The 72,089-nt window shown below is 39.0% G+C and overlaps 1 protein-coding gene across 1 annotated transcript; it reads right to left on the reverse strand.

Moving 5' to 3' along the window:
- Positions 1-15,629: 15,629 nt before the first annotated feature.
- On the reverse strand, positions 15,630-52,181 carry exoc1l (exocyst complex component 1 like). The gene is made up of 3 exons (XM_028803015.2): positions 51,871-52,181; positions 50,683-50,813; positions 15,630-16,444 (listed from the first exon to the last, which is right to left on the reverse strand). Exons 1-3 carry the CDS (start codon positions 51,989-51,991, stop codon positions 16,184-16,186), a joined length of 513 nt encoding a protein of 170 aa, XP_028658848.1. The 5' UTR covers positions 51,992-52,181; the 3' UTR covers positions 15,630-16,183.
- Between the last annotated feature and the right edge of the window lie 19,908 nt (positions 52,182-72,089).

A 72,089-nucleotide genomic window follows, 5' to 3' on the forward strand; every position in this document is an offset into this window, starting at 1 on the left:
GAGTTCTGATGAAGTTCCACTTTTAACATTGGAATAGAGTTGAGTATCGTCTGCACAAAAATTATAACCCATTCCAAAGCTACGAATAATATGGCCAAGGGGAAGCATAGAAATACAGAAAAGCAGAGGACACAGGACAGAGCCCTGTGGAACTCCTTGTATGACTGGCGCTGTGCTGGACCTTCTGTTGCCAAGACTAACAAACTCTTGTCTATCAGTCAGATAGGACTTGAACCACTGGACGGCAGTGCCAGAGATACCCAGCATGTTTTCCATTCTGGACAGTAGAATGTCATGTCTGACAGTGTCAAATGCTGCACTGAGGTCTAACAGAATTAATATGCTGGTTTGTCCAGAGTCTGCTGCCACAAGCAAATCATTGGTTACCCGTAGCAGAACAGTTTCACAGCTGTGCTATGCTCTGAAACCAGACTGAAAGGGTTCCATCAAATTATTAGCAGTTAAGTAGTTGGTGAGTTGGGAAGCTACAACACACTCAAGAACTTTTGACAGACAAGATAAGTGGGAAATAGGCCGATTGTCAGCATCAAGACCAGACTTTTTTAACATTGGGGCTACAGAAGCGATTTTACAAGTGCGCGGCACAAAGCCTGTGTCAAGGGATGATTTATTATTGTTATAATAGTCGGGATTATGGCATGAAGGCAGGATTTAAGTAGTGTGGTGGGGATGGGGTCCAGTATACAAGTAGTCGGCCTCATCTTACAAAGCAGGTCATTAACAAAAGCAGATGTGACTGGTGAGAACTTATAGAAGGAGCTGGATGGAGTGGGAAAACAGGGAGAGACATAAACAGATGATGTATTTATGTTAATTGAATTATTTAGATCTTTAATTTTGTTACTGAAAAAGTGGAGGAATTTCTCACAGACTTCAGTAGAAGAGGTAGTTGGGACAGATGCGGGCTGGAGTAGTTTATTAATTACAGAGAACAAAACCCTTGGGTTATCGTGGCCACTTTCTATTATTCTGCCATAATGGGTGTTCTTGGCAGCAGTTAGTGCTTCTCTGTAAGCTCTTTGGTGGTCAGAGAAAGCCTGGATGTACACGGTGAGGCCAGACTTACGTGACATTCTCTCAAGGCGTCGGCCAGCTGCTTTCATAGATCGCAATTCTGAATTATACCAAGGAGCTGAATGCTTAAAGGAAACCTCCTTATGTTTTAAAGGAGCTGTTTTATCTAATGTTGAATGAAGGACTGTGTTATAATGATCAACAAGACTATCTAGTGTTGATGGAATAGGTGAAGACAGTAAAAGATCAGAAATGGATCTGGAAAGGATAGAGGGACAGATATTTTTAAGGTTTCTGTAAGAAATTTGTCGTTTACAGGTAAGATGAGAGAGAGATAATGAGACAGTGAAAAGCAGTGCTTTATGGTCAGAGAGTCCCATATCACTGCTATAAGTGTTGCTGACAGATAATTCAGATGTGCAGATCAGGTCCAATATATGACCACCAGAGTGGGTGGGAAAATCAACATGTTGTGTCAAGTCAAAACAGTCTAGTAAGGATAGGAATTCATTTCTCAGTTTAGATGTGGGAATGTCAATAAGGATGTTGAAATCACCAAAAAGAATGACTCTCTGGGAAAAGGAACTTAAGTGGGTTAATAGTTCAGTCAGATCAGATAAGAAGGATGCATTGTATTTTGGAGGACAATAAAGAACAAAGAGTAAGACAGGACCTGATTCCATTATTAGTTTAAGAGCCAGACATTCGAAAGACAATGGACAGTCAATTGGGATTCTTTTGATGTTTAAATCCACTCTGACAATTACTGCAAGTCCTCTGCCTTGTCTTGAGCTACAAGGCTCTGTGAGGAAAGTGTAACCAGGTGGTGTCGCCTCTGTGAGAGACGTAAATTCATTTGGTTTTTGCCAAGTCTCCGTTAAGCTCAGCATATCAAGTTTGGTGTCTGTAATGAATTCTGACGGCACCAATGCTTTGCCATTAAGAAATCTTGAATTAAACAATGCAGTATTAGTTGATGAGACTTCTTTTTGCACAGAGCCGTGACCGGAGTTTATTTTCACATAATGTAAATTTGGCACACTGACTTCTATTTCCAGGGCCATGAGTAGGACGACATATTCCTGAGCAAATGCTACTGGTGATCTTTTCATTCGTAGCCTGGCAGTGGCGGTGACCTGACCCGCGATGTACATATTTCAGGCGCCACAAAATACTGGTGTCTTTTAGGATGTTCCAGTCAGACCATTTGCTCTGGACAAACTGTTTAATATGAAGGAGTTTGTCACGAGAGTATTTTAGCATGACACTGAGCAATATTTATCTTATAGCAGTGGAGAAGCAGCACAGCACAGCAGAGCCGGTGAGATGGGCTGTGTGCAGTGGCTCGGATGAGCGGTGATAGCAATGCAGCAGAAAGCATAGCAGGAGGAGGCAGCAGGGTTTGGAGGTTCCAACATACAGTTACAAACAACTAACGCTGGGTATTACAGGTGTGATCACCCCAGAGCCACAAGCCAGGTGGGTGAGAACATCAGATCAGTTCTTAGTCATAAAGCACAATAAAATGAATCGAGAGCAGATCAGCATAGCAACTATAATGAAGGAGACAGCTCATCCCAGGCTCCCAGATCGCCAAGGTACAAAGAAATGTTTGTAGGTCTCGTACCGTGATCCACAGATTCAGTTGTTCCCAGTCAAGGTAAAGTCCATAAAGTCTGTAAAAATTAATCCAAATCCATACAATTCGAGTCGGCTGCATCCATGCACTATACGTACAATAAAGAAAATAAAACGCATAAAAAAGTGCAGGATTGAAAAAAAAATTTCATTTTTTTTTTGTTATAAATTGATCTATTTGTATGGAATGATTACAATAAAATTAATAAATAAAATTTTTTAAAAAAAGTGCAGGATTAAGGCAAATTTTACGAAAACCGATGTTAACAGGGAGGAGCGGCAGACCCTTCTGTGGGTCTGAAACAAAGGGGCTGAGTTTAAGGGGTTAAGAACAAAGACCTTTTTTAGCCTTGGCTTTATTTTCACCTGTTCAGGCCAGGTTCTCAAATTTGGGGCCAGACAGATTTTAGTTTTAGGCCTGGGAAATCAAAGAAGGAAGCGAGCATGTCCTGTGCAGGAATGGTACCCACCTATTAAAGATTACTTCATACTTTCAGCTCTGATGAGGTGGACTCTAACCTTGGCTGACACAGTAATAGAATAAGTGGCCTAGAGAAATGAATTAATTTTTAGTATTGCTGTTACCAAATACTTGAACAACCAGATCTGTGTATATACAAAAAGTATACAGTGGGGCAAAAAAGTATTTAGTCAGCCACCAATTGTGCAAGTTCTCCCACTTAAAAAGATGAGAGAGGCCTGTAATTTTCATCATAGGTATACCTCAACTATGAGAGACAAAATGAGAAAAAAAAAATCCAGAAAATCACATTGTCTGATTTTTGAAGAATTTATTTGCAAATTATGGTGGAAAAAAAGTATTTGGTCAATAACAAAAGTTCATCTCAATACTTTGTTATATACCCTTTGTTGGCAATGACAGAGGTCAAATGTTTTCTGTAAGTCTTTATAAGGTTTTCACACACTGTTGCTGGTATTTTGGCCCATTCCTCCATGCAGATCTCCTCTAGAGCAGTGATGTTTTGGGGCTGTCGCTGGGCAACACGGACTTTCAACTCCCTCCAAAGATTTTCTATGGGGTTGAGATCTGGAGACTGGCTAGGCCACTCTAGGACCTTGAAATGCTTCTTATGAAGCCTTTCAGCCATTGTCATGCTGAAAGACCCAGCCACGTTTCATCTTCAATGCCCTTGCTAATGGAAGGAGGTTTTCACTCAAAATCTGACGATACATGGCCCCATTCATTCTTTCCTTTATACGGATCAGTCGTCCTGGTCCCTTTGCAGAAAAACAGCGCCAAAGCATGATGTTTCCACCCCCATGCTTTACAGTAGGTAATTTGTTCTTTGGATGCAACTCAGCATTCTTTCTCCTCCAAACACGACGAGTAGAGTTTTTACCAAAAAGTTCTATTTTGGTTTCATTCCTTTTCTGGATCATCCAAATGCTCTCTAGCAAACTTCAGACGGGCCTGCACATGTACTGGCTTAAGCAGGGGGACACGTCTGGCACTGCAGGATTTGAGTCCCTGGCAGCATAGTGTGTTACTGATGGTAGCCTTTGTTACTTTGGTCCCAGCTCTCTGCAGGTCATTCACTAGGTCCCCCGTGTGGTTCTGGGATTTTTGCTCACCATTCTTGTGATCATTTTGACCCCACGGGGTGAGATCTTGCGTGGACCCCCAGATCGAGGGAGATTATCAGTGGTCTTGTATGTCTTCCATTTTCTAATAATTGCTCCCACAGTTGATTTCTTCACACCAAGCTGCTTACCTATTGCAGATTCAGTCTTCCCAGCCTGGTGCAGGTCTACAATTTTGTTTCTGGTGTCCTTTGACAGCTCTTTGGTCTTGGCCATAGTGGAGTTTGGAGTGTGACTGTTTGAGGTTGTGGACAGGTGTCTTTTATATTGATAACGAGTTCAAAAAGGTGCCATTAATACAGGAAACGAGTGGAGGACAGAGGAGCCTCTTACAGAAGAAGTTACAGGTCTGTGAGAGCCAGAAATCTTGCTTGTTTGTAGGTGACCAAATACTTATTTTCCACCATAATTTGCAAATAAATTCTTTAAAAATCAGACAATGTGATTTTCTGGATTATTTTTTCTCATTTTGTCTCTCATAGTTGAGGTATACCTATGATGAAAATTACAGGCCTCTCTCATCTTTTTAAGTGGGAGAACTTGCACAATTGGTGGCTGACTAAATACTTTTTTCCCCACTGTATTTATATTGTGTATAAAGACATATGGAATCACAATAGTAAGTTGTGTGTTGTTAAAGGCTGTAGTGACTAACTACGGCTTTTAAGAGAGAATGTTTGTTTTGTCATACTACACTCATCCATATGAAAACAACAATGATCAGCAGCCAAAGAAAATTATCTTGAATTTCTTTATTGTCCTGGAGGTCAAAAAAGCAGTCAATAAAAAGTGTTGTGTCATGCTAAAATTAGTGTCCACTTAGAGAGAAACTCAAAATACATCAGGCATTTCCCAGTCTGTGTGGAGCTGTATATTTCTGAGTATCCTAAGTGGCATTTCAGAATTAATGCCTGAATAATTATATGGCAGATAAACGGACAGAAATCAAGCAAGGTATCAGTGATAACGCTGAGGTCCCAAACAGCAATAGGTGCTACTGATTACAAACAAGTTTGATTCAAAATCACTTCATTTACTGTGTTTGCATGCAATTTTCAACTTCTGAATGCTGTTTCCCTTATCCGGTTTATACACATAATTTGCTTAATATTAAATAGAAGTTTATTTGTCCATCAGTTACAGACATCTGACTATATTATACAGTAAACTATTTCATTAACATAAGAAAATATTTTTTCTTTCCTCAGAGCGGTCAGAATTCAAGAAATAGATCATCAGATAGTGTAGTTGAAAGCAACTAATTTTATGGAAACTTAAAAAAGGAAATGACAAGCTATGTTCAGTCTCTTATTATTAAAACTGTTCATTCTGGTTGAAGTGTTTCCCCTTGTAACCACAAGGGGGTCTCACCGAGCACCATACCACAGGCACAATATTTATTAATCAATACAACTCTGGGTTCAAATAAAAGACTTTTATTTACCACTAACAGTTTTCTAATTAAATGAAAGCTAAATACACAAGTATACACAGATTCTCTTCCTCCTTCTGAGCCCACTACCTCCTGACTGACTCCCCATGGTGAGGCTGTGGGCTTCTTTTAAACTGGATACAGGACTGCTTCCAGTATCTCGGGATTAGTCATCCAGCACACTTCAGTTAGTTCCCCTCCGTCTCCCACCGGCAGCACCTTCTGGCAGCACCCAAAGATCCTGTAAGGGTTGTACTTCATGTCAGCTGCGGGTGTCTCAACTAGGTTCAGCCTGGAGGAACATTGACACATGCCATGTCGGGTAATGAACTGCGCCTAGTACTCCCTCATTTATTGTCCTTGAGCCAGGATGAACAATTTAAGGTGTTTCCATATGGGCAAAAAAATCATCCTCCATCCCAGCTGGGATGTCTGTCCTTCCTCTCTGGCACTTACACCATATGATTTATTTTCTTCTTTGCATGCAATTTTAAATCATATGACTTATCCATGGCAGCATAATACACAGCCATTGACATTTTATTACAGGCAGAGTTGTGTTCTCTGTGAAGTTTCCATGTTCGCCCCATGCTATTACAATGATCAGCAAATCTAATTTTCACCTGCTACGAGTCAGGGTGTCTATTTGAGTATCCCTAACTCACTGTATGAATGTGCTAGTGCATTATCCTTTTCTCAAATTAAATTTTATTGAAGCCTGACACATGGTGGCTAACATGCCTGAAAAGAACATGCCTATTTTTCCTACTACTTTTATTAGTGCTTCAGATTCAGTGTCTGAGATATATTTTTCTTTTCTGTTTATTTTTCCTATGGTTATTTTTGAACATGTACAATTATTTTCTTTAGTGTCACCTACAAAATATGTCTGAATTTCAATTACCCATGACATTACATAACCCTAGGTGAGTTGTTTTTGGATGGGTCTTTACACGTATGACCATTTAATAAATAAGGGCCAGTGTGCTTTTAACATTAGAACTGGCATTGTATTTTTACATTTTTTAATATTTCCTCTCTGTGCATGTCATGTGCCTGTTCCTCATTGATGTTTCCTAATTTGCGCACTGCAAAGACCCATGTTATTGTAACTCTGAAATTCTGTTCAGAAAATGTGATTGATTCACATTTTTTCTTTGTTTTTTTACATGAAAGACCCCCTGTTATTGCCACAGGTGACACCATTGTATGCTGGCACCCTGGTATGAATTGCTGGCTGTCTCCGACATGCGCTTGACAGCATTTGGATATTCCTTTCACTTTGAAAAATCCTATCAAGCTGCCTTTATTGAGGTTATTGTATGTTGTACCCAAATGTGACTATACAATAATGACTCAAAATGACTATACAGTAATTACAGAAACAATATCACTTATAATCATTCATATTTTGTAGTACATGTAATATAAAAAGATTAGGCTAATCTGAAAACTGCCAGTACTCTAGTTATTTCAGTTATCTAAAAAAAGTATATTCACTCACCTGAAACTGCACAGCAATGCTTTCACAGAACTTGAAATACAAAGCACAGTACATCACCAGCATCAATGTGACACGTGGAAAGGAGAACACATGAGATAGCACATTGTGGACCTGCAGTCAGTAAGTGAATATTTCTAACTCACAATGTTTTCAAATACATGGCAAACCTGACAATGTGTGCAAATGCAAAAATGAACATCTTTGTGAAAACGAATGAGGTGTCTTGTAGAAAAAAAATTATAATTTGAGCACAGTTACTGAAATACTGGTGCATGTACTGAATCACATACTAACTGAGTTTTATGGCACATATGTACAAAAGCAAAGAAATCCAACTGTTTATTCCTTCCATTTGCATACATTGTTGGATATTCAGTGTCTGTAGCAACATAACAATGTCACTTTCTGGAGCTGTGCTTCTTATATGCCATTGTGCCATCCACAATGTACCACCTCACATGTAATGTTTTTACATGACTTGAACTACAAAGGATTTAGGCACTATCATAGTGTGCCAAGAGTCTGAGAGCAGCAAAGCTGTCAGGATACAAAGTAAATACTGTAGCCACCACCAATGTGATATGGGGAAAGGAGAACATGCGAAATGGCATATTGTGGACAGAGCACGTTGCATGCAAGATGCACGGTACATATCAAATTGATGCTGGCTGTGTAATTTTTATTCCAAGGTGTGTGAAAGCATTACAATGCATACAGTACAGTAGATACTAAAGACATTGCCAAGAATGCAGTGTCTGTGAAAACATTTTGAGTGAGCTGCATTAACCCCTTAACCGCCCTCTGCCGGATATATCCGGCATCGTTGTTTTATTGCTAACGCCATACTGCCGGAATTATCCGGCACATTTGCCTATGGTTATATGAATGCCTGCAGCGTAGTATAACTGACGGTTTGGCGTGGGTATTATTACTACATTGTATTTCGACAACTCTGTGGTTGTTTTGGCCGGTTATGTGACGTGATTTGGAAGTGACAGCTGTGAATATGGCGAAACGTAAACTGACTTCAATTGAGGCTTTGCAGGTGATTTTGGACAATTCTGATCATGATTGTAGCAGTTCTGAAGAAGATTTTTAGCGATTTTAGCAATGATGAGCAGCAACGTGTGCTGCATGATACTGTGAATGAAGACGCATAGGATGACGGCGATGAGTGGGTGTATCCCCAGCATCTCAACTGGACTGCTGCCCGTGGTGAACTACCTTTTCTGCATCCGTTTGAGGCAACGTGTGGCTTTACTGTTGATGTAAACAATTACACTGCTGAGTAGTTTTATGAGCTGTTTGTGTCACCTGATTTGATCAGACATTTTGTTCATCAGACAAATCTGTATGCAGCACAGTTTATTGAGAAAAATCCCAATTTACCTCCACATTCCCGTGTTCGTGCTTGGGTAGACACTGATGAAAACGAAATGAAAAAATTCATTGGGATTTTGATGTTGATGGGAATAATCAGAAAACCAGATATTGAGATGTACTGGTCTACAGATCCTATGTATGCAACACCTATTTTTGCAGTTATCATGAAACGTAACCGATTCTCTTTGCTGCTGAAATTCTTTCATTTGAATGACAACAGAAATGAGCCAGATAAGAAAGATCCAAACCGTGACTGCTTGTTCAAGCTACGTCCTTTGATTGACCATTTATTTGAAACATTTCAGTTGCCCTACATGCCAGGACCGTCAGTTGCAGTTGATGAAAGTTTATTGTTGTGGAAGGGCCGGTTACAGTTTCGACAGTATCTACCATTGAAAAGGGCACGGTTTGGTATCAAGATGTTTTGCTTAGCTGAGAATTCAGGTTACATTTATAGATTCCGTGTATACACTGGCAAAGAGGATCCTATGAGTAGTATTTCAGCAGTGTTGCCAGATGAATGTAAGGACTTTGGACTTTCAGAGAAAATTGTTGTGTACCTTGCCCTACCACTATTGGACAATGGGTACACCATTTAGATGGATAACTGGTACTCCAGTTGTATGTGTTTGCCCATTTCTAGAACTTGCACAACATTTAGTGATCAATACTGCTTGAATAAATGTAAAAAAGTAAAAAAATGAAAATTGTTCAGATTTCGCCTGGCGTGGGGAATATTTAGGGAGTTGGCGGTTAAAGGGTTAACACACGGATCACTCCATCCACAATGTGCCACCTCACACATCAGATTGATGCTCGCTATGTACTTTAAAATTCCACGTTCTGTAAAAGGATTACAACTGTTTTTTAGCTAAATTAAATAAATAGAGTTTTCAGATTAGCATATGATCTTTTTTATTACATGTACTGAAATAATATGATGTGTTATAAGCAGTATTTTTTTTTGTGATTATTGTATGATTGCCTGGAGGAGATTAAGACAGCAATTCACATTTGTTGTGTTTAAGACAGCAATTCACATTTGCACAATATGTGTTTGTGTGTTTATGTGACTCAGTATATGCACCAGCATTTCAGTACAGCTGTATTAGGGTTTTGGCTTCTGTATTTATATATATATGTTTTTTCGTATAGATTTCTAAAATTATACATTCATTTTAGGGGTTTTGATGCTCCTTATTATGAATATGTTGTTTTGTTCGTTATTTTGTATTTCTTATAATTACCACTATGTTTTGTTCCTGTCAGCAAGACCATTTTACACATTGCTAGGGTGTGCCCTTTGAGGTTTTGACCTTAATGTCATGATGCAATGGGATAAAAGGTCATCTTGGCATTTAATTCCTTATCTGAGTTGTGAATACAAAACCCTTTTTCATATTACTTTTTATAAAAACTTTTCTGTATTCTTTTTCCTAGTTCTGACTTTTTTGCCCTATATTTTTCTTTTGATTTGGCTTTGGCACTTATGTCCTCGATCTCCCTGTTCTGACCCTTTTCTGTTACTCAGTAATTCTCCCAGTCATTTCTCAGATCTAGTCAGTTCATCAGCATAACAGTAACTAAGATCTTAAAATGAGTGAAACCCCGAGAAGAGATACGTTTATAGAGAGTTAAGGAAATTGTAGGGGCAAGTAAATGAATTACAAGAACAAAAAACTTTTTAATTTTAATTGTGTCTGGGTAAGCTTTTTTAGCTAATTGAAATAGCTGGAACATTAGCTAGATAACCGACAGACTGTGGACAGTGTTATAATCAGTTGTTCATGACGCTTGCCCTTTACCTACATATTTCATTAAATATGTATGTATGGCTGTAATTTTCATAATCTATTTATATAAGTTTGATTGTGTTTTTAATAACAACTGAGAAGGTAAGCATTGAATTACCTGAATTAAAACATCAGTTTAATCTCCAATATTCCAGCACCAATAATCACTTTATTCTTAATGTGAAATGAAAACGGCACCAAAGAATATGCAGGTAAGTATAAAAACACTGAATAATAAAACACATGAAATTCTGAAATGAACTGATTTATTGCGTTTGCACTAGACCCTTCATTATAAATTTGAAATTCCTTTTTGCCTTAAGTTTATAACACTTGGCATGTAACACTCAGTTAACTTATGTTTAAGGGTAATTAATGGTACCTTTTGTATTGATGCCCTTAGGCTTGTCTTTGTGTTTTCTATTCCCTCAGGCATTTCCATGCAGATCCAGTAAGTAATTTCCTTGTAAGAAATACTTTTTGCTTCTCTTTTATGTGACGAAATGAAACACCAATGCTTATATGTTTCGTGTGTTCTTCATAATCACAACGAAATAATTGAGATATGCAGATTAATCACTAATTAGGAGCTCTAAAGCATTGGTTTTCAAGTTGTGCTTTGCGACACCAAAGGCTGTGCAAGGGATGGTGAGGCAGTCCAGGCAAGGCTGACATTCATTAAAAAAAATCAAGTTAAATAACCTAACATAATTTTGAAATAAACATAAAGGTAATTCAAAATGTTCAATTGTTGCATAGAAGTAGTTCTATATCAATGTAGTTCTGTACTAGAGCAGTGGTCCTTAACTCATGCAGTATGCAGTAAAGGGCCATTAGTTACACAGTGGCCAGTCCCATGTCCCCTTGTGTCTCAGGCAAGTGCTCACTTTCTCATCCCCTCCACTCTACGCACTGCACTAGGTGTCTCATTCCCCCTTAGGTCTGGTTAACTAAAGTTACAAGATTTTTAGTTTTAGTGAACTTGTTTTGTTTACCATTGTATTAAAAACAGTTTTAGAATTTGGCAGACTAAGGCAGAATGATATACAATGAGGAATAGTTTTAATGTTGAAATTTTCATTTAAGTGTTAGTATTATTAATCAGCAGTGGAAAGTAGAGTTCCAATGTTCATTAAAATCCGTCCTTCCATAAAAAAAATAAATAAAGGAAACGTCTGAAAGTAAAAGAAGAACTGTGCTTATAGTTATCAAAACTGGAACCCTACATCGAAAATAATTACCCTATTAAGCATAAGGCACTTGAAGCCATGAAGGAGGCTCAGCCTCCACCATTTACCTTGAACTATTTTCCTCTCTTTTTTGACCTGAAGTCATATGGAACTTGAATGATACTTCCGAAAAGTCGACAAAACACAAATGTGTATTGTCTGTGTTTCCACTGAGTGATTTTATGTCGAAAAAAGTTTGTTTTATCACCTGAAATGAAAAATGACAACTGATATGATGGATATTGGTTCTGTTATTTCAATTTTGTTCTCAATCGCCATATTCCTTTTTAATCGTTGGCGACGAGAGCGAGTGAATACAAAAAAGGGAAGGCGAACTCCCTATACTTGGCAAGGCCAATCCCGTATTAAGGATTTCTTTGAAATTATCTCCAGTGATTTTACTGAGGAGCTATGGGTACAAAATTTTAGGATGAGCAACTCAACATTCATGGAATTATGCCAAGACATGAAATTATGTTTCTTGCCGTAGCATACATGAGGGAGCCAGTCCCGACTGAGAAGCGCATAGCCATCGCGCTTTATAAACTGGCTATTTATGTGGTGTACAGCATTGTTGCTGAGATTTTTGGTGTGAGCAAAACCATCGTTCATAGGTGTGTATATGGGGTGTGTCAGGCCATATGTTCCGAACTAATGAGGCAATACATAACTTTACCTGATGTGGAAGAAGCACAGCATTTTTCGCAGCTCAATTCTGATGCACACAAAATATTTCAGGTGTATGATACAATCGATGGCTCACATATTATTACTCATTCACCAAGTGATGGGTATTGGGATTATGTTAACAGTAAAGGATGGACATCATCTATTGTTCTGCAGGCGGTCGTTGATAACAGATTAATAATCAAGGACATTTGTGTTGGGTCACCTGGTAATACTCTGTTCAATGCTTGCATGGACTGGGCGTTGGACAAGGTTGTAGGGTCAAGTGGCTGTGGGGCATCTGTTGGTGAAGAGAGATTCACTAATCTTAACTTTGCTGACGATGCTGTGATATTCGCAAAGTCAGTGGAGGCTCTGACTGGGACACTTGAGAGACTGAGAGAGGAGTCTGAGTGTCTGGGCTAGTGAGTGTCCTGGATAAAAAACAAGATCCAGGCCTTTAATGACCTCTTAGGCACAACCACCAGCAGTGTGTCTGTCTACGGAGAGAGTGTCGACCTTGTTGAGAGGTTTACTTACCTCGGCAGCGACATGTATGTCTCTGGTGACTCTTCCAATGAAGTCAGTAGATGGATTGGTAGAGCATGGGGAGTCATGAAGTCACTGGAAACGGGTGTTTGGAGCTCCCGATATCTATGCAAAAGGACTAAAGTCCAAGTTTTTAGAGTCCTGGTGCTTCCTGTCTTGCTAAGTAGTTGTGAGACATGGACCCTATCCAGTGACCTGAGATGAAGACTGGACTCCTTCAGTAATGTGTCTCTTTGGAGAATCCTTGGTTTGACTTCGTGTTGAAAGAGTGGTTGCTCACAGAGTCCCAAATGAGGCACATTACCCACATTGTGAAGGAGCATCAGTTACGGCACTACGGCCATGTGGCATGATTCCCTGAAGGTCATCCAGCTCGCAGGATCCTCATTTTTGAGGACCCGAGTGGCTGGACCAGAGCCAAGGGGAGGCTCATGTAACACCTGGCTGCGGCAGATAGAGGGTCATTTCCAGAAGGCAGGACTGGACCGTGTGTCTGCCTGCGTGGTTGCCAACCAGGATCCTGAGCTGTTTCGTCATGTGGTGGGTGCAGCAACGCATTATACCAGTGCATGCTCCCCAACCTCACCTGACCTGGTAGTGCTCATTTTGCAGTTATTTGAAAATTTATGTCACGTCATGTGTCCTGAAAAAAGGGTTTCCATTGTAGTTTTGCACATTATTGTAAATTATTACCTGAAAAATCGCATAAACGTTTATGTGAATTTTGATTTTATTTTGAAAATTCATGTGTTTCCATTATTGTTTTTTGGTTTCACAATTTCAAAATGCTCATTAAGGAGGTTAATGGAAATGTGGCAACTGATAAGATGCTACAGGGAAAGAAAAATTTCTCAAATGAAGATATTTGTTAACATCAATTTGACATGAAATTACTATATAAAATATATGTTAGTAACATTTAACCATAAACTTTGTTGACAAAGGCATACTCTATGATTTATACATTACATGAGCAACAGGGTCAGATTTAGACAGGGTGATTATGGTGCTGGACTATAAAATAAAATCAGTGCTGCTCAGTCTTGTGGGGTGGGGTGTTCAATGGCAAAACACTTGTTAGCCTGCAGGCACAATCATCTTGGCTTATTGACACTCCACGGGTCATTAAGCAAAGAACCAGCACCCACAAAAGTATAAAAGGAGCTTGAGTAGAGAGACAGGATGATTGCAAATGAAAAAGATAGAAAGAAGGGAGTAAAAATCAAGAGAACGGTTGGGAAAAGAGCAGAGAGTTGATAGGGGATGCAAGCCAGTGTAGTGGATTGAAGGCAAGTCAGTTGGTGGCATGGAGAACAGCGTTCCAGGGGTGGGTCACTCCTGCTCAGCAATCCGTAGGAGCAGGAGTAATCGATTGCTCCAGGGGCTCTGCTGGAGCAAAGGCATGAGGCACGCTTGCTAGTGCTTCCTCCCAACTGTAAAGATCTGATGGGTGAGCGGAGAGAGAGAGAGCGAGAGAGACGTACTGGGACTCAGAACAGAAGAAGAGAAACTGATTTTAATTTCTGGCATTTTTAAACTTGATTTTAACCCTTGTTTGTATTATTTATTTATTTATTTATGGATAAAGCAGTGTTTGTTTTGTGCTGACAGCACTTATATTTGTCATGGATTTTTTTTCTTGGTTAGTTGTACTGCACTTTCTTTATTTGGACACTACATAAATAAAATGCACAAAGCACTTTGATGCACCAACCTTGCTTGTTTCTGTGTCCTCATTGCCATAGTTTATCCCAGCCATGGCTACTGATGACCCGGGTTCAAGAAGGTGTCAAGGCTGTGGGCAACCTAGGCATCACAGTGACCTTAAATGATAAGTATGGTATTTTTAAAGTTGAAGTTATATCTTTACAATCATGGTATATATTAAGTTGCCAATAAATTGCATTCTACAGTGAAGCATTTTTATAAATCAAAAAAAAAACTTGTCTATTCTTGTAGCTTATAATAGGGCTAAAGTGAACGAACACAGGTCCATAGGTAAAGGCAAATACCTTAAAACTTGGTATATATGTTCACTTTGAAACAGCAAAGTTTTCAGTTTAAGAAAACATGTCTTTTGTGTTTATGAAGCATCCATGTAGTAATGAAAAGGAAACTAGAAAAAATTATTTTAAAGCTTTGAGGAAACAGCATTTCAGTTTCTAAGCGCAGCAGTGCCCACTTTGTTGATTGAATATGCAAAGTTCTCTTCATTTTTCTGTTTAAAGAAATATAAAACATTATACTTTATTGTTATGAATTGTTGCACAAGTAGTTCATCGTCTAGTGCCTATGAGAGTCTACTGTCTTCATTCTGTTGTCAAGTATGCACATCAAAGGTAAGCACTACCACCCTGGGACACCACAGTGTGTGATCACTGACACTGACACTCCAGTCTCTTGGAGAAGACATCCATTGTGGACAACTGACTCCGTCCCTTCTGATTCAGATGCTATAAAAGCAAGGTGCTCCCAAAAGAAGCAAGGCGCTCCCCGAAGTCTGACTGCTCCGTAGAGGCTTTAGAACCACAACCAACAGCAACATTTGGATTTTGTCTCTTTATCACACCATTGAGTGCCTGTTATTTTCAGATACTTTATTATTTGAGTAAACGGGGTGGGCTGGTTGGCATTCCTCTTGACTCCTGTCATACACTTGACCAACAACTCTATGTAAATAATTATTTAAATTGTAGAACCTAATATATTTTTTGTTTTTAATAAAAACATTTACTAGTTGAGCTGATATCCTTGTTATTTACCATATATTGTTTTATTTAGTGTCAGATTTTACCCTGTCCCATTTCTATAATACAGATTACCGATAGTACACAAAATAACAAAATATGTTTTATATAAATATATTCAAATTTAGTTTGGGAATTTAGCCATTTAATTAAGAAAAACAGATAAATCATGAAGAATAGGGACACATGCAGTTGGTGATAAGTTAACTTCTCCAGTATGGTTCCACTGATAGCTACCCTATGTATTTCTATTAAAGGCTAATTTTTTATACAAAATTAATAGCTTCATTTTGGCAAACACTTTGGAGAAACTCAGCATTGTCATTGATGCTAAACTGAATGACATCTCCACAACACATCATTGAAATCCCAAGCACTTGGAGATCTTCAGAGAGGAGGGCAGAGAAAAGGCATCAAGCAGCATATTTCAATTAAATTAGAAAAGCCTTCATCTTTCTTTAAAACCTGGGCTGGAAAAAAAGATCATTATTTGCAGATCCATCTTCTGTGAACACAAATCCAAACTTGTTAGAATTAGTAAAACAGGAGTGAAAAACTGTGAAATGTTTTCAAGTGTTTGTAAAGGTGCAACATTGTAATGCTTTCTAGGGCACAGGGCAGAGAGACAAACACACAAGATTGAAAGCATAGAAGCAAATCTGCATCAAGAACATACAGTCACCTCTGTTTGAGGAGATGGATGTGGGTTTAATGTACGTAATGTCAAAGTTTGCAATTTTAAGGTCCTTCTTCTGAACCTTTCCACTCAGTTGTACCAAACACCGAGCAAAGGCATACTTTGAAGCACAGCTCATGGCCTCCAGTGTATACACTTTCTCAAAATGCATGTCAAAGAATGAGTTATCCTGCAAGAACAGAAAAAGAGACATGGTTAGGAAAAAAACATCTTAATATATACTCTGTTTTAACCTGCTAAGAAGATTTAAGTGGTCAAATGCATTAGACTGCAATTATAAAAGAAGAGATTACAAGAAGCAGACATGGCAGACTTTCTGATTTCTTAGGAAATGCAGGACATCTTCTCCATCCATAAAGGGTGCTATTACTCAACTCTGACCACAAAAAGGCTTTCTTCTTCATAAATTCTGCATTAGAAGTAAATGGATAAGCATTCCTTCATGTCTTTAAAGTTGGTTACTTTCTTACTTCTTCACAAGGCACTGTTTAAAAATATATACAGGGCATGCTGAAATAGAGACAGAGAAGAAGGGTGTAGTAGCAAAGTATTTTTTTATTGATAAAGAATCTTATAAATGTAAGTGAAATAAAGTACCATCCATGATGCATGATTTGATAATGCGGCACTGACTACTTGTCTTGTCTGGGAAAAAGGGAGAGACTCTGGAGCACTACTGAACTCTGACCTACATCCAACTTGTACATGCTTATTTTTAAAAGACGGAAAGCCATAGTCGGCTAATGTGAAGGTAACATTCATCAAGGACCTGCAATCTCTAGTCCTCCTCTGCTTCAGAGAAACAGATGAAAACCACAGCATAGTGTCTACAGCATTTTCAGCCAATTGAGTCATAACTACTCACATAAAGTATTCAAGTTTTTCTACAGGTATGGGTTAATCAAGCTTCAATCTGGAACAAAGATGGCAGCAATTTGACAAACAAGAAGGATAAGCAGGGAAGTTTAAATAGTTGAAGGTGAAAGTGAAAGTAAATTATGCAGTATTTTGGAATTCAGGGTAAATGGCCAGCTACTTGTAATCGTGCAGTGCCTTTTTGGTAAGGTCCATACATGGCAGTTATAATGTATTGTTTTTGTATTGATGATTGTGTTGAAGTCTTCTTTCATCCTCTTGTGACTCAATAAATCCGAATGGCAAAAGAGATTTGCACACCATCCCGAGGGAGGTGGGGGACATTGAGTCCGAATGGGCCATGATCCGTGCCTCTATTGTTGAGGCAGCTGACCGGAGCTGTGGCCGTAAGGTGGTCGGTGCCTGTCGTGGCGGCAATCCCCGAACCCGTTGGTGGACACCGGCAGTGAATGATGCCGTCAAGCTGAAGAAGGAGTCCTACAGGACCCTTTTGTCCTGTGGGACCCTGGAGGCAGCTGATAGGTACCAGCAGGCCAAGCGGAATGCGGCTTTGGTGGTTGCTGAGGCAAAAACTCGGGCGTGGGAGGAGTGTGGGGAGGCCATGGAAAACGACTTTCGGACGGCTTCGAGGAGATTCTGGTCCACCATCCGGCGTCTCAGGAAGGGGAAGCAGTGCAGTGTCAACACTGTATATGGTGGGGATGGTGCGCTGCTGACCTCGACTCGGGACGTTGTGGGTCGGTGGGGGGAGTACTTCGAAGACCTCCTCAATCCCATTAACATGCCTTCCAATGAGGAAGCAGAGCCTGGGGACTCAGAGGTGGGCTCCCCCATTTCTGGGACTGAGGTCACCGAGATGGTCAAAAAACTCCTTGGTGGCAGGGCCCCGGGGGTGGATGAGATACACCCGGAGTTCCACAAGGCTCTGGATGTTGTAGGACTGTCTTGGTTGACACGCCTCTGCAACATTGCATGGACATCAGGGACAGTGCCTCTGGATTGGCAGACCGGGGTGGTCGTCCCCCTCTTTAAGAAGGGGGATCGGAGGGTGTGTTCCAACTACAGAGGGATCAAACTCCTCAGCCTCCCTGGAAAAGTCTATTCGGGGGTCCTGGAGAGGAGGGTCCGTCGGATAGTCGAGCCTCGGATTCAGGAGGAACTGTGTGGTTTTCGTCCTGGTCGCGGAACAGTGGACCAGCTCTATACCCTTAGCAGGGTCCTGGAGGGTGCATGGGAGTTTGCCCAACCAGTCTACATGTGTTTTGTGGACTTGGAAAAGGCATTAGACCGTGTCCCTCCGGGGAATCCTGGGGGGGTACTCCGAGAGTATGGGGTACCGGCCCCCCTAATAAGGGCTGTTCGGTCCCTGTACGATCGGTGCCAGAGCCTGGTCCGCATTGCCGGCAGTAAGTCGAACCTGTTTCCAGTGAGAGTTGGACTCCACCAGGGCTGCCCTTTGTCACCGATTCTGTTCATAACTTTTATGGACAGAATTTCTAGGCGCAGCCAGGGCATTGAGGGGGGTCCGGTTTGGTGGGCTCAGGATTGGGTCACTGCTTTTTGCAGATGATGTTGTCCTGTTTGCTTCATCAGGCACATCAGTGTGAAGTGGCTGGGATGAGAATCAGCACCTCCAAATCCGAGACCATGGTCCTCAGCCGGAAAAGGGTGGAGTGGCCCTCTCAGGGTTGGTAGCGAGATCCTGCCCCAAGTGGAGGAGTTCAAGTATCTCTGGGTCTTGTTCACGAGTGAGGGAAGAATGGAGTGTGAGATCGACAGGCGGATCGGTGCGGCATCCGCAGTAATGCGGGCGCTGCATCGGTCTGTCGTGGTGAAAAAGGAGCTGAGCCGCAAGGCGAAGCTCTCAATTTACCAGTCGATCTATGTTCCTACCCTCACCTATGGTCATGAGCTATGGGTAGTGACTGAAAGAACGAGATCGCGAATACAAGCGGCTGAAATGAGTTTCCTCCGCAGGGTGTCTGGACTTTCCCTTAAAGATAGGGTGAGAAGCTCAGTCATCCGGGAGGGGCTCAGAGTAGAGCCGCTGCTCCTCCGTATCGAGAGGAGTCAGATGAGGTGGCTCGGGCATTTGATCAGGATGCCTCCTGGACGCCTCCCTGGTGAGGTGTTCCGGGCACGTCTAACCGGGAGGAGGCCCCGGGGAAGACCCAGGACACGTTGGAGGGACTATGTCTCTTGACTGGCCTGGGAATGCCTTGGGATTCTCCCGGAAGAGCTAGAAGAAGTGGCCGGGGAGAGGGAAGTCTGGGCATCTCTGCTCAAGCTGCTGCCCCCGCGACCCGACCTCGGATAAGCGGGAGACAATGGATGGATGGATGGATAAATGTAAAGTATTACACATAAGAAGTAAAAATGTTAGATTTGAATACACAATGGGCGGTCGGAAAATGGAGAGTACACCTTATGAGAAGGATTTAGAAGTCATAGTGGACTCTAAGCTATCGACTTCCAGACAGTGTTTAGAAGCCATTAAGAAGGCTAACAGAATGTTAACTTATATAACACGATGTATGGAGTACAAGTCCAAGGAGGTTCTGCTCAACCTTTATACTGTAATGCACTGCTGAGGCCTCATCTTGTGTACTGTGTGCAGTTTTGTTCTTCAGGCTACAAAAAGGACATAGCAGTGCTAGGAAAGGTCCAGAGAAGAGCGACAAGGCTGATTTCAGGGCTACAGGGGTTGAATTATGAGGAAAGATTAAAAGAACTGAGCCTTTACAGTTTAAGCAAAAGAAGATTAAGAGGTGACATGATTGAAGTGTTTAAAATTATGAAGGGAATCAGAACAGTGGATCGAGACTGTTATTTTAAAATGAGTTCATCAAGAACACAGAGACACAGTTGGAAACTTGTTAAGGGTAAATTTTGCACAAACATTAGTAAGTTTTTCTTTACACAAAGAACAATAGACACTTGGAATAAGCTACCAAGTAAGTGTGGTAGACAGTAAGACATTGGGGACTTTCAAAACTCGACTTGATGTTTTTTTGGAAGAAATAAGTGGATAGGACTGGCGAGCTTTGTTGGGAGGAATGACCTGTTCTCGTCTAGAGTGTTCTAATGTTCTAAAGACATTTCATACGTTGTGTGAGATGCAGCCCGGACACAGACAGACGGACACCTTTTTAAAGTCCACCACACGTTTATTTTCCATATTTACAATGTCCATAAGTGCACAACCCCAGTGCCTCCAGCACCAATCTCCCCAAAGTCCTGGCCTCTCTTCCAGTGCCTGCTTCCTTCAGGCCACCTCCACTCTCCTTCACTCAGAACCTTGTCCACTCCTCGCCTGACTCCAGTCATCGTTTGTAGGGAGGCGGCCCCTTTTATACATGCCCGGATGGGTTCCAGGTGCTTTCCCGACACCTCTCTGCGGACACTCCCCTGTGTGGCGGAAGTGCTGGCTGTGCTCCCGGAAGCCCTCCGGGTGTCCCCAGTCTTCTTCCCCTCAGCACTTCCTAGTGTGGCAAAAGTGCTGGGGGCCCGGGTCCTTCAGGCAGGGGGACGCCCCCTGGCGGTGGCCACGGGTCCCTACAGGGTTGGGCTTCCAAGCCCTGTACCCGTGGCCCGCAATACAACCAGGGCGGACGCCCCCTTGTGGTCTGGAGGAGGAATGAGCCCTCCTCCTGTCTTCTTGGGTGTCCCGGCTGGGTGCCACCCCCAGCCGCGTGCCACAGTTGCAGCAAAGCTTTATGAAAAAGTATATTCTGAAAATAAACAAAGTAACAGTAAAGTAAGTTTTTCAGATTCATTCAATGTTCATCTTTCTGTTTTTCTCTTTGTCTTTCATTTCAGTTTAGCAGTTAGCCTTTGGTTCAAATGTTTTGTCTTCTAGGTTTGCGACTTGTTTCTGTTTTTGACTATGTTTCATTCCTGGTCTTCTTCTAGCTTTTGGCCAGAATACTATTTTCCACCCCTGTTCTCATATGAAGGGTAAAAAAATTGACCTTTTACTACTTTATGTTTAGAATATTAGAAAAGCAGACAGGGAACCGCAGTAATAAAAAAACTGCACATCATACGAGTCCATTGCAGAAAGCAAGCATGGTGTCACCTGTTAACCTACGATTCTGGTCTTTGGTCTGAAAACTGGAGTAAAAGCGTACATAAGCATATAAAAATTTTGGACTCTCCTCATAGTTTTAAATTTAAGGTCAATCTCTTGAAGTTGTGCAACATCAGAACTAGCAACTGGACCACTCTGTCACTGACTGGGTGTCACTGACATAAAGGAAATAAAGAAAGAGGAAATACCATTATTTATTATTAGAATTAGGGCGGCACGGTGGTGCAGTGGGTAGCTCTGCTGCCTCGCAGTTGGGAGACCTGGGGACCTGGATTCACTTCCCGGGTCCTCCCTGCGTGGAGTTTGCATGTTCTCTCCGTGTCTGCGTGGGTTTCCTCCGGGCACGCCGGTTTCCTCCCACAGTCCAAAGACATGCAGGTTAGTTAGATTGGCGATTCTAAATTGTCCCTAGTGTGTGCTTGGTGTGTTTGTGTGTGTCCTGTGGTGGGTTGGCACCCTGCCCGGGATTGGTTCCTGCCTTGTGCCCTGTGTTGGCTGGGATTGGCTCCAGCAAACCCCCATGACCCTGTGTTCGGATTCAGTGGGTTGGAAGATGGATGGATTATTAGAATTAAGTTACTTTAATTTTAGGTAATGGCAGACTGTTGTGGACTAGGAGTCACAGGCATTATAAACAGTTCCAAAAAGCACTTACAAAAGTTCCCACTAGAGGGGAGTATACCTCCAAAAGCCAGCTAGAATAAGGGAAATAATAGAATCTTCATAAATAAAAAAAAAAGATTCAGGTGACAAAATCCTCAGCTCTGAAGACCCCAAAAGGGGCCTGAAGCAATTCTGAGCGAAGCAAAGTCACAATACACTATCCAAAGACATAATCAAAAGAAAGAGAGCCTAGAGTCAAATAATCTATAGATCACAAAAAACACAAGTAAACTAACCACACCCGGACACATTTGAAATAAACCCTCAGGAACTGTGTGAGACCCTCCAGATTTATAGAGTGAAGGGTAGTCACTGGTGGTGATTGGCAGGGTGGCCACCCACATAAACACATGGAACATAACACAGGCAGCTTACATGTTTAAACAAAATCAAAAACAAAGAATAATGTACATAAACAGTATAATTCAAATAATAAAAAATGTACAAAAGATACTTAAAACATGAATCTGAATCCCAACTAGCCGAGGAACCCTGGCTGAGACATGACACAGACTTTCAAAATTACATATGCAAAAATAAAATAGTAAATGAAGCCATGAAATTCTATTCTCCGACTATTTTCTTAGCTGCTTTACCCAATTTTGGAACACAGTAAGTTAGAGCTTAGCCCAGCAGCACCAGCATAGAAAAGAGCCAAGCAAGAACTGGCTGCCAATCTATTACCGAGCTCACTCAGGTTGAATATCCTGATTCATTTTACATTGGAGATGTGCATAGTACTGCAAATTGCCTTACCACAATGCACATCACAAGAACAAATCCACACAAATGCAGGACGAATGTGTAAAGCCATCCCAAAGTGATACAATGGTATTTAATTTCAAACCCTGCATAATAGTACTAGGGTGTTGTACCATGTTAGCCATTATGAATGTAGAGAAAAGCCAAGCAAAATGACACCTTTTATTGGCTAACTAAAAAGATTACCATATGCAAGCTTTCGAGGCCTGAAGAAGGCCTGAAGAAGGGGCCTGAGTTGCCTCAAAAGCTTGCATATTGTAATCTTTTTAGTTAGACAATAAAAGGTGTCATTTTGCTTGGCTTTTCTCTAAACCCTGCGTAACAAATAAATAGCATTCACCTCTAATGTGAAAATTTGTTGGAAAAAAAAGGTACTTGTCAATCTTTTCTTATAGTCTTTCCTTAGCATATCCAGAAGGGGGCATATGCTCCCTGGAAATATGTTCATTAGAGACTGCTGCTTTACTAAACCAATCTTGTTCTCTCTCTCTCTCTCTCTCTCTTTCTCTACACACACACACACACACACACACACACGCACGCACACACACACACACACACACACATATATATATATATATATAGGAGGCAGCAGAAGGGCTTGGAGAATAATGGTAACACATCTGCCCAGGGGGTGGCGGGGTACACTAATGCTCTTTCTAAGTTCCCTGCAGACCTTTCCCGGGAAATCCGACCAGGAGCCACTTCCTCGACTCGGGACACGCCACTTCCGGTCCCAGTCCCAAGGACGACATCATTTCCCCCAGACTTCCTATAAAGCCTCAATCCCTTCCTCTGGAATTCCGTTCTGTTTTGGACTCTGTCTTGTAAACTTCACTTGCTACCAAACCTTTGACTTTTACAGCCAGGAACACATTACATGGGTGGCTGCTCCAAACCTTTACAATGTCTCGGGTCTCTTCTTGTCACTATATATATATATATATATATATATATATATATATATATATATATATATATATACTAGCAAAATACCCGCGCTTCGCAGCGGAGAAGTAGTGTGTTAAAGAGGTTATGAAAAAGTAAAGGAAACATTTTAAAAATAACGTAACATGATTGTCAATGTAATTGTGTTGTCATTGTTATGAGTGTTGCTGTCATATATATATACATATACACATATACACACACATATACACACATATACAGATATATTATATATACATATACACATATATTTTTTATATATATATTTTATATATATATATATATATATATATATATATATATATATATATATATATATATATATATATATATATACACATACATACATACATACATATACACACATAGATGCACTTACAATAACATAGAAATCAATATAAACAACATTAACATCATTATCATATGAGAATATGAAGTAATATATAAGTAGCACATTTCATATAAATATAAATAATTAAACAGTAAAATCTTCTTGTATAATTTGCTACCGTGGCTTTTCGTTGGTCTGTCCAGGATATTTAAATCACCTGTAGCTTGCAAACTGTTTCACCTATTGACTTGAAATGTGGTACACATATAATACGTCACGTCTGCTATCCGCTTTATGGGTGATGATTGTATTACTCTTTTTATGTTTATTTTATTTTAGAATCAACTCCTATCTGCGCACACCAGGGCGGCCGTGGGCAGATGCGTATGGTGTATTCACTCCATGTTATCGTGCATTGCGCTGTCACTGGTATTTTGATAAAAGAATTTGAACAATATATAAGAAGCGTATAAATTATTAAACAGTAAAACATTAACATTTAAGAAGTAAAGTTACATTGAGTACTACTGCAGTGCCTTCGGGTATACCTCATTTTTTCTTTGCCCATTACATGCTTAAATGTATACATTTTTTGGTGTACCTACCCGAGAACACGCGACATATAACCGACCGTGTGAGAAGCATGTATTTTAAAGAAGCGTTGAGTTCATCTGCTGGTCTCCCTCGTGGAATAACTGGTAATGTTTCAGTAAAATCTACAGCGAGTAAAACGACATTACCTCCTTTTTTTTTTGTACGATCTCTGAGATGTTGCTTTTTTCGGTTCAAGGCTTCATAAGCTCTTTTATGTTCCATGGTGTACTTAATAAGTACTAATTATCCCAAAACCATCATCTTTGAATGTTGCAAGACTTTCGCCTTGTATGTAGATCGGGGGTAATTACATTCATTGCATTCCTAGTCTGAATCACAATCTGATTGTATGGGTGGTTACCTGGCACTGTAGGGTTGCCACCCGTCCTTTAAAATACGGAATCGTGCCGCGTTTGACAATGAAATTGCGCGTCCCGTTTTGAATCAATACCGGACGGGATTTATCCTGTATTTTTGTAATCATTTTTTTTTTAAAGCAGCGTCTCATGCAAATCATCCCACACGCATTTTATGAAGATGCCTCCTTTCCTACTTTTGATTGGGTAATACTTGATGTCATCGTTAGTTTGATTGGTGTTTTTAACTGTCCAGTGAGGAGGGCGTGTCTTTTAAGTACAGTCTGCAAAGTGTTGGCACTGAGATGTGGCGTCAGCGCCATACTTGAAGCCCCTAACGTTGCGGTCAGCAAGTCGGCTAACATCCGCCATGTGCCGTCTTTCAGTTGCGAGAAGCAGATCATAGAATGGTTGAAACTGTTGCCCCTAACGTTGCGCCACGGCGTGTGGTTCGTTTATACCTCGTGTCTTCTCATTAAACTTTTATCTCGCGAATATGTTATTGCAATCCGCAGCGGGAGCGTTTCTATAAACTTTATTTAAACTTACGTTTTACACCGTGGTTTGTTTCCCTTATGAACATGCTTGTATGCTTAACTCGCTCCGTTCTCAATTGTTTAATTAATTTTTTGCTCTTCGCTGTTTGCGGCTGTTCCTCCATTTCCCCCTACTTCGTTCTTTTATCTCGCGAATATGTTATTGCAATCCTTAACGGGAGCGTTTCAATAAACTGATTGAAAATAGTTTTGCATTTACCCTTTTTAGTAAAAGGCGAGCTTTTAAGCCTGAGAAATCACCCCGTAAATGCACACGTTTAATTGGACATGTGTTAATATGTATGGTTACACAGTATTAAAAGACAGTGAACAACGTCAGTTACCTTTGTTCCCCGCGTTTGATAAAAGGTGAGCTTTTAAGCCTGAGAAATCACCCCGTAAATGCACACGTTTAATTGCACATGTGTTAATATGTATGCTTACACAGTATTAAAAGACAGTCAAAAATTAACGTCATTTACCTTCGTTCCCGCGTGCGACTCGTGCTGTAAATCTCTTCCTTGTTTTTAGTTCACGTGATTACGTAGGAGGCGTGATGACGCGATACGTGACTCCGCCTCCTCCATTACAGTGTATGGACAAAAAATATGTTCCAGTTATGACCATTACGCTTTGAATTTCGAAATGAAACCTGCCTAACTTTTGTAAGTAAGCTGTAAGGAATGAGCCTGCCAAATTTCAGCCTTCTACCTACACGGGAAGTTGGAGAATTAGTGATGAGTGAGTCAGTGAGTGAGTGAGTCAGTCAGTGAGGGCTTTGCCTTTTATTAATATAGATATATATACTGTATATATATATATATATATATATATATATATATTGTATAGATATATTTGGTATGGATTTCTTCATGTGATTTGCATTGTGGGAAGAAACTGCATTTGCATTGATTTGCACTGTGAGCAGTACAATGCACAATGTCACTGTAAACTCTGTAATTTATATTATAAACACTGTAATATATATTTTAAAACACTGTAATATACATATTATATGAAATTAAATATTATATCCTTCCATAGTGGTATAGTAGTAATTATAGGATGAAGAAAGAAAAATAACACTAAATAAAGGATACACCTACTGTAGGTTCTTTTAATTTTAGCTGATGCCTTAATAAATAATTTGTTAAAGGAAGCTACTGGCAAAGCACGATGGAGTTCCTGGAAGTTGGCTATGTCCACTTCGAGAGAGTGGGTGTCACATTTTAGCCAGCGTTTCTCCCCAGGATGGGGGTTCAAAGTTGTTTTTCTTGTTTGTTTTGTCCATTTTTTTGCCATTTATTTATGTTAATGATTCTTTATTTAATTATGTGCATTAATCAATTGTTATTGTCTGTGGCTATAAAATGTCTTGAGCATGTCCCATGTGTTTTGTGAATGGTCCCCCAAAAGGCAAGGCCACCTGCCAATTACCACTAGGAACTGCCCTCCACCCTGTAAATCTGGAGGGTCTCCCATAGTTCCTGGCGGTTCATTTCAAATGTGCTAGGGAGTGGAGTGTTTACTTGTGTTTCTTTTGTGTTTAATGTGATTTTCTGGATTTTTGATACTGTGCCCTGTTTTTGGCTTCTCCTTGATTTTTTGTTTTGAGAACTATGCTTGCCGTGCATTGCCTTGTCTTAACAGACAATTACTTGTATGCTCTAAGGTGCTTCATGTGCTACAGAATATACATCCATCCATCCATCCATTTTCCAACCCGCTGAATCCGAACACAGGGTCACGGGGGTCTGCTGGAGCCAATCCCAGCCAACACAGGGCACAAGGCAGGAACCAATCCCGGGCAGGGTGCCAACCCACCGCAGTGCTACAGAATATTTTTGTTATAAATAAATCTTTTATTTTATAAAGATTCTTTAAGGCTCTTTTTGTTTCTGGGTTTTCCTGGTAATCCCTCTCATTGGGCAACTTTGGAAGTATTTTTGGGACTCCCTGTTCACGACAGTGTGTGGCACGGTCCTAGACATGGGCAGGAGTGATGTCTTCCATCTGTCAGTGGGTGAGTTTGAGCTTTCAGGGCAGTTGCCAGAATTTTTATACTTTTCTCACATTTACACTTTTCCAACATAAGAACACGCAATTACCAGATATGGGATTTCATCTTTGCTAACACAGTTCAATTTTAAGTAAAACAAAGTTACTGCTGACCATGAGCTGATCATCACCTAACAAGGAGCACATCAGCACTCTTTTAACAGCCTTCTTGTGCTGCTCAATTTGCCTGTCCTTATCTCTGTTTCACTCTTTTCCTGTCAGCTCGCTTACATCGCTTAAATGCTTCAGCTTTGTCTATTCATGGTCTCATTTACCAATCTTAATGTAAAATAATGTTATGCGGAATTAAACTCGCAGATCACAGTGGCACACTTAAGACCTTCGGCTACACTTAGAACCACAATCGGGAAGCACTGCTGGACAATGTTATATTAAATACATAAAACATTAGTTCATAAAAACACTTAAAACATTATTTCTTCATAATGGTACATGAAGGCAAGATGACTCACCTTCAGTATCATTAAAATGCAGGAGCACATCTTGAACATTTCAAATGATGAAGAATGTTACATTTGTTATCTTGCTTATTATGAGCCTGTAAAAAGTTTTCAGAATCATACCAATGTGTCTCTGGATGGACAGAGTGGCATTTAAATGTGTCAAATACTGTAGAGATTGCACTAATGACTTGTCTACAAAAGGAACAGAGCAAAAACACATAATAAACTGCAGAATAGAAGAACAAAACATTGGTGAACTTGGTAAGTGCATTTAATAGGCTTTGGGAAAGGACCATAAATTATTAACCATTGAAAAATGCATGAGAGCGATGCATTGTAGGTTAAGTACATAATGGATAAATGCTACATGAGAAAAGTGGAAAAGGTAACAGAAAATTAACAACTTTGAACATGAAAGTAGGAGTAATTACTGTACATCATCACCGTGCACTAAATTTACTGCACAGAAATGCAATCAGACCCCATTAGAGGTGTTTAAAAGAAGAAAAAAATATGAGTCAATAAAGGGATATATTGGAAAATGACATATTTTTCAGAGCGTAAGGAAGGCTAAACATGATGACAAAACCATGGCTACCCCCTCCTCGATTTTGAGTTTTTGGCCAACTTGATTAAAATCAGACAAACTGTCAAAATGAATAAAAATGGTCCCAGGCCTAGAAGCTACAAAGTCAAACAGAGAAGACTCTCTCCGCAGGCCTTCCAAATGTACCATCTTTCGCAGAGTTTCCTTTAAAGCTCCATATAACTGATATGAGGTGAAGTGTGATGAGTTGGAAGAGTTATCTCTGTATCTGAATGGAGTTTTAACATAGTATTTTCCTTTCTTTATTTTCCTTTTCTGATTCTCACTTGTTCAGATATGTCCTTGCTCCATTTTGATGGCCTATTCTGCTGACTTCTCTTCTTTATCTTTATTTACTGCTTTCTACATACTTTTGCTGATAGTATGTACTAGTGGTTAGGACTTTGGGCTGCAGTTCATAAGGATGTCTGCTCCACCACCGCCACTGGTGCACTGTTACTGTTTGTGTTCCACTTGTATTATCATTGTCACTTATGGAAATTGGCAGTGTGGCTTGATAGTATTATGTACTTTGTTAAATTTCCTGTGAAATTCCCTGTGAAAGTACATTGTGTGTACCTGCTGGTCGTTTCTTACTGGTGCAAACCGTGTCTTTGTTACTTCTCTGTTGTTTTTAAATTCTCCATTCAATATACCCCTGGGTTATTGTTGTAACTTTGTTTGGACACTTGGACATCTTGGTGCTACTCCACCACACCACTCCATTCTACACTTGCCTTCCGTGAGCTCTATCTCATTGTGTCTTGCACCTTTGGTGTGGTCAGAGAGTGAGGCTCCACTTTCGTACTTATCTATGTCTGAATGTTCTTTGTCTGGTGGGCTTGCCACTGTCCTCTCAATGGACTGGTAGGTGTAATGCTTGTTGGAACCTGGCAAATGTAGTGTTGATAGTGCTTTAGTGCTGTAGCAAGGTGGTTGTTTCTTCAGGGAAACTTTTCACTGACAAATGTCCCTTGGGATTGCTTGTAAGGGAACAACTGGGTATTTTATGATGGAATAAATCTCTGGTCCTGTGTTTTTTCAGTGTATTTGCTCTTGGAATATTTGACAGTCATATCATTGCCATGGTGAAGAGATATTAACCATTACAATTGTGAGGTTTGAACTATCTCCCTCAGTTAAACTTTGCAACACATGACCTCTTTATGGCACATAGAATTATTTGTCCCTCTCATTATGTTCATCGATGTGCCAGATATTACTGGAATGCATATTGTTCTTCTGCTACTGTGATTCCCTCTACTTGGTCTTACAGGTGTTATGAGATATAAGGTGTCTGAGGATTTCTGTTTGATGAAAATGAAACGACTAGGAAATGAGCCAAAATTTGCAGTTAGGAAAGTCAAGGTCAAAGCACCAAAACAGAAGGTACACAAACCTTGAGAGCAAAATGGTTTTAAAATTAACCAGAAACAAAAACCACTTCTAGGACCTAATTGGAATAGAAGTGAAGATTTTGATTTCGAGGCATGAATCCACTGAGAGATAAAATAAACAAGAAACACATTCGTTTTTATACTGTCACTTCCTATGATGTCAAAGATGCGACAAATGTAGTCACATGATGCATCCTACTGCATCGCATAAACAAAGGATAAAATGGGACAAGAATAAAATTGAACTTAATTACAATAAACCCCAAAATTATAATCTACATAATAAATGAAACACCAAATACATTTATAAAACATGTTAATGTTGCATCAGTTATATACAGGTGATATGTGTTGTCTATTTTCATGATTTATTGATGACCACAATTTTTAATGGACTCAGATAAGATCAGCACTCCTCCTATCACTCTTTTTTATTTGTATTTTTTCTATTTCAATTTTCCTTCATTCGATTATAGTGTCAGCCTGTCTGTCGCCTCAGTTACAGCATTTGGTACACGATTGTCAACAGTAGTGTTAACATTTGTCTGTTGGATGGGATTCAGAACCCGTAGGGTTCTGTTAAAATGGCATGACAATGAAGTAGGCATTCAAGGCTGTACATTGAAATGGTCTGAGTGCTACCTTAAAGGTAGATCTATGTCTGTTAACATAGATGGGAACTTCTCTCAGCCAGCTCCTTTCACACAAGGCATCCCACATGGTCCTATCCTGGCTCCTCTTCTGTTTTCCCTTCATCTGCTCCCCTAGAGCCATCTTTTACAAACATGATGTCGTGTATCACTGTTATGCTGATGTTATGCAGCTGTACCTCAAAGTTAGTTGTGACATCACTTCTTCTGTAAAATTGCTGTTGAAATGTTTTGAGGATACTAAATATTAGATGTCACAACATTTCTTACAGTTAAACGAAAATAAAACAGAGGTCATTATTTTTGGTCCTACCACATCTGCAATTGAAATCGGCACTCAGTTGTGCTCCTTGGCAGCAATGACTCATAATGATGTCAGAAACCTAGGTATCATCTTTGAGTCATCAGTACGTTTTAAAAACCAAATTTCCACAGTAGAAGAGTCCAGTTTTCACCAACTGAGGCAAATTTCTGTTCTTTCTATCACAGAAGGATTTGGAAACAGTCATTCATGCCTTTATTACATCTCAGGTAGATTATTATAATTCCTTATATGTGGGACTGCCAAAACCTGCTCTGTCGCACCTTCAGCTGGTTCAAAACACTGAAGCTAAATTTTTTAAAAAAGGATAACATCTCCCCTACTTCAGCCTCTCTCCACTGGCTACTGGTGAGGTGTTGCATTGATTTTAAAATCTTGCTGTTTAATTATAAAGCCTTGCATCATCTTACTCCAAAATACATCTGTATGTGGCACAGAGAACATTGAGGTCATCTGGACAACTGCTCCTTGTACAGTAGTTCCAAGATCTTGGCATGAAGTCTAGGGAAGATGGAGCTTTCTCAGTTGTTGCTCTTAGTCTTTGGAATGACCTGCTTTTCTACATCAGGTCTTCATCTTCGATGAAGGTTTTCAAAAGGAGGCTTAAGACCTACTTGTTTTCTTCTGCCTTTCACTGTGTATAATAAGATTGTGGGGGATGTTTCAATTGGTTGTTTTATTAATTTGTTTCTGTATGATGGTTTGTATTGTGTTTATTTTAATGCTTCTTTGAATAGCACTTTGGTGCAACTTCTGTTGTTTTAAATGTGCTTTTATAAATAAATAATCTAAAAAAATAAGCTGTTGTAATGAAAAATAACAGACGTTTTATAACTACATGTATTACAAAATACATTTCAATAGATGACGTATCACAATGCTGAATATGCCCAACATAATGTAACTGATAGGTGGCTTATATGATATACATACTGGAGTGTTTTTCAGTTTTTTTCTTTTTTTTACAAAGATAAGGAATTGGGAGCATAAAGGGGAACATCAGGTAAGCTGTTGTGTGCTTTCTAATAAATAGCAGGCATTACGGCATAGTGGTTAAGACATTCGGACTTCAAACCCTGAGGCAGTTGGTTCAGATCCTCCTACTGACACTGTGACCATGCACACGTGACCTCACCTCGTTGTACTTCAATTGAAAAAGAAATGTAGCCAGTTGTATCTCCAATGTTGTAAGTCAGCTTTGATAACAGCTTCAAACAAATAAAAAAATGTAAATGAAGTTATGTATTTTAACACATTCTTTTATATTATGCCACTAGTGAGTGTTTGTTTTACATGCAAGCAGTGCTTGAAGTGGATTATTTCTCACCGGTACTTTGCACCAGCACTTCAATATTTTCCTCTTTGGAGTACCAGGAACTATTCAATGTGTACCAGGAGCATTTAAAATCAGCCAGTATTCGCCAGTATGTAGTACCAGAACTTTTCAAAACCTCTCTGTACTATAATGTCACACACCTTAACCAGCTGCTATGTATGAGGGGAACATCTATTCATTTTTAACTTTTTATATTTACAGTGGGAAGTTAGCTAAGGAAGCTGAAAAACCTGGAGTACCACTGGTTCTTTTTTCCACCTAAACCACTATATGCAATAAAGAGTTTAATTATACTCTGTTCAATGCTACTACTACTACTACTACTACTACTACTACTACTACTACTACTACTACTACTATTATACAGTACCTGTATGTAGGCCTATTTATAAAGTGTCTAAGTGTGACTCATTTCATTTGTTCATTTTTGGGTCTCACCTAACATAGTCAGAGCTTTAGGAGCTAGAAACCAGTAATATAGAGGGCATCACAGGACACATGCCAATACTTGTAGTAACAGGGATAATTTAGAATTGCCCATTAACCTGGCACATATATATTTTGATTTGAAAATAAAATGAGATTTCTTTAAGCTATTGTTTCATTTTACATTAATTTAGTTACTTTTAAATTCAGTATAAAGTGTTTAGCAATGGGTCTGACACTAAAACATACTGTATAACATTAATTGACATGTTTCAGGATGGTTGCTGTATGCATACATGCAGGAACTGACAAGAAGTGAAATAGGAGAGCAAGTGAATATAGAGCATGTCTGCCTCCCATCTTCAGATTAGTGCTCAGTGGAACAGCCATATAACAACAAATGAGGTAAACATTTGGCATCACTTTAGATTAAGTAACATTATTACATTGTAGTTACTCTGTAATCACTCAGTAACTACCTGCCAAACCAGAGTGTAATTAGAAATTATTAACCTCGGAATTCTATGTAAAATTGTTGATTCTAATTAGGGGTTAACTGATTTTAATAATAATAATAATAATAAGTTTTATTTATGTAGTGCCTTTCATACACACAAGGACACTTTACAATTCAATTAAAACACATTAACAAGTGTGGCAGATGACCAGGGATCTTGCCCCACCAGGACGCCTGGAAGAAGGACGGACCGGGAGAGGGGCACTATCTTTCCCTGGGCGCAAGAGAGCAGCCCTCCTGGGCAGTATCGTGGACACAATCGTGGAACACCGGAGCTCATGCCTTTTGGGCTCCGCGGCCACTCCCAGGGCGAGTGGAATGATTTAACGAACCCGTTTGGGCTGTGATGCAGCCACACCCGGAAGTACAGCCTAATTAGGCTAATTACCACCTGGAGCACTTCCGGTTGGGCTATAAGAGGAGCCGGAGCAGTAGTCAGGTGGAAGAGGATGGAGCTTACGGTGGCGGCAGCAGCAGCAGCAGCAGCAGCAGCAGCAGCAGCAGCAGCGGCGGCGGCGGCAGCGGTGGTGGTTTGTGCATGATATTGTGTATGGTGTATAATAAACAGTGTGTGTTTTTGTACATCGGGAGTCTGTGTCTGTATGTGCCGAGGCTGATCTCTTACACAAGACAATAGAAGTTACATACAAGAAAACGAATAATACTCATTGAAAAAATGTGTTTTTAACAGGAGTTTGAAATGAATAATAGATTTTTCCTTACGAAGACTGAGAGGAAGAGCAATCCAAATTTTAGGGGCCATCACACTGAAAGTTTTGCCACCCACAGTTACTAACCTGTATTTAGGTACAGTGAGTAAGTTAGCATCTGATGATCTTAATGCATGGGTAGGAGTGTAAAGAAGCAGTAGCTCAGACAGATAATGAGGGGTTAAACCATGAAGGGCTTTAAAGGTGATGAGAATAATTTTATATTTGATTCTTGAAGAAACAGGTAACCAATGCAAATCATAGAGGACAGGAGTGATGTGAGCAGATTTTTTAGTGTGTGTAAGTAAACAAGCAGCAGAATTCTGAACATACTGTAATCTATTGATATATTTAGATGGGAGGCCACAAAACAATACATTGCAATAGTTAAGACGGGTAGTGATGAAACCATGAATGAGTGTTTCAGTATCTTTCACACTGAGGAAAGAATGCAGATGAGCAATGTTGCAAAGATGGAAAAAAGCTGTCTGTACCATTGACCTAATGTGTGGTTGGAAAGTAAGGATCTGATCGAAGATGGCACCCAAATTACAGACTGATGCTGAGTGTTCAAACAAGATCCCATCAATATCAATTTTTAGCCCACGAAGGGTAGAGAAGACAGATTTGGTACCAACCAATAGGATTTCTACTTTATCAGGAATAAGTCGTAAAAATTAGCTGTCATCCATAGATTGATTTCCCGAATGCAGTCAGTTAGTGCAATTGGTGAAGATGGTGCAGTTGCATCAACACTTATATAAAGTTGTGTGTCATTGGCATAGCGGTGGAAGCTTAGACCATACCGATGTATAATCTCACCTAATGGGAACATATACTGTAGATGTTAAAGATATTTTGATGAGAAATGGAGCATTAAGCCCAAACAACATTCAAGACAGTATTCTGCTGCCATCTTGTGAATGAAATAACATCATACTGCAAAATAAAATCATGTTTTTTGACACTCTATGGTAACACATTCAACAAAAACAATGTATGTAAACGAGAAGCTGTAAAGCCAATTTTTAAGAACAAACTGAAACTGAATCATTAGTTGAATGAAGCAATAGTGATGACAATGTGAATTGGTAATCAGATGTTGACATGGATAGTGAAACTGATGCATAAAGTACTGCACAACCAAACTGCTCTAATATTCCTGGTGAATTCGGTCACCGTAGTGCAAGAAGGTTCATAGTAAAAAAATCGGGAGTGGTCTCCCCTGGACTTTGTCTTATACTCAGATATAGGGATGGATATTTGAGGAGTAAACTGCAAGACAATTATTATATTTTTATATTATGTACATTAAAGAACTGTCAACAACAAACCAAATCAAATTAATAATATATTGAACAATTATTATAAAAGTAAAGCTGAATACATCGGACTCTGCCACTTCATGAATTAAAAAGTACGACTTCTGTTTAGCAGAAATAGCTCAAAAGTTGATAGAAATCTACGTTTTGTACCTAATACTTGTATGCAAAATTTGGTTGACCTAAGTGAAAATGTACTCAAGTTATCGTGTTTACATACACACACACACAGAGACAGACACACAGACATAATTCCAAAAATGGGATTTTCGGATTCAAGGAGGTCTAAAATGTTGAGATTCATCAAAATCTCGAAATCTAATTTTTGGATGATTCCAATACATTCCCTATACTTTGTATACGAGAAAGTAAAAAGACAGGTAACACTTTAATTCAGGTATTGCAAACATGAACCTATTACTCATTTGCTCTTACGTAACAAGACCTTAACAACAGCTTCTTTTCTTTTTAATGATACTTACAATGCATTAGTTACATCAGCATTTCTCAACCTTTAATTATTTGCGACCCGTGTTTTCATAACAGTTTTAAACGCGCCCCCTAATGTTTTTTTGAAAGGAGCCCACTAATATCAATTTGTTCTTTTTTAATTAATGATATATCATAGATGCATATTTTATTATACCTACTTAACTTTTATCGACATTTATCTAACTCTATATTTTTTTTCTAGTATCAGAATGTAGTTTAAGTTAATTTGTTTTGGTTTCAATAGATGTATTTTTCATATTTTCGATTCTTGTTTACTTTTTTTCACATCTTCGCGCCCCCCTTTTTGTTACTTCGCGCCCCCCTAGGGGGGCCCGCCCCACAGGTTGAGAACCACTGAGTTACGTGGTTGTTCAGCAAAGGATCGGTGCAAAATTGATCAGTGCTTTTGTTAAATTCTAAAAGTGTTCAAAAAGTGCAGTGTTAAAACTGATCTTCAATAAATAAATAATCCAATAAATAGATCCCATAAAACAAGGTTAAAATCAAAGGCAGGTTCTTCCTTTAGAAACAAACATGAGCGTCTCACTCTATAAATCTGGCATCTCCTCAATTTATCCTATCAGGACTTTGCAGCATGAGGAGTTGCCCGTCGACAGGTGCAGTTTTCCATTAAACACGGGTATGGAGCACACCGCCAGTCCGTTGGCATTTGAATTACACTCCTCTGAAACCCAAGCACGTCTCCTGTTGCCAATCTGTAGGCATCTATCTGTAAAACGCCACACAGTGTGTCCACTCCTACTCCTCTGAATTGCTCTAAGGAACGTCCCTCTCCAACTCTGCACTCGAGTGCAGGCCTGCTGCTTGCTCCATTGAGACATACTCCCAACCACCTGCTTCATTTCCGGATGACACAGGCTCCTCACCATCTTGCCTTTCATCGTAACCTCAGTTCTCTCTTGTTGATCTGAACTTTTTCTTCTTTTCCTGTCTTTTATTTTTTTTTCTCTTTGTCTTTTCTTTTATCTGATCCTTATTTGTTCTGGTTGCTCTTTGTTATAATTGTCCATGTCCTCCTCTGCCATGTAGGCTCCTTTATATCCTGCCCAACTGGGTGTAGCTGTGGTCCTCTACCTACTCAGGGGTGTGAATGTGGCACCTGATTGATCCAATCACATTTGCATGTGAATGAGTGATCTACTAAGCACACACCCACACCTGTCTGGAGCCTGTAAAAGACTGATATAAAATTTTAGGAAGCATTTAACTTATTGAAGGTGCTGCATCCAAGTATGGGGACAATTGCTTTTTCACTTGGGTGAGAAGGGTGTTGGATAACTTTGTTCCTTGAATTAAGAAAGTAATGATTTAAAAACTGTAATGCGTGTTCACTCAGGTTCCACTTCTGTAATATTGCATTTTCTTGAATGATCTTTTTGGTCTATATGTACAACACAAGATGGAAGATTTCAAAAATGTATACTCAGATCAAAGAGCATGATTTTTGGACTGGCGTTTTTTTAAATGTGTTTGCAGTCTTGCTTTTGCATCTGCCTTATGGGTATTAAGCATCATTATCAATTAATACTAAATAACATGAAGGTAAAAGGCACAGAACTGTTTTCTCCCTAATTTTAATGGAATTCATGTAAATGTTTTATACTAGTGCATATGGGGGAACAGCTCAAAGGTTCTGGTGCTGTTAATATTCCACCACTCCAGGGGTTGGTGCTGTGTGCTAATATCCTTTGTCTTCCTCCCTCTGCAGACTGAAAGATTGATGGCTATACCACAAATGATGGCACTTCCGGTTTCCACCCACCTGAACTCGCCCCTTCCTGCCAGAAGTGTTCAAAACAGGAAGATCCACCATCCTAAGGTAGTTATTGTTGGACTTGCATCTGAGAAGAAGTTCTCACAACTGTATTACCTCGTGTTTTATTGTAGACATATTGTAGTCAATTCAAAGTAACAGCACTACCGTTAATTGAAGAAATGAACACAAAAAATAGTGAAAGGGAGTTTTAATGACAATATTTCGGAATACTTGACAACCAACACTGACACAAACGTTTATGTCAAGTACCAAAACAAAATTAGTCAAATTTTATGGTTCACATTGAAGTTGCTTATAATTTTTCTAGCTTTTGAAGGTGTTTTCACTGTAGCAGCCAGGGAACAAAATTTTAATGGTGAACTATTAGAATTTTAGGTTAGATATTTACTTTTTACATCTCTAGTTTAACATAAATAAGAATAATCTTATTTCATCGTATAATATTAAAACCCTGTAAGCAGTAAACTGTCACAACACAACAGACAACTTCCTTTCACCTCCTGGTTATAAAATACTAATTCTAATAGATTCAGCATTTCAAATACCTTTACACTAACATTTAACTCATTCATTTTCCATGACAATAATTTCAATTTCGTAATTTCACCTCATATGAAAATCCATTGCTTGACATTAATGTAAGAGAATCCTTACATGTACTGTAGCTTCTGCAAGACATCAAAGATAGATGCCTCAAGCATCCCAGTTCATTTTTTACTGTTTAAACTGTTAAAATGATCCCCTTGACGTACATTAAACACATTTTCTTTTACTATAGAATGACAAATTGTTTCTGGACACATTCATCCAATCATTGTAATGTATATATATATTGTGAAAATACAGTACCACTTCAGTCCCCACCAGCACAGTTTTGGTAACATATTCTCAGCAGACACATTACAGTAATCCCTCCTCCATCGCGGGGGTTGCGTTCCAGAGCCACCCGCGAAATAAGAAAATCCGCGAAGTAGAAACCATATGTTTATATGGTTATTTTTATATTGTCATGCTTGGGTCACAGATTTGCGCAGAAACACAGGAAGTTGTAGAGAGACAGGAACGTTATTCAAACACTGCAAACAAACATTTGTCTCTTTTTCAAAAGTTTAAACTGTGCTCCATGACAAGACAGAGATGACAGTTCTGTCTCACAATTAAAAGAATGCAAACATATCTTCCTCTTCAACGGAAACAGAGAGGAAAGCAAACAAATCAATAGGGCTGTTTGGCTTAAGTATGCGAAGCACCGCCGGTACAAAGCTGTTGAAGGCGGCAGCTCACACCCCCCTCCGTCAGGAGCAGAGAGAGAGAGAGAGAGAGAAAAACAAAGTCAAAAATCAATACGTGCCCTTTGAGCTTTTAAGTATGTGAAGCACCGTGCAGCATACTTAAAAGCTGCACACAGAAGGTAGCAACGTGAAGATAATCTTTCAGCATTTTTAGACGAGCGTCTGTATCGTCTAGGTGTGCGAACAGCCCCCCTGCTCACACCCCCTACGTCAGGATCACAGATAGTCAGCGCAAGAGAGAGAGAAAGAAAAGTAAGTTGGGTAGCTTCTCAGCCATCTGCCAATAGTGTCCCTTGTATGAAATCAACTGGGCAAACCAACTGAGGAAGCATGTACCAGAAATTAAAAGACCCATTGTCCTCAGAAATCCGCGAACCAGCAAAAAATCCACGATATATATTTAAATATGCTTACATATAAAATCTGCGATAGAGTGAAGCCGCGAAAGGCGAAGCGCGATATAGCGAGGGATCACTGTACTGTGATTGCCATAGTAGTGGGTAACAGTCAAAATATTTCACTGCACCACTTGATCCTCGTTTTAAACAACCATCCATTCGTCTTTTTCTATTTTGCGGCATGGTAACACATCACATGTACCGTCTCATAAAAGTGATCTTTAAGGCAAATGCTCTGATCATGCCCTGCACACTTGTATTTTTCTTTTAAAATCTTATGGTTTTATTAGATAGGCTTATAATTGTGAGGATCGCAGAGGGGCTGGGGTCTGTGTGCTAGGTAACAAATTGCTGTGAGTGCTGTATTGCAGACTTTTCCTGTTATTAAACATATTTTTCTCACATATGCTAAGGCCTTTTTGTGAGCAGGGCCTCAGGTGCGCACCCAAGTCACCCTGATGGTACATCTGGACATGTTGCCAGCCCTTTCTGGACTTATGTTTGAAAAAGCAAATTTGCACTAGCTGCCTTAGCTAAAGTAAGAGCCCTGTGCTACCACCAACCAGAGAGAGAAGGTCTAGTGACCTTTTATCGGTTCCTCCTGTTTATACTGTGTGGTCTAGATGTTACAGCTCCGGCTGAATCACCTGCCCTTTAGTGCTGGGGTGGGGGGTAATTAAATAATTCTCTCCAAGTCATAGTTCTTGCCCAATGTACCTGTGTCTCTTCCTGTTACCTTTCTTGGTCACACTGCAAACATACAATACAAAATATCCTATAGTGGCACCTGCAATCCCATACTGCCCTATACAGGACCTCTACTACCATGATACCATTTATGGAGTCGGTGGTAACACAGTACTAAGCAACATGATAACGTAATCTAATTACAGTTCCCAGTTGTAAATTACTTTATTGTGTTAAAGTTTAAATATTCTTAACCACATTGCAGTTACTTACTTAACTAGAATTTTGTTATTTGTATTGCAAATGTTTCTAAGAAAATAATAAGAAAATATCATAAATGTCTTGAAAGGCTGGCATAAGGTTTGAGGAGGCAAGTATGGTTTCTCTTTTTGAGTCCTTTGCACTGCACATGTGCACAATTTTCATGCAGTCTTGCAGTACATTGATTTTATGATGCTGTCACATTTGTTTGTGAGATATGTTTTTTATTTAATTATATGATAGCTGCTTTTACTTATGGATTGTATTGAGGTTAACTGTGTCTTTATCAATAAATAAATACCACATCTCCACTCGAGGTACCCTGTCATATGCTTTCTCCAAGTCCACAAAAACGCAATGCAACTCCTTCTGGCCTTCTCTATACTTCTCCATCAAAACCCTCAGAGCAGACATCACATCTGTGGTGCTCTTTCTTGGCATGAAACCACACTGCTGCTCACTAATCATCACCTCACTTCTTAACCTAGCTTCCACTACTCTTTCCCATAACTTCATGCTGTGGCTTATCAATTTTATCCCCCTGTAGTTACTACAGTCTTGCACATCCCCCTTATTCTTAAATATCGGCACCAGTACACTTCTTCTCCACTCCTCAGGCATCCTCTCACTTTCCAAGATTCCATTAAACAATCTGGTTAAAACCTCCACTGCCATCACTCCTAAACACCTCCATGCTTCCACAGGTATGTCACCTGGACCAACGGCTTTTCCATTCTTCGTCCTCTTCATAGCAGTCCTTACTTCCTCCTTGCTAATCCGTTGCACTTCCTGATTCACTATCTCCACATCATCCAACCTCTTCTCTCTCTCGTTCTCTTCATTCATCAGCCTCTCAAAGGACTTTTTCCATCTGCTCAACACACTCTCCTCGCTGTTGAGTACATTTCCATCTTTATCCTTTATCACCCTAACCTGCTGCACAACTTTCCCAGCTTGGTCCCTCTGTCTAGCCAATCGGTACAGGTCCTTTTCTCCCTTCTTAGTATCCAACCTCTCATACAACTCATCATACGTCTTTTCTTTAACCTTCGCCACCTCTCTCTTCACCTTGTGCCTTATCTCCTTGTACTCTTGTCTACTTTCTGTATCTCTCTGACTATCCCACTTCTTCTTTGCCATCCTTTTCCTCTGTATACTTTCCTGTACTTCCCCATTCCACCACCAGGTTTCCTTTTCCTACTTCTTCTGTCCAGATGTCACACCAAGCACCCTTCTTGCTGTCACCCTTACTGCATCTGCTGTAGTTTCCCAACTGTCTGGTAATTCTTTACTACCACCCAGTGCCTGTCTCACCTTCTCCCCAAACTCAACCTTGCAGTCTTCCTTTTTCAACTTCCACCATTTGATCCTTGGCTCTACCCTCACTCTCTTGATCTCCAGCATCATCCTACAGACCACCATCCTATGCTGCTTAACTACACTTTCCACTGCCACTACTTTGCAGTCTTCAATTTCCTTCAGATTGACTCTTCTGCATAGGATGTAATGTACATGTGTGCATCTTCCTCCACTCTTGTACATAACCCTATGTTCCTCCCTCTTCTTAAACTATGTATTCACCACAGCCATGTCCATCCTTTTGGCAAAATCCACTATCCTCTGACTTTCTTCATTCCTCTCCTTGACACCATACCTACCTATCACCTCCTTGTCTCCTCTGTTCCCTTCACCAAACATGTCCATTGAAACCCGCTCCAATCACCGCTTTCTGTCCCTTGGGTACACTGTTCATCACTTCATCCAACTCACTCCAAAAATCTTCTTTCTCATCCATTGCACACCCAACTTGCGGGGCATATGCACTAACAACATTCATCATCACAACTCCAATTTCCAGCTTCATAATCCTTACTCTGTCTGACACTCTTTTCACCTCCAAAACACCCTTGACATATTGCTCCTTTAGAATAACCCCTACCCCATTTCTCCTCCCATCCACACCATGATAGAATAATTTGAATCAACCTCCGATCACCTGGCCTTACTCCCCTTCCATTTAGTCTTTTGCACACACAATATATCAACCTTCCTTCTCTCCATCATATTTGCTAACTCTCTCCCCTTACCAGTCATACTGCCAACATTCAAAGTTCCTACCCTCAGTTCCACTCTCTTTACTTTCCTTCTCTCCTCTTGCCTCTGGACACGTCTCCACCCTCTTCTTTTCCTTCTTCTTCGGCCAACAGTAGTCCAATTTCCGCCAGCACCCTGTTGACTAACAGTACTGGTGGCGGTCGTTGTTAACCTGGGGCTCAACCGATCCGATATGGAAATTTGTATTGTTGTCCGCATATTCATTTGGCAAAATTTTACACCTGGATGCCCTTCCTGACGTAACCCTCACCATTTATCTGGGCTTGGGACCGGCACGAAGAACCACACTGGTTTGTGCATCCCCTGCGGCTGGGTTTCTCGTTACATAAGAGTAAATAGTAATAAATGCATATTTGCAGTAACTAAAGTATTCTTTTTGAGAACTAAAGGCATCTGCTGGATGGTTTATATATTTGAAACGACACAATGCTAATGCTAGTAATGTAGATTACTTGTTTAAATGCTGAATTTAATTTCACTGTTATTGGTTATTCCCTCCTTATTGAATATTGAAAGGATGTCATCATTGAACTTTTCAAATAGTGCATAATTACCTGGGTTTACAGAGCAATGTATGTAAAAGTAAACTAGTTAACAATGTAATCCTGTTACAATTTGACAGCATTAAGCAGTATTTTGTAATGAATTACTTTTTTGAGTAACTACTGCAAGTCTGTTCTTTGCAAAATAGGGAAGCCATCACATTATCCTTGCTAGAGCATTTTTGGCAAATTTAGGTTATGTACTGTATGATTATTATTCAAATCTGATTTGCTTTATTGTACTTCTAAACATGTTAGTGGAGCAAAGTTGTTTTAATAAGAATACCATTTAAACAGAATGATGATCAGACATTGAAGTAATTGTATTAACAGAGAGAATAATAAATATAATTATGAAGAATTGATTAGATCTTCAGGTATAAAGATAATTCATATTACTGGGAGAAGGTTATTGATAAGAAACCTTCAAAGTCCACTGAAGAAAGAAGAAAAATAATAGAGGATTAATAATAAATAAGTCCAGTGTTTTGCAATGGCTATTTAATAGAAAGATTTACTTACAGTACTTTTATCAGAATGATGCGAATGCACTCTGCTTTTCATCATTTTATGATCTCATCTTGTTTTATATCTTACCAGTAACGGCACACGATAACGTGAAGTGAATACACTTGACTTGAGCATTCATAGTTTTCATACTCTTTCTCTGTAGTTTAGCATTCGTTTGCTCAGTGGTTGATGCGCTTCTTTTCTCTACCCTAGCGGCCCGCTTCTTCTTTTCTTTCGTTGGCATCTGTTTGCATTAAAACTGATTAAATTAGTGTTTGTGTTGCAATTAGTTAGTACGCTTTTTAAAATTTTTTCACTTAAGCTGGCACTGAAGTCTTCAATCTGCCTCAAGAATGATTTAAGATATGAAGAGGTAGGGGAAGTGATGGCGAAGGTCGCAGGGATGAGAACGACACCCGTACGCATGCCCCACACAGCTGCTCTGCTGGCTGCTGCCGAGAGTTGATTCTACAATATAATAAAAATAAAAAGAGGAATAACCTTAGAGGTCAATCATCACCCCGAAAGGGGATAGTAGACGTCACATAGTATATGTGTGCCAAATTTCAGGTCAATAGGTCAAATGGTTTGCAAGATACAGGTGATTTAAAATTCCAGACAGACAAACAAACAGCCACGGTAGAGTATTATATATAAAGATTCTCATTGTGAGAGTCACTCTGGAAAAAGGCTTAGTTGGCCAGGTGACTTCATCTTTTTTGGTAGAATGTTCAGGTATTCCTTTGACAACTGGGAGATGCAATTCCGCCAATTTCACCAGAGTGTCTTGGGTTGGCTATAATTGAGCTGTGGAAGCAACCAGGATACCTTCTCATTAAATCTGCAGCTTACCCTAACTGAACGGGGTGGTGGCTCTGAGGCTAGGGATCTGTGCTGGAAAGGTTGCCGGTTTGAATCCCATAAACGCCAGAAGTGACTCTACTCCATTGGGTCCTTAACCTGCAATTGCTTTGTCCTGGGTATGAGATTAATCTGCATCCAACCCTGCAAGTAGGTCCTCCAACTTACAGGAAAAGCTTGGAGATTGGTGGCATGATTGGCACTCCAGCCACTGTAAAGAACCACACTGGAAGGTTATGTCTGGGGTTTAGTGTGCTACAATGCCCCCCAGGTGGTCAAAACCTATATGAGCCATTGTTTTCTGGGATAGGAACATCACCTCAAATTTAGATAGGTAAGACATTTTCATTTTTAAATGACAAAGTTGCAACCTTCGTTTGCATTCTGGCTGTATTTTGCTACATGTAGAGTTCTGGCTAGTCTGTACATGCCAATTTTAACTGCATTAAATATGATGCCAACGAAGCAAACATAGCGTTTGCTATGCATTTTCAGAATATAAATGGCATACAACAGTGCTCCTTACACTCCATAATCTTGTCATTCCTTCAACAAGATGCCATGACCACATGTCCTGGACCTGAGGTTTATTAAGTTGGTGGAAGGTCCAGAAGCTTGGCAACTACTTTATTATGGCAGATGAGAATTAGTTAACAGGTAACTAGATCAAACTAATGTCTTCCTTTTTAAAAAGTGGACAGACACCCTATTCTGTTACTTTCAGAGCACTCATTCCTCTTATATACTAAAGAAGAAAAGTCACCAAAACTTACAGTAACGACAACTTTCAAAGATTTCAGGATTTTTATCCTAGACTTCACTCACCACTATGGCCTCTTATATATATGCATTGTATCCAGTTCTACAGGATGCTTTTAGGCTTGCTTTACCTGAGGAGCACAGCTCCATGAGGTTTAGGACCTCTACAATGCAATGCAAGTAGACATGTCTCCTCCTTAGCTGAAAATGGCCACACATTGTCTCACTTCTCCTTCATAAATCATCAACTATTTTGTCAGAAACTCTTTGATATTGCCTAAAAGTAATTCTCTTTGACCTCACTAAATTTCATCCACTCATAGTTTTATGCTCCCTCCAGTGCCACAGGTATATACTCTTAGCTTTTGGGAAGTAGTCAGGTAAATCTTGAGGGGAAATTTTAAATGCGCTTCTATGACAGGTATTGAACATCTTTCTGCCATGTCTCCTTTCTGCATTTGAACAACTCATCATCAAATTAAGATCAGAACCTTTCTGTACCTAAATGTCTAATATGTACACACTGTTAATATAACATAACTACAATGTCATTTGCTAAGATGGTCCAAGGCATTTCTTTATTTGGTATTCTTTTAAGTAACCTTATACAGGCAGTTCTGGAGTTCTGGAGATATGCTCTAGAGAGGAGAGGAATGAAGGTCAGTAGGAACAAGACAGAATACATGTGTGTAAATGAGAGGGAGGTCAGTGGAATGGTGAGGATGCAGGGAGTAGAGCTGGCGAAGGTGGATGAGTTTCAATACTTGGGATCAACAGTACAGAGTAATGGGGATTGTGGAAGAGAGGTGAAAAAGAGAGTGCAGGCAGGGTGGAATGGGTGGAGAAGAGTGTCAGGAGTAATTTATGACAGATGGGTATCAGCAAGAGTGAAAGGGAAGGTCGACAGGACGGTAGTGGGACCAGCTATGTTATATGGGTTGGAGACGGTGGCACTGACCAGAAAGCAGGAGACAGAGCTGGAGGTAGCAGAGTTAAAGATGCTAAGATTTGCATTAGGTGTGACGAGGATAGATAGGATTAGAAATTAGTACATTAGAGGGTCAGCTCAAGTTGGACGGTTGGGAGACAAAGTCAGAGAGGCGAGATTGCGTTGGTTTGGACATGTGCAGAGGAGAGATGCTCAGTATATTGGGAGAAGGATGCTAAGGATAAAGCTGCCAGGAAAGAGGAAAAGAGGAAGGCCTAAGAGAAGGTTTATGGATGTGGTGAGAGAGGACATGCAGGTGATGGGTGTAACAGAACAAGATGCAGAGGACAGAAAAATTCGGAAGAAGATAATCCGCTGTGGCAACCCCTAATGGGAGCAGCCAAAAAAAGATGATACAGGCAGTTCTCATGTTACAGTTGTCTCAGATTATGTCAGTTCCGCAGGTAAGAATGAGCACATAAAGACCTCAAATTTTTCTTTTCATCTAAGTTTCTATTAATTTGCATTTAGTGACTTCAGTTTTACTTGCAAACAAAAAAAAAACTAGTTTTGACATGGATGAATATGTAGCAGCCAGTTTGTAACCTTTTCAATTATGTTGTTCTTTTGTGCAGAGGTGTTTCTGGTGGTCACTCAGGAGGCACCAGGCAAAAAAAAACTCCATGGGTCCCTCCAACTCTTCCTCCCCTAAATCTCGATGTGGTAAAATTTATGAGCACTATTTTAGCACAAAGTCCAAAGTAATAAGATCAACACTGATCAGTTATTAAACACAAATCCTTTATTTTCATTTTGTGATAAGAATATTATATAAATAAAATACTGCAATAAATGTAATCTTTGTGTAGAAACTAGAAAAACAACAGTAACAGAATAAAGTCAATTTTAAAAATCTAAATAAATAAAAAAGTAAATAAATGTAAGGTGCACATGGTAATAAAAAATAAACAAAAATTGCACATCATAATATTTAAAAAATAAATTAAAAGTGCACATAATAGAAATTTTATGCACAAGCAAGACTGCATCTGGAGTGTTCGGTTCTGGTCAAAATGGCACAAGAAAGACATAGCAGCACGAAGCTGTGCAGGGGAGAGCAACCAAGTGCCTCAACGGACTTAAGGACATGTCCTACTCTGACAGACTCAAAAAATTAAACCTGTTTAGTCTCGAACTAATCCAGGTTTTTAAAATCCTCAAAGGCATTGATAAAGTAGATCCAGCAACACTCTTTCATCTTAAGGTTAAATCATGTACTCAAGGACATCAGTGAAAATTAAGGAGTAGTGCGTGTAAAACTGAAGCCAGAAAGCACTTACTTCTTTTACACAAAGAATTGTGAGACTGCTGGAAAAAAGACATATAGTTGAAGCCGAATCCCTGACAATCTTAAAGAAGAATCTGGATGAGATATTGAGACAGCTTAGCTGTTAGCTAAACAAACAGACTTGATGGACTGAATGGTCTCCTCTCGTTTGTCAAATTTCTTATATTCTTAAAAACTGACAAATTAGAAAGTGGGAAAATTGCCTAAACCAGTGTTTTCTAAACTTTTATATCACAATCCAATCTTCCCTTTGAGTGTCTGTGTTGAATGCCTGGATGATCGTTAGTGTGTTCTCCCATGGAGAATGATACACAATTGGCCGTGGAGGGGAACTCAAGGACAATCTTTGAAGCAATGTCAATTGCTTAATCAATCCGGAGCAACCCACCATTACCCATTTACATTATCTACAATAGTAACTACTGAACCAAAGGTGGCAACCTGTGACCATAGTTTAAGAAACCCTGGGCTAAACAAACCCAGTCAATCCAGTTTTTGCTTCCAGACATGTAAATTCACATCCTGATTTATGAAATTGGCACTGATTACATTTAACATTACTAAGAAAGTAACATTCATCACAGACACTTCTGCAGCAGACACTGGGTTCCCCCTTAGGGGGACTTCCAACTATGATGCACTAGTGTGTCAATACTTTTCTTCAAGGGGGGTCCTCACATATTTGTCATTGCAATGAGTACTTATGTAAACAGATGCCCTTGGGGCCCCTCTCCCAGTTGCCTGTCTCATTGTCCTGTCACTATGCCTCTGCTTTTGTGTATACAGTATGTCCCATCAAATGTGCATCCTTGCAATAACCTCTGTCAAAGGTAAGCAACTTAGTCGGCAGCTGGCTGCTTAACTGAGTGGTAGAAATCACTGCTGGTGATTCCCAGAATCCTAAGTACGAATCATAGCTGTGTTGTCTGAGAGATTATAGCTGCTGGGAAGGGAAGCTGACACTAAGTAGTCCCTCAGCAAAGATATTACATCTCTCCTAAGAGATCAATCTTCAGGTAATGGTGGGTTTTTATGCTATCGTTATGCTCCTTCTGACTCTGTGAGGTACTGTGTCATTATTAGTGATCAGCAAAACAATTTGGGCTAAAACGAATTCACAACAAAACTCAAATTTTACTCTGCAAAAAAAATATGCAAAATAATTACATTTTGCTTCCAGCGAAATGTGTGTTGTTCACGCCAGATGAAAGATATTTACTTCCTATCTGGAAGCATTTTCATACATTAATTCCACTTTTGTTTACTTTTTATTTGCTATTCAAATGAAGATCTATAGTGAAAAAAAATTCCTGGAAGTGTGTAAATTCCCAACTAGGATAAGGTGCTAGCTAGATAATGGTTTGAGTGGGTGGGAGCGTTCTGTTATAGAACACTTTCCATGTAGTTAGTGTTTCTGTTCAGAAAACAGAGTAATGTGAATGATGATGTGTTTATTCTTCCTGTGGAAAATATGCAACATGTCACATTTTTTTTAAAAAGTACTAAACTCCTCTGGAATGATATAAATGGGAGACACTGAATAAAATTGATTTTACCGGCGTGTTATGTATTATGGCTGGGACTGGCTCCAGCAGACCCCTGTGACCCTGTGTTCGGATTCAGCGGGTTGGAAAATGAATGGCTGGATGGATGGTTATGTATTACATGCTTTATAAATTTGCGGAAAAGAACATAGATAAATGTGAAAGTATAGACAAGGTTTTAGGAAATAATATTACTTGATTTCTACCACTACCAAAAAAAAAAAACTTTATTAGTGATTTTCACGTTTCGCAAATTTGAATTCTCCTTCGGAAAAGATCTTACTGTCTGTTTTGTGAAACATATGTGAATTGATACTTTCCTATTTCTTCATAAGGTACGTACTAAAGCATTATGTGATTTGCAGATAGTTAAATTGATGGCCCTTTTTCAGTGCAGATTCTGAGGAGACACATCGACACCCAATATCAGTTCTCCACTTAGATTTTGACTATGCAGGTTGTTATCCCCAGTTATATCTCCTGACTTATTTCCCTATGTGAATGTTTAAGTCTTTTAGTACGGCTAAATACTTACTAGACAAACAATGAAATTCTCCGAATAGTTCTTAGGTGTAAACAAGGAATAACGTTTTTCTTTCTACAACTTTGTTCATTATGGGAAATCTTTAGTTCACTTTAGAGGCAACTTTTTAGTCCTGTATGTTAGCTCCTGTTCCTTCCTTACCAGTAAATCGATGTTCTCCACTTTTTTAAAATTAAGGTGCCTGAGTGGTTTTTCAGAGCGATGCCATAGTGGATCTATTTTTGGATGCCAAAAGATCCATCCCTATGAACGTTTCAGAAAGAACCTTTATTGTTTTAGTTTCATAACAGGCTCCATACAGTTAATATCCATGAATAGATGGTGTAACAGATTTGTGAAATACCAATAAATCATAATTTTAAAAGAACTCTTAGTGCATACAATAACACAAGTCCAGGCTTTCATAATCTGTTAGTGTTCTGTAGCCTACCATTTTTTTTTACATATTAGGAAGTTTTTCAAAGCAAAAGAACCAACTTCATATGCCAAGATCCCTTCCCAGAATGAAATGGTGCTTTCTCAAGAAATAGTTCTATTAGGAACCATACAACCCAGTAAAAAAAACATAAAATGCCATTAAAGAATCATTATTTTTAAGAGTGGCCTTGTAGTCTAGTATATCCACATCTCTGCCACACATGCTTGGCCAGTATTTCACTTGATCCCCACCCTTAAACGGCTGGTGAACACAAATCATGGTTCAATACAGCTTTGTAACCAGTCTCATGCCTAGTAAGTATAAATCTCGGGTCATGCATATGTGTTTGTTGGGGTGGTTGGGGAGGATGCAGGGTTTGACAGTTAACTGACAGCAAAAAGGCACTTTGCCTCAGTCAGCATTACTTCATACTTCAGTCACTCACTCATACTCATACTTGTATGAGTGGCTATCAAGTGAATGTGACCCTTAGAACTGGCTCAAGGAGTGGGTCTTGAAAACCCTGTTTTGAGAAAGGCTCAATAAAGTGGGAGCCTAATTTTGGATTTCACTTTGTGTAGCCCCCTTGTTTGAACAATTTTCCCAGTGGAAATTTATCAGGAATACAAGACCCATGATAACACAGCTGTAAGGATCATTGAGACACACAAGCTCTAAGCTGCAGTTCTAGGAAGGGCCATTTTATGATACCATTTAAAACACGATATTAAAACAGCACTTTGCTAAACAATGAATGTATTGTTACAGAAAGACTTATCCTTGGTACTGCACTGTAAGCTCAATAAAGGCATTGTGCTGTGCCGATTTCTTTCTTTAGTAAGTTTGGAATAGAAAACTGCATTTTTTTCAGTTTTCAGCACTTAACTGCTTTCATAAGAGCACAGCAAAGATGCATTCACAAAGAAACACATTTTAGTCAAGAAGCCAAGAACAGTTCATGCTTACTGTATCTGATTCTCTTCCATCAAGCAGCACCAAATCTTTAAGTAACCAGGTTTGTAGTTTTTCATAGCTGTCCTCCACCTCTGATCGGATGTATTTCACCAAAGAAATTTCAACTTCCTGAGTTTTTGTCACTAAAAATAATAAAAACACATCACATTTATAGCCTATATTATATTATTCTTAAAAAGTTAACTTCTGAGTGGTTTTCAAAAGCATTTATGAAGTGCACCTTTACTGTCAAATATATATTTTTAGCTTGTGTCTATAGATGAGTATAAATATCATTAAGGGAACATATGTGAATTTCTCCTTGGGATTAATAAAGTATCTATCTATCTATCTATCTATCTATCTATCTATCTATCTATCTATCTATCTATCTATCTATCTATCTATCTATCTATCTATCTATCTATCTATCTAATTAATACAATTCTTTAATCATTGTATAGGTAAACTGACCTACAGTATATGCTAATTCTGCTCAATTGAAAAGTTTCTTCTTTTTGGATGGTTTCATTATAGAGTGCATGATAAACAAATTCCAGTTTTTAGATATTAGTGAGCATTTCCTTGGTTGCTGATGTGATTATAAAGCTTGCAGCGACTGTAATAAAAAATGAATGAATAACTAGATGCTCATATACAAGTTAATTGCCACTAAACCTGTACATAAATCATGAAAAATATTTCTCAATTTAATTTTAATATAGATTTTTACCAGTTCAGAGAACTGAATGAATGAAATGTCAATAAAAATCTTTTTACTCCAAATATGTCCACACCAGACTAAAAAATTAGAGTAATTATAAATCTTATATGTAAACTTTTGCAAAGCCTTAATTGTACTAGAACAGACAGGTTCACTGTCAAATTTACAAATTATTTTTAGTTTTATCTATTGTTGAGCTGAAAGAATAAGCCATAAGAAAATAAACCATTAGATGGAAGTCATTATTTCTATACTTTTTGGTATTTTGGCAAGTAAAAAGTACATAAAAAATGTTAAAATATAAAACTTTTCATTAAATCTACATTTTAAATGTATTGTCCCCAAGCTAACAGCACTGCATTTAATGATATTCATAACCTTATTTTTCACTGAATAATTTACAGGGAAAAATACAGTGGATAAAAAAATATTTTTTTTAAAAAAGGTTTAAAATTCAACAAGTGTAAATTTCTTACCTGCAACACACAGAAAATATCTCCCTTGTGTCGAATAAACAAGTTCAATAAACTCATCCAGTCGATGTCCATCAGGTCTAAACAACCGTTTTTGCATTTCCTCCTTAAGTAACGATGACATTAGTGTATGCACCAAAAAATGTAACAAAAATAAAAAATGTTTTTTTTTAACAGAAATTTGTTTATAGTATTATTTTTTTCTTCAGTATCCACTAGCTTTGAGTATTTATGTGAATGCTTCTTGAGATGTGATGTATACAGAAGCTCACTCTTGATTTATTAAGATTAATGTCTTTCCTTTTTGTAAATACTTCCCAGGAGGAACATATACCAGCCACATCTGAGCAATTTATCAAGATTTTTTTTGAACAAGACATTACTGAAGCCTCATTTAAATTCCATTATTATCACTGAAAGCATGGTGACGTATTGATTACTTTAGCCCTCCATTAAGGCCATAATGCAATCATAAACGAAGCCATGTCATTAATAGCCATTCTTCATAGTACTTTGGATGCTTCAGTGGGGATAATCCAAGAGAATTATACTTCCATTTTTATTCATGTCAACAGAAATTTAGTTCCAAATTAAGCCGTAAGAGACTTAAAACAACAGTTTTGAGATGAGATAAGCGGTATGACTTTATTAATATAGCTAGTAGTTTAATCCTTTCAAATGATATTACGCAAATCATAGATATACTGGGGCGGCACAGTGGCGCAGTGGGTAGCGCTGCTGCCTCGCAGTTGGGAGATCTGGGGACCTGGGTTCGATTCCCGGGTCCTCCCTGCGTGGAGTTTGCATGTTCTCCCCGTGTCTGCGTGGGTTTCCTCCGGGGGCTCCGGTTTCCTCCCACAGTCCAAAGACATGCAGGTTAGGTGGATTGGCGATTCTAAATTGGCCCTAGTGTGTGCTTGGTGTGTTTGTGTGTGTCCTGCGGTGGGTTGGCGCCCTGCCCGGGATTGGTTCCTGCCTTGTGCCCTGTGTTGGCTGGGATTGGCTCCAGCAGACCCCCGTGACCCTGTGTTTGGATTCAGCGGGTTGGAAAATGGATGGATGGATGGATAGATATACTGAACAAGTTGCCCAGTTGAAAAAAATAACACCTTGGCGACTTTTAAATTCAACATTATTTTGAACATCTTAGGTGAACAGAATATAAGGGCAACGCTAGGTTGTACAATTTGTTGAAGATATAAAAACTTTTTTTACACTCTTTATTACTAGAAGATCCAAAAAAAAAAAACAATGTGTGCATAATGATTTTTAGCTTTAGTTACTTTATAGGCAAATGCAGCAACAGTTGTTATGCAAATTGTGCTAATGAAAATGTTGATGACTCACTTTATATGCTAAATATCTCTTGGGGAATGCTAGTACAACTTTTTCGAGCCAGGAGAGATCAGTCAGTGATGGATATGTGGAAATTGCAAAATGTATTTGACTGATTAGATGTGGACAATCAGCATCTAATGTGCTAGAATGGCCTAAAAGCTGTTGCCTAGCAATATGCAATGCTGAAAGCATACATGACAGTTCCTCCACTTACAGCAAATTCTTATCTGATTCCATGACAAGTATGGATTAAGGAGTTTTTGTTTGCCTCATAATACCTCTGTGGGGTCAAACAACCTATCAATTTCAGATCAGTCATTATAGTGATCATATAATTCCTGATGAGTTTCTTTAATGCTCATGCAATGATCAATTTAAAGTATGCCATGGCCTTATGTGGGAGATGTTTTGCCAAGGTAAAAAAGTGGCAGGCCACAATTGGCAACGTGATGCAGGATCTAGAAATGAAAAGAAACTATAAAGCCAGAAGAAGCAATGATCAAAAAAAGGAAAGTCTCAAAAAACAAATTGCAAGAGTTATGATTCACACGCACACAAAGAGCCAAAAACCAGGTCAGACTCACCACTAATCTGCCCACAACAGACTCACTCCTAGGCACCCTGACTGCCTACTTCAATGGCTGGCTGGCTGGCTTTGGCTCTGGACCGTGGACTCAGAAGTTAAAAAATATACATATAAAGTCACAAAATATTATCAAGACACCCTCACAATGGAGAGGATTACTGTAAACCCCTGTTTTGTAGCAACATGGACATGTTATTAGCAACAATAAGAAAAATATAATAAAATGCTCAAAAGAGCAAAAAAGAGGTAAACGAACTTGACAAAAAGGCAATCCAGAAAGAAGCAAGTCCCAATACAGAGAAACAAATTAAAAACCTTCCACAGCAGTAAAAAGAGTTGAAAATACAAAGACAATTGCAATACTTATGAAAACAGTAACACTCAAAGGGTATTCAATGAACTGCAGGGACTACACTTCCCAGCCTCTCTTTTATGAGGTTGGAGGAAGCCCAAGCAATTATGTATAGAGTGGTCCGGTTCTAACTATTCAACTTTTAATGCAATGCAAGGCAATTGCATAATTAGATCTGGACCATGCTGTATTGATGTCCTACCTCTTGGGAGTCCACCCATAAAATACATGAAACATAGGAAAACAAGGACATGAACAGAAGGTTATGTTGACTATTTTTTTTTCTGGCTTTTTAAAATCCTTAGCTATGATCTACTGTATACATAGTTTTGGGGGTTTTCTAGATGAAGGATTCTCAATGTTCCATTAGTTTTCTAATGCAACTCTTCATCTGAGAGCTGATTATTCAGTTATTGTTTACTGCAATATCCTTTTGAATCCTGACTTGCACCATAATTTGTTGTGTTTTTCATGTCTTCTCCATCCATGGGAACATTTCCACCATTCTACAGGAGATGTGGCACTGAGGATGTCTGAATTAGTGACAGTTTAAAAGTCATCCCAGATTATGACATGGCATCTAACTTCAGGATCCTAAAACCCTTTCTGTGCTTTGTATTTATGATTTAATTATTTTTGATCTCTCAGTATTTGACTTTATGCTCTTGTTTCTTGGTTTCCAATTCCTATCATTTTGCTCTAATTTTTTATGATTTCATTGACTTGATCTCCTAGTTTTGACCTCTGCCTGACTACATAATAAATTAATAATATAAAATTGACATACAATACATAATTATGCAATAAAAAATATTAGCATAAATGATAGTAATTACAGAATATATAATAATGAATATAATTCAACTTATTTTTGTGTAGTGCTTTCCACTGAGCACAGGCACAGAGCACTGTGAACAAATTCTCAGGTAAAATAAAATTATAGATAATTACTAACAGAATTAGTACATTTAAAGATACAAATTTGTTAAAGTACACAGAAAACAAAGTAGAAAGTGATTAACATAAATAGAAAACAACAACTTGTGGGTTTAAATACTTTAACTTATTACCAAAGGATAAGAAGTGTGTAATAACCTAAGACACTGTGTACTTTGTAATTTGGGATGGTAAAAACAGAAACATTGATAACTGCAATGACAGTAATGAGCACAAAGAAAACCAGGGTGTTCTTCATGTTCTTGTTCTTCTTCTTCCTCTTCAGTTTAATCTTCTTGTTCTTGTTCTTCCTCTTCATCTTTTCCCACCTCTATGTGGTGTTGATGTGCTTGATCAACCTTCTCCAAACAGCTCAGTCCTGTACCTACTTTCCAGTCAAGCCCCTTTCCTTCAGATTATCTTTCCCTTTATCCATCTAACTCCACTTTGGCATCCCTTGCGTTCTCTTCCCCTGTATTTCCATTCCCACCACTATTTTGCCCACATATTTATTATCTCTCCTCATCGCATATCCATAAAACTGCAACCTAATTTCCTGTATTTTCTTAGCTATCTCTCCCATTTTTGTTGTACCTCTGATTGTCTAATTTCCTATTCTGTCCTTTTTTGTAAATCCACACATCCATCTCAACATTCTTCACTTAAATTTTTTATCACCCAATACTCCTGATGCCTTTTTCCAATTGTTCCAACCACACTGCACTCTGAGGGTTATCTCTGGATCTAGTTTTCCATTTCGGGCTACCACAGATCCTAGATATTTAAATTGATCCACTCTTTGAAGCTCTCCCTGCAGGGTAACTTCTGAAATCTGATCATCATTAAACTTCATATATTCGATCTTCTTCCTATTTATCTTCAACCTTCTGTCTTCTAAAGCCCATCCACATTCTTCCAGTTTCTAATCTAGCCACCAGGGGGAAAACCAGCCCAACTTGATTGTGATCCCAGGCCTGGATAAACAGAGAAGGTTATTGTCTGGAAGAGCTGTAAAACCTAGCCAAAACCTTAATGATGGAATCAGTCTAATCAGGGAATACCAGGGTGATGCTGGAACTATATGAAGTCAGAATCAAAACATGTTATACAAACATATTTTTAATTAAAATGAACAGTGTCTTGAACATATTCAATTCCCAAAACTATTTTTAAATTTTATTCTCTAAAAGTAAAAATCAAAATAGCAAGATTTATAGAGCATTCATATGCTTTTGTAAATATACCTTGTAAATACCTTTGGTCAGATGCTGTGCATTACTTTAGCAATTCACCCAATTTGTCAATGGCCTCCACCCATCATCTAGGAAATAAGTGGATCATCTGTTCTCAAATAATTTATGAGGATAAATACCTCTACTCTCACTGAGGTCCAACAATAATGTAGAGATTTTCCAGAAGGGAAAACAAAATGAAACCACACTGTTTAGGTCAAGTTATCCCATTAAACTTAGTCATCAAACAAAAATGGCACTTGTCAGCAAAGGTACTGTAACACAAGTGCCACAAATGCCACTCTGACTGAGTTGTAGAAGACTGACTGACATTTAAGAGGATGTTCATGGCTCAACAATTTCTAAGGTATTACAAGCATTTATAGAAGAGTGGCAAGGAAGAATCTTTGGCTAAAAAACATAATTTAGGAAATACCTGTAGAAAAGCCTGCTCCTTTCTGCCAGAAAGCTTAAACTGGAAAGTAAGATTATTTTTCAACAATAGCAGTGACCCAAGGCACACTGCCAGAGCAACAATGGAGTGGCTTAAAATGAAGAAAACCAATGTCCTTGTGCGGCCCAGTCAAAGTCCTGAAATCTACTGTATTGAGCGTCTGTGTTGACACCTAGAAATTGTTTGAGCAATTTTGTAAGAATAGAATAGGCAAACTTTGCTCTAACCTGTAAAATTAATAGATTTTAGGAACAGATCCTATATATTTTTTTAATAAATTTTTCATGCTGCATTATTGTGGTTTTTGTAGTCTCTTATTATCACCGTTACTATTTAGATATTTAAATGAAAGGAAAAAGAATTTTGTTATACTGTAGTTATTTTTTGAGATTGTCTTTTCTCTTTGTAATCTTCATCATGTAGTCACTGTGTTGCCAAGACAGTCTACACTGTCACTAGGAGTGTTACCCCCAGAAGCGACGATGTGCTATGTCACTGATGCTACACTTTATAACCCTGTGCTGCATTCAGTGTAGCATCTGAGATTAAAGATTCCTACATCAGAGAACATGGTGTGTGAGTTATTAGTGTTAACATCATTAGATCATTAATTCACTTTCTGATTTCTTTAATGTTTTAGTGTCTAGGCTTTGATATTAGTAAGTCTCTTTTTATTGACTTGTGGTATTTCTCTTTTTGACATTGTTTGCAGTTCAGTGCTTTGTTTTCTGTGGTTTCTGGTACTGAACTCTGCTATGGATTGTCCAACATACACACATTTACCTGTCTGGTTAAGCCAGTCCAAACAGCTGGACCACCTTAGCCCACCATGTGGTCCAGTACATATATCTTTGATAAAGCAAGTGACATAATAGAAACATATCTAAAAACAATACTTTTTAGAATAACTTCAAGAGGTGGTTCAATCAAGTACTGAATGAAAGAGAAGACGTTAATATTTCATTTCAGTTGACATGTTCATATTTCAGTTGGAATTCAATTTTGTAATGATTTATAATTTGCTTTCCATTTTGTGGTAGGATGTGAAAAACAGTGTTTAATTTACAAATAAAAATGCCCAGTCAAATTAATCAAAAGTCAACAAAATCATTTAATTGAAAAAGGGTTGGGGTCCTAAATCCTTTTTAAGACACAGTTATTTATTCCTAATTTTCGGTTAAAAATTCTTGCCATATTATTTGATAGGACTTGAATCTGAGATTTTACTTTTTTATTAGGTCATCTGTGTTTTTGAGCATAGATAGTAATTCTTCCTGTGACTTATCTCGATGGCCAAAACACCAATCCACACGAAGATTTCAGAACGTCTGATTGCATGCTAAATTTTATTTCCCTACTTCAGTCTGTTTTCAATGATTAATGCTGAGCCATCAAGTTTCAAAAGTCATTTCAACCACCATCTGTAAGTACTGTATATGCTCCTTCTGTTTGTATCAAAAACCTGAAGCTTTAGTCAGGAATTCAGTGCAAAAACATCATCAAGTTACTTAGCAGCCTTGCACTTGATACAGGTTGCTCTCTGAAGCATTGGACTCTGTGGGATTAAAAAAAAATCCTTAAGGAATAGGCTGAGGCTGTGCTCAGAATAATCAAGGTCAGCAACCTCTGACATTCTCAGAATTACTAGACGCTATAAATTCACTTCAGAGTGGGAAAGCAGCAGGCCTTTATAAAAAAGTTTCAATTAAGTCAGCTCCCCTTTTATTAGCAACATTTATAGAAGCCAGAGACAATAAAATGCTACTTCAAACTTTTCAGCAAAGCATTAATTACCGTCTTTCCTAAAAAAAATAAGGACTTATTACAATGTGTATCATACAGACCAATCTCACTTCTGAATAATGATGTCAAGATACTCTCCCATATTCAATGCCTGTTTAATGTAATATATTCACCTACAAAGTCTAACACCTGGAGATCTTATTATCTTTGGAAGCAGAAAAAGCCTTCGACAGAGTTGGATGGGACTCCCTATTCACTACATTGCACAAATCTGAGTTTGGCCCAAACATTTGTGCATGCATCAAACTACTTTATACCAGATCAGAAGCTTCAGTTTGTATTAACAACATTGTTTCAGACTACTTCAGACTAGAATGTGTTACTTGACAAGGATGCCCCTTGTCAGTGCCCCCTGTCACTACTGCTATTTGCAATTTCCATTGAGCCATTGTCAGTTCACTTTCTAAATGCTTCTGAGATAAAGGGATTATCAGAGAAGGGCTATAAATATCACTATGTGCAAATGATATTTTACTATATATATCAGATCCATAAAATACTGTGCCTGCAGTCTTAACAGTACTAACATAATTCCAAAAGATATCTGGACTCAAAATTAATTTGAATAGAAGTGTGCTCTTTCCAGTGAACTTTCTAGCACACAATATTAAATTGGACACCTTCACTTTTATCATCGCAGATCAGCGTAAATACCTAGGGGTAAACATCACAAATAAACATAAAGCTGTTTTTCAACAAAATTTTGCTGTGTGCATGGAAAACTTTAAGCAAGACTTGCATAGATGGTCTACACTCCATCTTGCATGAGCAGGGGGAATTAACACTGTCAAGATGAATATCCTTCCTAAGCTTCTTTTTTATTTCAAAGCATCCTCATATACATTAACAAATCATTTTTAAGAAATTAGATTCAATCCTAATCTCATTTATTTGGAATTCAAAACATCCATGCATCCAAAAGGTGATCCTGGAAAGACCTAAGGCAGAAGGTGGCATTGCTCTACCTAACTTTCAATTTTATTACTGAGCAGCAAATATACAAGCTATAAAAACCTGGACATTAACACAAATAGATGAACACACATAGGCTTGACAATTGACATAAAATCCTGCAGAACTTCTTTATATTCCTTGGTTTGTGCCCCTGTAGATACAAGTTATTGTCAATATACTAACAACCCAATTGTGTTTCATTCCCTCAGAATATGGAACCAATGTATAAAGTACTTCAAGATAGCAAAGCTTTTATCTGTGGCACCTCTGCACGACAACCACCTTTTCCCACAGTTTTTAACGTTTGGAAAACGTACAGGATTAAATAACTTAGTGATTTGTACATAGATAATGTTTTTGCATCCTATGAACAATTACACTCCAAATTTAGCTTCCCATCAACATAATTTCTCCACTATCTCCAAATCAGAAATCTTACTAAACAAAATCTGCCCAATTTTCCTCACTTCCCACCTACTTCTATTCCGGAAGAAATATTGATCAGTCTTGAGGACTCACACAGCATTTCTATAATATATTAAAACATTTTAAAGTCCCTCCCTTTCAAAATCCCAGAGTACAGTGGAGAAAGGATCTCATACTCAACATTTCAGAAAAGAGTTGAAGGCAGCGATGCATAAAATTCACTTGAGCTCCATATGTGCAAAGCATACAATTATTCTACTTAAAATATTTTATCAAGCACATCTATCTTGTTTAAAATTGTCCAAAATGTTTCCAGGGCAAGATTCAAAGTGAGAATGTTGCAATTGAGCTCCAGCCTCACTGGGTCACATGTTTTGGGCCTGCACCAAATTAACACCATTCTGGACCAAAATTTTTAAATGCTTTTCAGACAGCCTTGGTGTCACAATCCCTCCTAACCCATTAACAGCTGTGTTTGGTGTCCTGCCAGATGGGCTTAAAGTGGAGAAGGACAAACAAACTGTAATTGCCTTTACTTCACTATGGGCACATAGACTTATTTTGCTGAACTGGAAGAGTTCTAATCCACCTCTTTTAAGTCAGTGGGTAACTGATGTTATATACTATTTGAAATGAATCTCACTTAGTGGATCTGTTCAAAACTTTTTAAAAACCTGGCAGGATCTAATTGATACATTTTGGAATAAGTATTTAAATTTAGGAAAAGGATTCTCCTTCCTCTAAAATTGTTGGTAAGTTTGGGACTGTAAATGTAAAATTGTAATTGGAAACTAACAGAAAAAAATTAACTTCTCACAATAAAACATTTAAGACTGCTTCAGGACTAAATCTCGATTCCCACAACCATTCTCTTAAATGGTCACTCCAGCAAACGAAGTGGTAGTCACACGAACAGACACTTACTAGGTGTGACACAGAGTCAGAGCATATTAACAGCTATATTCTATACTAGCTGTGTTTCACATGGGAAGTTTTGTAAGAAAATGGGTGCCAGTTATACTGCTGTTAATTCATCTGGTGTATCATAGGTAGTATGTATCTAAGTACTTTTCTGTATGTAATATTTTGCAGATTTTCTTTTATTTACTAAGGGCTAATATTATTGGCAGGCATTGTGTTGTGGCAGTTGGACTTAGGACTTTAAACCCTGAGGTTGTGGGCTCAATTCCTGCTATTGACACTGTGAAGCCATGAGAATGTTACCTGACCTGCCTGTACTCCAATTGGAAAAACAAAAGTAATGTAACCAGTTGCACCTCAAATGTTGTAAGTCACCTTGGATAAAGAACCAGTTAAGTAATAATACAACCCCAACTACAAAAAAGTTGGGATGCTGAGTAAAATGTAAATAAAAACAGAATGCAATGATTTGTAATTCTCATAAAACCATACTTTATTCACAACATAACATAGAAAATATATCAGATTTTTAAACTGAGAAAATGTACCATTTTAAGAAAAGAATAAGGTCATTTAGAATATAATGGCTACAAAACGTCTTAAAAAAGATGGGACAGAACGAGTCTGGGAACTGAGGAAACCATTTGCTGGACTTTTGGGAGAGGAGTGTTGTCCCATTCTTGTCTGATATAGGATTCCAGCTGCTCGACAGTCCTTGGTCTTCTTTGTCATATTTTTTGTTTCATGATGTGTGAAATGTTTTCAATTGGTAAAAGGTCCGGACTGCAGGCAGGCCCTTTCAGCACAGGGACTCGTCTACTATGAAGCCATGCTGTTGTAATAGATGGAGTAGGAGGTTTAGCATTGTCTTGCTGGAATATGAAAGGTCTTCCCTGAAAAAGACATCGTCTGAATGGGAGCATATGTTGCTATAAAACCTGTATATACCTTTCAGCATTGATGGTGCCTAATCAGATGTGTAAGGTGCCAATTCCATAGGCACTAATGCACCCACATAACATCAGAGATACAGTCTTTTGAACTGAGTGCTGATAACAAGCTGGATGGTCCTTCTCCTCATTAGTCTGGAGGAAGCAGCGTTCATGTTTTCCAAAAACAATTTCAAGTTCCGATTCGTCTGACCACAGAACAGTTTTCAACTTTGCCTCAGTCCAATTTAAATGAGCTTTGACCCAGAGAAGATGGATGTGTTTAATCATGTTCACATATGACTTCTTCTTTGCATGATAAAACTTTAACCTGCATTTGTGGATGGTACGGTTAACTGTGTTCATAGAAAATTATTTCTGGAAGTGTTCCTGATTCCATGCAATGATTTCCATGACAGAATCAGGCCTGTTTCAATGCAGTGCCACCTGAAGGCCCAAAGATCACCAGCATCCAATACTGATTTTTGACCTTGACCCTTGCGCACAGAGATTTCTCCAGATTCCTGGAATATTTTGATGACATTATGTACTGTAGCTGATGAGATATTCAAAGTCTTTGTAATTTTATGTTGAGGAACATTATTCTGAAATTGTTCCACAATTTGTAGATGCGTTTTTTTTGAAGATTGGTGAACCTCTGCCCATCTTTACTTCTGAGAGACTCTGCCTCTGTAAGATGCTCTTTTTATACCCAATCATGTTACTAACCTGTTGCCAGTTCACCTAATTATTTGCAAAATGCTCCTCCAGCTGTTTCTTTTTAGTACCACTTACTCTTCCAACCTTTTGCTTCCCCCGTCCCAGCTTTTTTGAGAGATGTTGCTGCCATCAAATTAAAAATGAGCTAAAAAATTTGACGAAATAGTAACATGTCTCACTTTCTACATTTGATATGTTTTCTACGTTCTATTGAGAATAAAATATGGGTTTATTAGATTAGCAAATCATTGCATTCTGTTTTTATTTACATTTTACACAGCGTCCCAACTTTTATTGAATTGGGGCTGTTATGATATTATTAGGTCACTTGAGCTGCTTACTCTTGAATGTATGCAATTGCCCATAAGTAAAACATTTCTTCTTTAGATCCCTGCCTTTGATTTGGTCCTTTGTTGATGGTCATTGCAAAACACAATTTTACAGGAAAGTGTTATTTGTTTGAATTGAAATGGGTAATCAGCTATGTTCCCTCTAAGCTGCAGCTATGTACCCTTTTACAGAGTGCCTTGCAGCACTTAAGAACTGCTATACAGCTGTTTTCTCACTTTTCACCCTTTGTTAATGCACCCGCTCCTCACAAAACTCCAGGTCTTTGTTTATATGTTGGTGCTTCGCAGGACTTGATACCCATACAAAAAACCTCCCAAGTGTCATTTATGTGTTGGTGATTCACAGAGCTTGATACTCATACAAAATACCTGCCCACGTATCATTAATGTGTTGGTGATTTGAGGCACTTGATTAACCACCACCCCTTCTGTGTTAGAGTACTTCATGGCACTGGGCATTTCAAGGGGATCCACTCGCTTATTGTTTGTGTGAAAGAGTGCTTTGCGGCACTTGATACTTTATGCAAGGAGATCAAAGGAGTGAAACAGATACCAACGATGAGCGCTGGTACTCATTAAAAGTGCAGGTAGTCAACAGCAAAACACAGTGCTTGCTAACCACTGAGCTTTGCATTTTCATTGAGTTTAAGAAACTTCCTTTTTCTATTTCATAACAAGATGACATCTCTTTTTTTCCTGTCCAGGACACCAGCCCATCTTCAATTGTTCATCCCATTGGTTAATGGGTGGTATTTGCAGGGCAGGTTATTCACTTCTGCTGGGTCCTTCATTTGCATAAAGCACACTCTCAGTGCAGAACCATGCATGTAAGCTAAGCATAATATTAATAAATATCGACAATAAAAAATGTATCAAAAAAACAAAAAAAAATTGAAAAGAATTTCAAACTAATCCGTTGGGGCATTTTTAAAATTTTGGGGTATTTATTTTTCTGTTGTGTGGGGTTTTACCCCTAAATTTTAATACATCAAAATGTCCCTTCTTAGCAGATACCTACTGGCCTAGATGTACCATCCTGTCAGATTTCAGCTATTTAACTAAATGGGAAATAGTGTTTTTCTTGAAGAGCAAGTGAGTCAGCCAGTTAGTCAACTTTGCACTATATACAATCAGACAGTCGAGTACAGGGCATCCCTTGTGGGTACGGGGTGTTTAAAAATACATGAAAGAATTTCATGGTAACAACTACTTTGCCCCAGAATGGGCAAGGATTATTTGATGGATGTTGATGTCACTTCCACCCATCATCCTACCTCTTCCTCCTCTGCCACTATGAATACCACCTGACCTAAAAGGATGACGTCATTTGTGATCTGAAGCTCAAGAAGGACAGACATTTGCGAAAAGCTGCCATATTTACGTCAGAAGCAGCATCATTTAAGAGTGTCATTTTTTCTTTCTTTTATAACTAGACATTACTTCAGTGCCTCAACCCTTTTTCTTTGTTTCAGAACCTTACTTACATTATACTGTATGTTGAGTTTGAGTTCCTTATTTTACATAAACAAAACATCAAAAGGAAAAGGAATCAAGTTGGTAAATGAATTGCTACAAAAAAGCAAACTTTTGAGCTGACGACACGGGTAATGGTGGAGGAAAAGTTATTCAAGCTGTTTTAACATTTTGTTTGTACACATACAGAATTTGTGACCAGTTTATATATGTTATTTTCCACAAGGTTCACACATAAGCCAGACTACAACACAAGATAACATTCTCAGACCTCCAATTCAGGATCGCAGGGGACTAGAGCCTATTCTGATAGCCTTGAGCTCCAAGCAAATGCCAACTATACAAAGTGTGCCAGTCCATCTCATGGCCACACATGTATACACCCATACTTACAAGGAGAAAATAGAATTAACAGTTGTGGAAGAATAATAGTTTAAAGGACCACAAAAAAGAGTTGTGGACCAACCCTATATAATGTCCAGTGGACAAGGAATGCAAGAAGTCAAATAAATTGTGGTTACATTTTTTTACAGTCATTCATCAACAACAATACAGAATAATGGCATTTATATACAGTAAAAATGGTGGACGGAAATAAGTTGGCCGGATATGACGTCAGGAAGGCGCCAGAAGTAACGTCATGGCGAAGAAGCCAAAGGTGACATCATCGCGAAGAACCCGGAAACTGAAATGGTCTTGAGGAATCAAAGGTGGAAGTGATGGTTGGATGCTATATTTGGAACCCGGAAGTTAGAAAGATATTTTAAATTTTTTTCTTTTGGTCTGATGAGAGAGAGAAAGAGAGAAGCGTTAGTACCATAAATCGACCCCTTGTCATATTTCACTCACCTCCGGGCTTGTTGACTGACTCCTAAGCGTGCGTGTGTGACACAGTCAACTTGAAATGTACATCTTTGTGAAAAGAAAACTGAAACACTAACACAGACACAATGAGAATATAAAAATTTTACTGCCTCAGATTTGGACCGAGGGCACTTAATCTGTGAGGTTTTGATGCTAATCACTACCAACATGTTATGCATGTGAAAGTATAAACATGTAATATCTTTTAACACTAAATCAGTACCAGTAAACAAGAACAATCTATGAATTCCACACAGACAACAACCAGGTATGAGAATCAAACACAAAACAATGAATCCATGAGACAACAACTCTTTTAGTGTGCCGAACTTCAGGAAAAATAACTTTTAATAGTGAAATGTATTGCCTACTTATTACTTTAGCAATGTTTTAAGAGAAATTCAAACGTGGAGCACCTACAAGCAGAGTCATCATCAAAGTGAGGAGTAAAAACTACTTATAAGACTGCGTTCCTTTAATGCAAGTAGTGACATCATTTACATCTTCTGTATAACTCTGTGATGGCCAGTATGGTATTCTACACTGTAGTGTGCTGGGCTGGTAACATCACTTTAAGAGAGGCCCACCGAATCAACAGGCTAATTAAAAGGGCAGGCTCAGTTATAGGACACACTCTGGACTCCCTAAAAGTATTTGCAAAGGAGAGAATTAAAACTGAGCTGAGTGCCATTATGAGAAATGTTACGTGCTTTCAACAAACAAATGACTGCATTCAGCAAAAGTGTGCCAAGAAACAACTGTTCTTTATTTATGATTTTCTTTTCAGTGTGTGTATGTGACAGCGGGCTTGTTGTTTGTCATGAAGTAAAAATATTTTTTTACTTATATATTTATTTTTTGAGCTTCTTTAAAAGCCAAATTTTCCTCAAGGGACAAATAAAGTACAGTGATCCCCTGCTATATCACGGTTCAGCTATCGCGCCCCCGCTATATCATAGATTTTTCTGTGGAACATATCTAACATTTAAGCAATACAGTAAATCATTAAATATACGTACATTGTACACTGTGGTAGACAAAGAGTTTCGTGTTACAGTATCCAGATGTTTTCTTACAAGGCCCGTTATTGGCTGAAACGTACCTTGCTTGTGGTCCAATTGTTGTGAGTAAATTTTTTGTGAACTTTTCGTTTTGTTTTAAGCCCTACGATGGCTTCCAAGCGTCCTGCATCTTCTAAGCCTTCTGGCAGTAGTGAGCCTAAGTGCCAGAGGAAGACCTTGACCATTCAGGAGAAGGTAAAACTCATGGATATGCTTCGGGAATGAAAGCGTTACACGGATGTCGCTTGCCATTACGGCTTGAATGAATCGACGGTACACTACATTATTATATTATTATCATTATTATGTTACTCATATCCTTAGCCCGACATCCACATATCATATGTGTTTACAAAGTGTGTTTTAATAAGTTTACATGTGTTTAAAGCATGTGGGAGGGGTATTTTAAGGCTTAAACTATAAAAAAATAATCATTTATATGGTCTTTCTATATCGCGAATTTTCACCTATCGCTGATGGGTCTGGAACGTAACTTCCGTGATGGGTGGGGGATCACTGTATTATCTATCTGTTGTGGCCTGCAGGGGGTGCACCAGCCACCCAAACCGAGACACCAGGCACATGTTTCAGCACAACATAGGTTTATTTTCAGTGGGAATGTTTCCCAAATCATTCCCACAAGCAACACAGTACACTAAAGCACAGCACTTTACAGCACACAGCACTTTCTTTCTCCCTCTTCTCTCTGTCTTCTCTCCCTCTTGTTCATCTCCATTCATCCTCTGGCAAGCATCTTCGTCTCACTCCCAACTCTGGCTCTCAGAGTAGTGGCAGCTGACTCTTTTTAAGCAGCACTTGGGAGTACTCCAGGTGGCCCATTAGCATTTTTTAGAAGTACTGCCACGTGTAGTGGAAGACTGATATAGTAGGGCTGTGCAGTCTCCACAGCTTCCCTGGCAGCACCCGTGGAACCCAACAGGGCTGCAGTGAACTCCAACTCCCAGTGTACCCTGCAGGAATCTGTGGTGCCACAGCAACCCAGAGGGGCTCCCCTCTAGTGTCCCGGGGTAGATAATGCCCTGAACACACTCCCTCCACAGGTCCTTCCATACAGTGGACGTCCCATCTAGGCAGGGCTCCTGGCTATCTATCTATCTATCTATCTATCTATCTATCTATCTATCTATCTATCTATCTATCTATCTATCTATCTATCTATCTATCTATCTATCTATCTATCTATCTATCTATCTATCTATCTATCTATCTATCTATCTATCTATCTATCTATCTATCTATCTATCTATCTATCTATCTATCTATCTACAGGTAGTGACAGCATTAGCTACAACTGAGCAGGCCATTTAGCCAGCTATTTCATCCCTTCAGTGTTACTTCCTGTCACCTCCATTCCACGTAAAAATCTCACAGCACTTGTCCAGAGACAGACTAACTCCACCAAAACAGCAATCCCACCATGGGCCTTGCTCTCTCCTTGAGACAATTCTGTCTGCAAGCTCAGGTTGTAGAATTTATTAAGGCACCTGATAGGTTAAATAATTGAAAAAACATTTAATAGTCAAAAATGTATTACAATTACTGAGTAACTCAGTATTTATCCTGTTACATTTTAAACTTTGAAATACAGTTTTATTTTAATGGCATGTATGAATTCATAATAATAAAAAAATTAAACAATTACCAATATCTACCTCAAGGAGTCCCCAACAGTAAAATCATAGATCTTTTGTCTATGGCTGAAAAAAAAGAAAAAAAAGAAAACCAACAACAGTGGAAAATAACAAGTCTACACCACCATCTTGTTCAATGACTGTTCTTCCTTCATAGGCTTTGCTGGATTCGAGTATGCATATGTGTTTTAGTTCCTTGTTGTCTTTTCTTTTTTTCTAGAAGCAATGAAAAAGGATGACCCCGTAAAATAAAGAGGCACCTGTCGCATAGAAAACAAAATTGTGTCCGCTCCTTTGTCAAGATCAAACATTTGCTAGTTACACTTGGCATGGGAATTTTTCAAAGCAATTTTGAATGCTTTTTATTGTTTGTCTTATGTTTATTTGTTTATTATTAGCATGATGGCAAACCATATGAATCCCACCCCCCACCCCCCCTTTGTCTTTTATGAAATCACCTTCTTATCCTGATCATGTGCCATTTAGACTTGATTTTAATAATGGGAATTTTACCTTCAACCAGAAAGGTGAGTCCACTCACCAGGGGCCTCATGTATAACGCCGTGCGTAGAACTCGCACTATAACATGGCGTAAGCACAAAAGCGGGATTGTGCGTACGCACAGAAAAATCCAGATGCAGGAATCTGTGCGCAAGCATACTTTCATGTTCTTCCACTACATAAATCCCGATCAGCGTGAAAAGTAACGCACGTGCACGTACCTTCTGTCCCGCCCCAACTCCTCCCAGAATTACGCCTCTTTGAATATGCAAATCAATATAAATAGCCTTCTGTGAAAAGACAATGGGAAAAGCACAGGGGAAAAATATAAGAATTTCAGTGAATACCAAGTGGAGGCAAAGGAAAAACTTACTATTTGTTGGTTTAAACAGTGGTATAATTGACAAAAGAAAGACAGAGTGTCGGAAAAACTCGAAAGATCAAATTCACAAAGTCGCACAGTGCCCGAAATAAAAAAGAAATCACATATCAAAGTCGCTGTCAAAAGGCGAGTCGTAGCCCACCGTCTGAGTGTCATATGAAAGTGTATTAGGGTACAAACAAAAAACATAGGCACACAGTGGGAAAAAAGCACGAAATGTCAACTTTAATCTCGAAATTTCCACTTTAATCACGTAGTTTATTTTGCCTTTAAAGTAGAACATCATAAACTTCATCTTAAAATCGTTTATTTTACTAGTTTCTCAAGTAGCACGTTAAATGCTTTGTTCTGTGTTTGATCTTCTATGTGCTCTATGTGTGTGAATCACTACGTGCTTCCGTTCTTTCTCTTTCTCAGACAGGACACAGAATGCATTACATTCGAGATACAGTAATCCCTCCTCCATCGCGGGGGTTACGTTCCAGAGCCACCCGCGAAATAAGAAAATCCGCGAAGTAGAAACCATATGTTTATATGGTTATTTTTATATTGTCATGCTTGGGTCACAGATTTGCGCAGAAACACAGGAGGTTGTAGAGAGACAGGAACGTTATTCAAACACTGCAAACAAACATTTGTCTCTTTTTCAAAAGTTTAAACTGTGCTCCATGACAAGACAGAGATGACAGTTCCGTTTCACAATTAAAAGAATGCAAACATATCTTCCTCTTCAAAGGAGTACGTGTCAGGAGCAGTGACTGTCACAGAGATAGAGAAAAGAGCAAACAAATCAATAGGGCTGTTTGGCTTTTAAGTATGCGAAGCACCGCCGGTACAAAGCTGTTGAAGGCGGCAGCTCACACCCCCTCTGTCAGGAGCAGGGAGAGAGAGAGAGAGACAAACAAAAATCAATACATGCCCTTCGAGCTTTTAAGTATGCGAAGCACCGTGCAGCATGTCGTTTCAGGAAGCAGCTGCACAAAAGATAGCAACGTGAAGATAATCTTTCAGCATTTTTAGACGAGCGTCCGTATCGTCTAGGTGTGCGAACAGCCCCCCTGCTCAATCCCTCTACGTCAGGATCAGAGAAACTCAGCGCAAGAGAGAGAGAAAGTAAGTTGGGTAGCTTCTCAGCCATCTGCCAATAGCGTCCCTTGTATGAAATCAACTGGGCAAACCAACTGAGGAAGCATGTACCAGAAATTAAAAGACCTATTGTCCGCAGAAACCCGCGAAGCAGCGAAAAATCCGCGATATATATTTAAATATGCTTACATATAAAATCCGCGATGGAGTGAAGCCGCGAAAGGCGAAGCGCGATATAGCGAGGGATTACTGTATTACAGCTCTCTGAATAATTAAAATACTGAGATGTATACGTGATATCATTTTCATGATGATAGGAATGAAAGCATGTTATTAAACATGGGAACACGGTGGCGCAGTGATTGTTCATATCTCACGCAAGAGGCTTGCTGCACCATGTGCGACCTTCGATGAAATAATTTATTACAGAAGTACTGTCTCTTTCAAACGTACTAACCTCCAATTCCTGTCCATACTTTTCTTTCTCCAATCGCCACACAATCAGCTCTGTAATAGACGTTAAGCCATTTGTAAGCTTAGAACGCCGATTCTTCAAAACTTTTAAGGAACATTGAAATATCTTCGTAGTACATGTTTAATTATTCTATTCGTCTATCCTTCCAGTGTCGCGTCAGCACCAGCAAGAATACAGCGCAAGGCAGGAGCTATCCTTGAACTAGCTATACGCTGCGGCACCGTGTCCTCACATGTTTAATTATAAACAATACAGATTATTTAAATGAAGTTAAAGTTTTATCTGTATACTATAAGCAACATATTTTGCTGCATTTCATCTTAAAAATGATATTGTCATCATACGCGCTTTATAAAGTAGCGCAGGTTGTGCAATATTATAACTGTAGTGCAAGTTTACAGTGAGGTGATTGTACTTATAAGTACAAACAGTTCTACAAGGAGCACTTGATGGACTGATTGAGTGCGTTTATAGTTCTTGGGATGAAACTGTTTCTGAAACGCGAGGTCCGTACAGGAAAGGCTTTGACGCTTTTTGCCGTGGTTGAGGTAGTGTGTACTTGAAACTGTATACCGATAATTTTCTTTCCGATCATCTGCTGCTGTGATTCACACTCAGATACAGTGATATAAATACTCCGAGTGGTGCAGTGAGAGTAATATGGAAAAAGCTGATCCGCAGTGGCAACCCTTAACGGGAACAGCAAAAAGAAGAAGAAGATGCAGTGAGCGTAACAACGCTAAAGCAGTTATGGTATTTGGATTCTATGGCTATTCCCTGGCCCATTATATTGCTACAGGTTAATTACGATCAGATGCATTACACTAATAAACAATATGCAGTTAATTTCAGTGTATTTATAAAGCCGCGTCAGGAATGTGGAGCTAAGAAAGAAAGGATGAGCACACAGGAACAGTAGTTTGACCATTCTGTGGACCATTATATTGTTACAGGTTAATTACAATCAGATGCATTAAATTTATGAACGATATGCGGTTAATGGCGGCACGGTGGCGCAGTGGGTAGCGCTGCTGCCTCGCAGTTGGGACACCTGGGGACCTGGGTTCGATTCCCAGGTCCTCCCTGCGTGGAGTTTGCATGTTCTCCCCATGTCTGCGTGGGTTTCCTCCGGGCGCTCCGGTTTCCTCCCACATTCCAAAGACATGCAGGTTAGGTGGATTGGCGATTCTACATTGGCCCTAGTGTGTGCTTGGTGTGTGGGTGTGTTTGTGTGTGTCCTGCGGTGGGTTGGCACCCTGCCCAGGATTGTTTCCTGCCTTGTGCCCTGTGTTGGCTGGGATTGGCTCCAGCAGACCCCCGTGACCCTGTGTTCGGATTCAGCGGGTTGGAAAATGGATGGATGGATGGATGCGGTTAATTTCAGTGTATTTGATAAAGCCGCCGCCGTGGATGTGGATCTAAGAAAGAGTAACCACACAGGAACAGTAGCACTGCTTTGACGCTGGGTGCCGCCAGTCTGCAAAACCGAGCTGAGAAATTGCGTACGCCAAGGTATGAGTTACCGTGGAAATGTGCGTGGCTTTACGCCAAGTTTAGGTTTTATACATCGCGATTTGAGCATGGAAAGGTTCGTACGCAACATTTCTGTGCGTACGCACCGTTTATACATGAGGCCCCAGGACATGATATGCTAGTAGCAAAATCTTGTAGCTATCAGAGGATATGGTGACACTGTAGCCAGTAAACACAACAGAAAGAGTCCAAAC

Source organism: Erpetoichthys calabaricus, chromosome 5 (genome assembly GCF_900747795.2).
Source record: "Erpetoichthys calabaricus chromosome 5, fErpCal1.3, whole genome shotgun sequence".
Lineage (NCBI taxonomy): Eukaryota > Metazoa > Chordata > Cladistia > Polypteriformes > Polypteridae > Erpetoichthys > Erpetoichthys calabaricus.

What these genes read in the sequence shown, in the direction of transcription:
- exoc1l (XM_028803015.2), bottom strand. Translation starts at nt 51,991, where the DNA reads ATGTCATCGTTACTTAAGGAGGAAATGCAAAAACGGTTGTTTAGACCT. An exon ending in ATATTTTCTGTGTGTTGCAG is followed by an intron (nt 50,814 to 51,870) that starts GTAAGAAATTTA and finishes TATTATTTTTAG; the next exon opens with TGACAAAAACTCAGGAAGTT. An exon ending in ATGGAAGAGAATCAGATACA is followed by an intron (nt 16,445 to 50,682) that starts GTAAGCATGAAC and finishes CTGTTCTTGCAG; the next exon opens with GATAACTCATTCTTTGACAT.